Raw genomic sequence first — 71,805 nt, 5'->3', positions numbered from 1 at the left:
GCTGCACCTTACTCTGCAAACACAGAGCGACTCTGAAAGGCCTGCGATGCTGGATTTTGCATACAGGGCCCAGAGCACCGTGGGGGTACAGAGTGTTCTAAAACTGAAACGGTTGCTGACACGAGGTGTCAAGGAGAACGGTAAAACCTCTTCCCCGTCAACTGACAGAGAACAGCAATTTAGGGCTCACGGAGCTGTTGCACTCTTTCACTTAGGCAAGGCAAGTCAAGCTCTTCCTTCGAGGCTAGTGCTCACATTGAGCTTCACATTTGCTATAGAGCAGAGCAGGATGAGCTTGCAACTAGGAAGTGCAAGCACAATGCTTCTTTCCACAAAACTAACTCATGGTCTACGCTGAGTCATGCTGGCATATACTGAAAGAGCTGCACTTACAATGCTTTTCAGGTAGCTTTCACGCCTTATGAACGGAGATTTCAAAATTGGTAAAAAAGCCTTTGGGATCACACTCCCGTTTCGCTGTTGACTTCCAGCCTTAGTACAGGCTGAGTCTAGCAAGTCCAAAGAGACACAATTAACCCACTGGGCCCTTCGCTGATTCACGTTTTTCTATACCCGCTATTCTGGGTATAGCGAACTGCCTAAAGGAAGGACGCTGGAGGATGTCCAAGAGGCCTATGCATCTTCCGTACGCCTGTCGTTTTACACCTCGCACTGTGCTTCTGTCGCATTTGGAACGCACGCTGATAATCTCCTAGGGGAATTTCTTACCTCACATAAGAGGTGTTGGAAGGAAATAGAAACAGAGTGCTTTGTTCTGTTGAGCTTACCTAGGGCAAGGGCGACCACGTCCTTGGCGAGTTAGGGATTCTTGAACTGTGTTCCCGAAGCTTTTTAGAGGTCGGAAAATCAAACCGTCCCAAGGAAAAGTGCCGTGTGCTGCACCTTTCTCTGCAAACACAGAGCGACTCTGAAAGGCCTGCGATGCTGGATTTTGCATACAGGGCCCAGAGCACCGTGGGGGTACAGAGTGTTCTGAAACCGAAACGGTTGCTGACACGAGCTGGCAAGCAGAACGGTAAAGCCTCTTCCCCGTCAACTGACACAGAACAGCAATTTAGGGCTCACGGAGCTGTTGCACGCTTTCACTTAGGCAAGGCTAGTCAAGCTCTTCCTTCGAGGTTAGTGCTCACATTGAGCTTCACATTTGCTATAGAGCAGAGCAGGATGAGCTTGCAACTAGGAAGTGCAAGCACAATGCTTCTTTCCACAAAACTAACTCATGGTCTACGCTGAGTCATGCTGGCATATACTGAAAGAGCTGCCCTTACAATGCTTTTCAGGTTGCTTTCACGCCTTATGAACGGAGCTTTCAAAATTGGCAAAAAAGCCTTTTGGATCACACTCCCGTTTCGCTGTTGACTTCCAGCCTTAGTACAGGCTGAGTCTAGCAAGTCCAAAGAGACACAATTAACCAACTGGGCCCTTCGCTGATTCACGTTTTTCTATACCCGCTATTCTGGGTAAAGCGAACTGCCTAAAGGAAGGACGCTGGAGGATGTCCAAGAGGCCTCTGCATCTTCCGTACGCCTGTCGTTTTACACCTCGCACTGTGCTTCTGTCGCATTTGGAACGCACGCTGATAATCTCCTAGGGGAATTTCTTACCTCACATAAGAGGTGTTGGAAGGAAATAGAAACAGAGTGCTTTGTTCTGTTGAGCTTACCTAGGGCAAGGGCGACCACGTCCTTGGAGAGTTAGGGATTCTTGAGCTGTTTTCCCGAAGCTGTTTAGAGGTCGGAAAATCAAATCGTCCCAAGGAAAAGTGCCGTGTGCTGCACCTTTCTCTGCAAACACAGAGCGACTCTGAAAGGCCTGCGATGCTGGATTTTGCATACAGGGCCCAGAGCACCGTGGGGGTACAGTGTGTTCTGAAACCGAAACGGTTGCTGACACGAGCTGGCAAGCAGAACGGTAAAGCCTCTTCCCCGTCAACTGACACAGAACAGCAATTTAGGGCTCACGGAGCTGTTGCACTCTTTCACTTAGGCAAGGCAAGTCAAGCTCTTCCTTCGAGGTTAGTGCTCACATTGAGCTTCACATTTGCTATAGAGCAGAGCAGGATGAGCTTGCAACTAGGAAGTGCAAGCATAATGCTTCTTTCCACAAAACTAACTCATGGTCTACGCTGAGTCATGCTGGCATATACTGAAAGAGCTGCCCTTACAATGCTTTTCAGGTTGCTTTCACGCCTTATGAACGGAGCTTTCAAAATTGGCAAAAAAGCCTTTTGGATCACACTCCCGTTTCGCTGTTGACTTCCAGCCTTAGTACAGGCTGAGTCTAGCAAGTCCAAAGAGACACAATTAACCCACTGGGCCCTTCGCTGATTCACGTTTTTCTATACCCGCGATTCTGGGTAAAGCGAACTGCCTAAAGGAAGGACGCTGGAGGATGTCCAAGAGGACTCTGCATCTTCCGTACACCTGTCGTTTTACACCTCGCACTGTGCTTCTTTCGAATTTGGAACGCACGCTGATACACTCCTAGGGGAATTTCTTACCTCACATAAGAGGTGTTGGAAGGAAATAGAAACAGAGTGCTTTGTTCTGTTGAGCTTACCTAGGGCAAGGGCGACCACGTCCTTGGCGAGTTAGGGATTCTTGAACTGTGTTCCCGAAGCTCTTTAGAGGTCGGAACAACAAACCGCCCCAAGGAAAAGTGCCGTGGGCTGCACCTTTCTCTGCAAACACAGAGCGACTCTGAAAGGCCTGCGATGCTGGATTTTGCATACAGGGCCCAGAGCTCCGTGGGGGTACAGAGTGTTCTGAAACCGAAACGGTTGCTGACACGCGGTGTCAAGGAGAACGGTAAAGCCTCTTCCCCGTCAACTGACACAGAACAGCAATTTAGGGCTCACGGAGCTGTTGCACTCTTTCACTAAGGCAAGGCAAGTCAAGCTCTTCCTTCGAGGCTAGTGCTCACATTGAGCTTCACATTTGCTATAGAGCAGAGCAGGATGAGCTTGCAACTAGGAAGTGCAAGCACAATGCTTCTTTCCACAAAACTAACTCATGGTCTACGCTGAGTCATGCTGGCATATACTGAAAGACCTGCCCTTACAATGCTTTTCAGGTTGCTTTCACGCCTTTTGAACGAAGCTTTCGAAATTGGCAAAAAAGCCTTTGGGATCACACTCCTGTTTCGCTGTTGACTTCGAGCCTTAGTACAGGCTGAGTCTAGCAAGTCCAAAGAGACACAATTAACCCACTGGGCCCTTCGCTGATTCACGTTTTTCTATACCCGCTATTCTGGGTATAGCGTACTGCCTAAAGGAAGGACGCTGGAGGATGTACAAGAGGCCTCTGCATCTTCCGTACGCCTGTCGTTTTACACCATAAACTGTGCTTCTGTGGAATTTGAAACGCACGCTGATAATCTACTAGGGGAATTTCTTACCTCACATAAGAGGTGTTGGAAGGAAATAGAAACAGAGTGCTTTGTTCTGTTGAGCTTACCTAGGGCAAGGGCGACCACGTCCTTGGCGAGTTAGGGATTCTTGAACTGTGTTCCCGAAGCTGTTTAGAGGTCGGAAAATCAAACCGTCCCAAGGAAAAGTGCCCTGTGCTGCACCATTCTCTGCAAACAAAGAGCGACTCTGAAAAGCCTGCGATGCTGCATTTTGCATACAGAGCCCAGAGCTCCGTGGGGGTACAGAGTGTTCTGAAACCGAAACGGTTGCTGACACGCGGTGTCAAGGAGAACGGTAAAGCCTCTTCCCCGTCAACTGACACAGAACAGCAATTTAGGGCTCACGGAGCTGTTGCACTCTTTCACTAAGGCAAGGCAAGTCAAGCTCTTCCTTCGAGGCTAGTGCTCACATTGAGCTTCACATTTGCTATAGAGCAGAGCAGGATGAGCTTGCAACTAGGAAGTGCAAGCACAATGCTTCTTTCCACAAAACTAACTCATGGTCTACGCTGAGTCATGCTGGCATATACTGAAAGACCTGCCCTTACAATGCTTTTCAGGTTGCTTTCACGCCTTTTGAACGAAGCTTTCGAAATTGGCAAAAAAGCCTTTGGGATCACACTCCTGTTTCGCTGTTGACTTCGAGCCTTAGTACAGGCTGAGTCTAGCAAGTCCAAAGAGACACAATTAACCCACTGGGCCCTTCGCTGATTCACGTTTTTCTATACCCGCTATTCTGGGTATAGCGTACTGCCTAAAGGAAGGACGCTGGAGGATGTACAAGAGGCCTCTGCATCTTCCGTACGCCTGTCGTTTTACACCATAAACTGTGCTTCTGTGGAATTTGAAACGCACGCTGATAATCTACTAGGGGAATTTCTTACCTCACATAAGAGGTGTTGGAAGGAAATAGAAACAGAGTGCTTTGTTCTGTTGAGCTTACCTAGGGCAAGGGCGACCACGTCCTTGGCGAGTTAGGGATTCTTGAACTGTGTTCCCGAAGCTGTTTAGAGGTCGGAAAATCAAACCGTCCCAAGGAAAAGTGCCCTGTGCTGCACCATTCTCTGCAAACAAAGAGCGACTCTGAAAAGCCTGCGATGCTGCATTTTGCATACAGAGCCCAGAGCACCGTGGGGGTACAGAGTGTTCTGAAACCGAAACGGTTGCTGACACGAGGTGGCAAGCAGAACGGTAAAGCCTCTTCCCCGTCAACTGACACAGAACAGCAATTTTGGGCTCACGAAGCTGTTGCACTCTTTCACTAAGGCAAGGCAAGTCAAGCTCTTCCTTCGAGGCTAGTGCTCACATTGAGCTTCACATTTGCTATAGAGCAGAGCAGGATGAGCTTGCAACTAGGAAGTGCAAGCACAATGCTTCTTTCCACAAAACTAACTCATGGTCTACGCTGAGTCATGCTGGCATATACTGAAATAGCTGCCCTTACAATGCTTTTCAGGTAGCTTTCACGCCTTATGAACGGAGATTTCAAAATTGGTAAAAAAGCCTTTGGGATCACACTCCCGTTTCGCTGTTGACTTCCAGCCTTAGTACAGGCTGAGTCTAGCAAGTCCAAAGAGACACAATTAACCCACTGGGCCCTTCGCTGATTCACGTTTTTCTATACCCGCTATTCTGGGTATAGCGAACTGCCTAAAGGAAGGACGCTGGAGGATGTCCAAGAGGCCTCTGCATCTTCCGTACGCCTGTCGTTTTACACCATAAACTGTGCTTCTGTGGAATTTGGAACGCACGTTAATACTCTCCTAGGGGAATTTCTTACTTCACATAAGAGGTGTTGGAAGGAAATAGAAACAGAGTGCTTTGTTCTGTTGAGCTTACCTAGGGCAAGGGCGACCACGTCCTTGGCGAGTTAGGGATTCTTGAACTGTGTTCCCGAAGCTGTTTAGAGTTCGGAAAATCAAACCGTCCCAAGGAAAAATGCCGTGTGCTGCACCTTTCTCTGCAAACACAGAGCGACTCTGAAAGGCCTGCGATGCTGGATTTTGCTTACAGGGCCCAGAGCACCGTGGGGGTACAGAGTGTTCTGAAACCGAAACGGTTGCTGACACGAGGCCGCAAGGAGAACGGTAAAGCCTCTTCCCCGTCAACTGACACAGAACAGCAATTTAGGGCTCACGGAGCTGTTGCACTCTTTCACTTAGGCAAGGCAAGTCAAGCTCTTCCTTCGAGGCTAGTGCTCACATTGAGCTTCACATTTGCTATAGAGCAGAGCAGGATGAGCTTGCAACTAGGAAGTGCAAGCACAATGCTTCTTTCCACAAAACTAACTCACAGTCTACGCTGAGTCATGCTGGCATATACTGAAAGAGCTGCCCTTACAATTCTTTTCAGGTTGCTTTCACGCCTTATGAACGGAGCTTTCAAAATTGGCAAAAAAGCCTTTGGGATCACACTCCCGTTTCCCGGTTGACTTCCAGCCTTAGTACAGGCTGAGTCTAGCATGTCAAAACAGACACAATTAACCCACTGGGCCCTTCGATGATTCACGTTTTTCTATTCCCCGCTATTCTGGGTATAGCGAACTGCCTAAAGGAAGGACGCTTGAGGATGTCCAAGAGGCCTCTGCATCTTCCGTACGCCTGTCGTTTTACACCACGAACTGTGTTTCTGTGGAATTTGGAATGCACGCTGATACTCTCCTAGGGGAATTTCTTACCTCACACAAGAGGTGTTGGAAGGAAATAGAAACAGAGTGCTTTGTTCTGTTGAGCTTACCTAGGGCAAGGGCGACCACGTCCTTGGCGAGTTAGGGATTCTTGAACTGTGTTCCCGAAGCTGTTTAGAGGTCGGAAAATCAAACCGTCCCAAGAAAAAGTGCCGTGTGCTGCACCTTTCTCTGCAAACACAGAGCGACTCTGAAAGGGCTGCGATGCTCGATTTTGCATACAGGGCCCAGAGCACCGTGGGGGTACAGAGTGTTCTGAAACCGAAGCGGTTGCTGACACGAGGTGGCAAGCAGAACGGTAAAGCCTCTTCCCCGTCAACTGACACAGAACAGCAACTTAGGGCTCACGGAGCTGTTGCACTCTTTCACTTAGGCAAGGCAAGTCAAGCTCTTCCTTCGACGCTAGTGCTCACATTGAGCTTCACATTTGCTATAGAGCAGAGCAGGATGAGCTTGCAACTAGGAAGTGCAAGCACAATGCTTCTTTCCACAAAACTAACTCATGGTCTACGCTGAGTCATGCTGGAATATACTGAAAGAGCTGCCCTTACAATGCTTTTCAGGTTGCTTTCATGCCTTATGAACGGAGTTTTCAAAATTGGCAAAAAAGCCTTTGGGATCACACTCCCGTTTCGCTGTTGACTTCCAGCCTTAGTACAGGCTGAGTCTAGCAAGTCCAAAGAGACACAATTAACCCACTGGGCCCTTCGCTGATTCACGTTTTTCTATACCCGCTATTCTGGGTATAGCGAACTGCCTAAAGGAAGGACGCTGGAGGATGTCCAAGAGGCCTCTGCATCTTCCGTACGCCTGTCGTTTTACACCTCGCACTGTGCTTCTGTCGCATTTGGAACGCACGCTGATAATCTCCTAGGGGAATTTCTTACCTCACATAAGAGGTGTTGGAAGGAAATAGAAACAGAGTGCTTTGTTCTGTGGAGCTTAACTAGGGCAAGGGCGACCACGTCCTTGGCGAGTTAGGGATTCTTGAACTGTGTTCCCGAAGCTGTTTAGAGGTCGGAAAATCAAACCGTCCCAAGGAAAAGTGCCGTGTGCTGCACCTTTCTCTGCAAACACAGAGCGACTCTGAAAGGCCTGCGATGCTGGATTTTGCATACAGGGCCCAGAGCACCGTGGGGGTACAGAGTGTTCTGAAACCGAAACGGTTGCTGACAAGATGTGGCAAGCAGAACGGTAAAGCCTCTTCCCCGTCAACTGACACAGAACAGCAATTTAGGGCTCACGGAGCTGTTGCACTCTTTCACTTAGGCAAGGCAAGTCAAGATCTTCCTTCGAGGTTAGTGCTCACATTGAGCTTCACATTTGCTACAGAGCAGAGCAGGATGAGCTTGCAACTAGGAAGTGCAAGCACAATGCTTCTTTCCACAAAACTAACTCATGGTCTACGCTGAGTCATGCTGGCATATACTGAAAGAGCTGCCCTTACAATGCTTTTCAGGTTGCTTTCACGCCTTATGAACGGAGCTTTCAAAATTGGCAAAAAAGCCTTTTGGATCACACTCCCGTTTCGCTGTTGACTTCCAGCCTTAGTACAGGCTGAGTCTAGCAAGTCCAAAGAGACACAATTAACCCACTGGGCCCTTCGCTGATTCACGTTTTTCTATACCCGCTATTCTGGGTAAAGCGAACTGCCTAAAGGAAGGACGCTGGAGGATGTCCAAGAGGCCTCTGCATCTTCCGTACGCCTGTCGTTTTACACCTCGCACTGTGCTTCTGTCGCATTTGGAACGCACGCTGATAATCTCCTAGGGGAATTTCTTACCTCACATAAGAGGTGTTGGAAGGAAATAGAAACAGAGTGCTTTGTTCTGTTGAGCTTACCTAGGGCAAGGGCCACCACGTCCTTGGCGAGTTAGGGATTCTTGAACTGTGTTCCCGAAGCTGTTTAGAGGTCGGAAAATCAAACCGTCGCAAGGAAAAGTGCCGTGTGCTGCACCTTATTCTGCAAACACAGAGCGACTCTGAAAGGCCTGCGATGCTGGATTTTGCATACAGGGCCCAGAGCACCGTGGGGGTACAGAGTGTTCTGAAACCGAAACGGTTGCTGACACGAGGCCGCAAGGAGAACGGTAAAGCCTCTTCCCCGTCAACTGACACAGAACAGCAATTTAGGGCTCACGGAGCTGTTGCACTCTTTCACTTAGGCAAGGCTAGTCAAGCTCTTCCTTCGAGGCTAGTGCTCACATTGAGCTTCACATTTGCTATAGAGCAGAGCAGGATGAGCTTGCAACTAGGAAGTGCAAGCACAATGCTTCTTTCCACAAAACTAACTCATGGTCTACGCTGAGTCATGCTGGCATATACTGAAAGAGCTGCCCTTACAATGCTTTTCAGGTAGCTTTCACGCCTTATGAACGGAGATTTCAAAATTGGTAAAAAAGCCTTTGGGATCACACTCCCGTTTCGCTGTTGACTTCCAGCCTTAGTACAGGCTGAGTCTAGCAAGTCCAAAGAGACACAATTAACCCACTGGGCCTTTCGCTGATTCACGTTTTTCTATACCCGCTATTCTGGGTATAGCGAACTGCCTAAAGGAAGGACGCTGGAGGATGTCCAAGAGGCCTCTGCATCTTCCGTACGCCTGTCGTTTTACACCTCGCACTGTGCTTCTGTCGCATTTGGAACGCACGCGGATAATCTCCTAGGGGAATTTCTTACCTCACATAAAAGGTGTTGGAAGGAAATAGAAACAGATTGCTTTGTTCTGTTGAGCTTACCTAGGGCAAGGGCGACCACGTCCTTGGCGAGTTAGGGATTCTTGAACTGTGTTCCCGAAGCTGTTTAGAGGTCGGAAAATCAAACCGTCCCAAGGAAAAGTGCCGTGTGCTGCACCTTAATCTACAAACACAGAGCGACTCTGAAAGGCCTGCGATGCTGGATTTTGCATACAGGGCCCAGAGCACCGTGGGGGTACAGAGTGTTCTGAAACCGAAACGGTTGCTGACACAAGGTGGCAAGGAGAACGGTAAAACCTCTTCCCCGTCAACTGACACAGAACAGCAATTTAGTGCTCACGGAGCTGTTGCACTCTTTCACTTAGGCAAGGCTAGTCAAGCTCTTCCTTCGAGGCTAGTGCTCACATTGAGCTTCACATTTGCTATAGAGCAGAGCAGGATGAGCTTGCAACTAGGAAGTGCAAGCACAATGCTTCTTTCCACAAAACTAACTCATGGTCTACGCTGAGTCATGCTGGCATATACTGAAAGAGCTGCCCTTACAATGCTTTTCAGGTTGCTTTCACGCCTTATGAACGGAGCTTTCAAAATTGGCAAAAAAGCCTTTTGGATCACACTCCCGTTTCGCTGTTGACTTCCAGCCTTAGTACAGGCTGAGTCTAGCAAGTCCAAAGAGACACAATTAACCCACTGGGCCCTTCGCTGATTCACGTTTTTCTATACCCGCTATTCTGGGTAAAGCGAACTGCCTAAAGGAAGGACGCTGGAGGATGTCCAAGAGGCCTCTGCATCTTCCATACGCCTGTCGTTTTACACCTCGCACTGTGCTTCTGTCTCATTTGGAACGCACGCTGATAATCTCCTAGGGGAATTTCTTACCTCACCTAAGAGGTGTTGGAAGGAAATAGAAACAGAGTGCTTTGTTCTGTTGAGCTTACCTAGGGCAAGGGCGACCACGTCCTTGGCGAGTTAGGGATTCTTGAACTGTGTTCCCGAAGCTCTTTAGAGGTCGGAACAACAAACCGTCCCAAGGAAAAGTGCCGTGTGCTGCACCTTTCTCTGCAAACACAGAGCGACTCTGAAAGGCCTGCGATGCTGGATTTTGCATACAGGGCCCAGAGCTCCGTGGGGGTACAGAGTGTTCGGAAACCGAAACGGTTGCTGACACGCGGTGTCAAGGAGAACGGTAAAGCCTCTTCCCCGTCAACTGACACAGAACAGCAATTTTGGGCTCACGGAGCTGTTGCACTCTTTCACTAAGGCAAGGCAAGTCAACCTCTTCCTTCGAGGCTAGTGCTCACATTGAGCTTCACATTTGCTATAGAGCAGAGCAGGATGAGCTTGCAACCAGGAAGTGCAAGCACAATGCTTCTTTCCACAAAACTAACTCATGTTCTACGCTGAGTCATGCTGGCATATACTGAAAGAGCTGCCCTTACAAGGCTTTTCAGGTAGCTTTCACGCCTTATGAACGGAGATTTCAAAATTGGTAAAAAAGCCTTTGGGATCACACTCCCGTTTCGCTGTTGACTTCCAGCCTTAGTACAGGCTGAGTCTAGCAAGTCCAAAGAGACACAATTAACCCACTGGGCCTTTCGCTGATTCACGTTTTTCTATACCCGCTATTCTGGGTATAGCGAACTGCCTAAAGGAAGGACGCTAGAGGATGCCCAAGAGGCTTCTGCATCTTCCGTACGCCTGTCGTTTTACACCTCGCACTGTGCTTCTGTGGAATTTGGAACGCACGCTGATAATCTCCTAGGGGAATTTCTTACCTCACATAAGAGGTGTTGGAAAGAAATAGAAACAGAGTGCTTTGTTCTGTTGAGCTTACCTAGGGAAAGGGCGACCACGTCCTTGGCGAGTTAGGGATTCTTGAACTGTGTTCCCGAAGTTCTTTAGAGGTCGGAAAATCAAACCGTCCCAAGGAAATCTGCCCTTTGCTGCACCATTCTCTGCAAACACAGAGCGACTCTGAAAAGCCTGCGATGCTGCATTTTGCATACAGAGCCCAGAGCACCGTGGGGGTACAGAGTGTTCTGAAACCGAAACGGTTGCTGACACGAGCTGGCAAGCAGAACGGTAAAGCCTCTTCCCCGTCAACTGACACACAACAGCAATTTAGGGCTCACGGAGCTGTTGCACTCTTTCACTTAGGCAAGGCAAGTCAAGCTCTTCCTTCGAGGTTAGTGCTCACATTGAGCTTCACATTTGCTATAGAGCAGAGCAGGATGAGCTTGCAACTAGGAAGTGCAAGCACAATGCTTCTTTCCACAAAACTAACTCATGGTCTACGCTGAGTCATGCTGGCCTATACTGAAAGAGCTGCCCTTACAATGCTTTTCAGGTTGCTTTCACGCCTTATGAACGGAGATTTCAAAATTGGCAAAAAAGCCTTTGGGATCACATTCCCGTTTCGCTAGTGACTTCCAGCCTTAGTACAGGCTGAGTCTAGAATCCAAAGAGGCACAATTAACCCACTGGGCCCTTCGCTGATTCACGTTTTTCTATACTCGCTATTCTGGGTATAGCGAACTGCCTAAAGGAAGGACGCTGGAGGATGTCCAAGAGGCCTCTGCATCTTCCGTACGCCTGTCGTTTTACACCTCGCACTGTGCTTCTGTGGAATTTGGAACGCACGCTGATAATCTCCTAGGGGAATTTCTTACCTCACATAAGAGGTGTTGGAAGGAAATAGAAACAGAGTGCTTTGTTCTGTTGAGCTTACCTAGGGCAAGGGCGACCACGTCCTTGGCGAGTTAGGGATTCTTGAACTGTGTTCCCGAAGCTGTTTAGAGGTGGGAAAATCAAACCGTCCCAAGGAAAAGTGCCGTGTGCTGCACCTTACTCTGCAAACACAGAGCGACTCTGAAAGGCCTGCGATGCTGGATTTTGCATACAGGGCCCAGAGCACCGTGGGGGTACAGAGTGTTCTAAAACTGAAACGGTTGCTGACACGAGGTGTCAAGGAGAACGGTAAAACCTCTTCCCCGTCAACTGACAGAGAACAGCAATTTAGGGCTCACGGAGCTGTTGCACTCTTTCACTTAGGCAAGGCAAGTCAAGCTCTTCCTTCGAGGCTAGTGCTCACATTGAGCTTCACATTTGCTATAGAGCAGAGCAGGATGAGCTTGCAACTAGGAAGTGCAAGCACAATGCTTCTTTCCACAAAACTAACTCATGGTCTACGCTGAGTCATGCTGGCATATACTGAAAGAGCTGCACTTACAATGCTTTTCAGGTAGCTTTCACGCCTTATGAACGGAGATTTCAAAATTGGTAAAAAAGCCTTTGGGATCACACTCCCGTTTCACTGTTGACTTCCAGCCTTAGTACAGGCTGAGTCTAGCAAGTCCAAAGAGACACAATTAACCCACTGGGCCTTTCGCTGATTCACGTTTTTCTATACCCGCTATTCTGGGTATAGCGAACTGCCTAAAGGAAGGACGCTGGAGGATGTGCAAGAGGCCTCTGCATCTTCCGTACGCCTGTCGTTTTACACCTCGCACTGTGCTTCTGTCGCATTTGGAACGCACGCAGATAATCTCCTAGGGGAATTTCTTACCTCACATAAGAGGTGTTGGAAGGAAATAGAAACAGAGTGCTTTGTTCTGTTGAGCTTACCTAGGGCAAGGGCGACCACGTCCTTGGAGAGTTAGGGATTCTTGAACTGTGTTCCCGAAGCTGTTTAGAGGTCGGAAAATCAAACCCTCCCAAGGAAAAGTGCTGTGTGCTGCACCTTTCTCTGCAAACACAGAGCGACTCTGAAAGGCCTGCGATGCTGGATTTTGCATACAGGGCCCAGAGGACCGTGGGGGTACACAGTGTTCTGAAACCGAAACGGTTGCTGACACGAGGTGCCAAGGAGAACGGTAAAGCCTCTTCCCCGTAAACTGACACAGAACACCATCTTAGGGCTCACGGAGCTGTTGCACTCTTTCACTTAGGCAAGGCAAGTCAAGCTCTTCCTTCGAGGCTAGTGCTCACATTGAGCTTCACATTTGCTATAGAGCAGAGCAGGATGAGCTTGCAACTAGGAAGTGCAAGCACAATGCTTCTTTCCACAAAACTAACTCATGGTCTACGCTGAGTCATGCTGGCTTATACTGAAAGAGCTGCCCTTACAATGCTTTTCAGGTTGCTTTCACGCCTTTTCAACGGAGCTTTCAAAATTGGCAAAAAAGCCTTTGGGAACACACTCCTGTTTCCCGGTTGACTTACAGCCTTAGTACAGGCTGAGTCTACCATGTCAAAAGAGACACAATTAACCCACGGGGCCCTTCGCTGATTCACGTTTTTCTATACCCGCTATTCTGGGTATAGCGAACTGCCTAAAGGAAGGACGCTGGAGGATTTCTAAGAGGCCTCTGCATCTTCCTTAGGCCTGTCGTTTTACACCACAAACTGTGCTTCTGTGGAATTTGGAACGCACGGTGATACACTCCTAGGGGAATTTCTTACCTCACATAAGAGGTGTTGGAAGGAAATAGAAACAGAGTGCTTTGTTCTGTTGAGCTTACCTAGGGCAAGGGCGACCACGTCCTTGGCGAGTTAGGGATTCTTGAACTGTGTTCCCGAAGCTGTTTAGAGGTCGGAAAATCAAACCGTCCCAAGGAAAAGTGCCGTGTGCTGCACCTAACTCTGCAAACAGAGCGACTCTGAAAGGCCTGCGATTCTCGATTTTGCATACAGGGCCCAGAGCACCGTGGGGGTACAGAGTGTTCTGAAACAGAAACAGTTGCTGACACGAGGTGGCAAGGAGAACGGTAAAGCCTCTTCCCCGTAAACTGACACAGAACAGCAATTTAGGGCTCACGGAGCTGTTGCACTCTTTCACTTAGGCAAGGCAAGTCAAGCTCTTCCTTCGAGGCTAGTGCTCACATTGAGCTTCACATTGGCTATAGAGCAGAGCAGGATGAGCTTGCAATTAGGAAGTGCAAGCACAATGCTTCTTTCCACAAAACTAACTCATGGTCTACGCTGAGTCATGCTGGCATATACTGCAAGAGCTGCCCTTACAATGCTTTTCAGGTTGCTTTCACGCCTTATGACCGGAGCGTTCAAAATTGGCAAAAAAGCCTTTGGGATCACACTCCCGTTTCGCTGTTGACTTCCAGCCTTAGTACAGGCTAAGTCTAGCAAGTCCAAAGAGACACAATTAACCCACTGGGCCCTTCGCTGATTCACGTTTTTCTATACCCGCTATTCTGGGTATAGCGAACTGCCTAAAGGAAGGACGCTGGAGTATGTCCCAGAGGCCTCTGCATCTTCCTTACGCCTGTCGTTTTACACCATGAAAGGTGCTTCTGTGGAATTTGGAACGCGCGCTGATAATCTCCTAGGGGAATTTCTGACCTCACATAAGAGGTGTTGGAAGGAAATAGAAAAAGAGTGCTTTGTTCTGTTGAGCTTACCTAGGGCAAGGGCGACCACGTCCTTGGCGAGTTAGGGATTCTTGAACTGTGTTCCCGAAGCTGTTAAGAGGTCGGAAAATCAAACCGTCCCAAGGAAAAGTGCAGTGTGCTGCACCTTACTCTGCAAACACAGAGCGACTCTGAAAGGCCTGCGATGCTGGATTTTGCATACAGGGCCCACAGCACCGTGGGGGTACAGAGTGTTCTGAAACCGAAACGGTTGCTGACACGAGGTGGCAAGGAGAATGGTAAAGCCTCTTCCCCGTAAACTGACACAGAACAGCAAATTAGGGCTCACGGAGCTTTTGCACTCTTTCACTTAGGCAAGGCAAGTCAAGCTCTTCCTTCGAGGCTAGTGCTCACATTGAGCTTCACATTTGCTATAGAGCAGAGCAGGATGAGCTTGCAACTAGGAAGTGCAAGCACAATGCTTCTTTCCACAAAACTAACTCATGGTCTACGCTGAGTCATGCTGGTTTATACTGAAAGAGCTGCCCTTACAATGCTTTTCAGGTTGCTTTCACGCCTTATGAACGGAGCTTTCAAAATTGGCAACAAACCCTTTGGGATCACACTCCCGTTTTGCTGTTGACTTCCAGCCTTAGTACAGGCTGAGTCTAGCAAGTCCAAAGAGACACAATTAACCCACTGGGCCCTTCGCTGATTCACGTTTTTCTATACCCGCTATTCTGGGTATAGCAAACTACCTAAAGGAAGGACGCTGGAGGATGTCCAAGAGGCCTCTGCATCTTCCTTTCGCCTGTCGTTTTACACCATGAACCGTGCTTCTGTGGAATTTGGAACGCGCGCTGATAATCTCCAAGGGGAATTTCTTACCTCACATAAGAGGTGTTGGAAGGAAATAGAAACAGAGTGCTTTGTTCTGTTGAGCTTACCTAGGGCAAGGGCGACCACGTCCTTGGCTTGTTCGGGATTTTTGAACTGTGTTCCCGAAGCTGTTTAGAGGTCGGAAAATCAAACCGTCCCAAGGAAAAGTGCCATGTGCTGCACCTTTCTCTGCAAACACAGAGCGACTCTGAAAGGCCTGCGATGCTGCATTTTGCATACAGGGCCCAGAGCACCGTGGGGGTACAGAGTGTTCTGAAACCGAAACGGTTGCTGACACGAGGTGGAAAGGAGAACGGTAAAGCCTCTTCCCCGTCAACTGACACAGAACAGCAATTTAGGGCTCACGGAGCTGTTGCACTCTTTCACTTAGGCAAGGCAAGTCAAGCTCTTCCTTCGAGGCTAGTGCTCACATTGAGCTTCACATTTGCTATAGAGCAGAGCAGGATGAGCTTGCAACTAGGAAGTGCAAGCACAATGCTTCTTTCCACAAAACTAACTCACGGTCTACGCTGAGTCATGCTGGCATATACTGCAAGAGCTGCCCTTACAATGCTTTTCAGGTTGCTTTCATGCCTTATGAACGGAGCTTTCAAAATTGGCAAAAAAGCCTTTGGGAACACACTCCTGTTTCCCGGTTGACTTCCAGCCTTAGTACAGGCTGAGTCTAGCATGTCAAAAGAGACACAATTAACCCACTGGGCCCTTCGCTGATTCACGTTTTTCTATTCCCCGCTATTCTGGGTATAGCGAACTGCCTAAAGGAAGGACGCTGGAGGATGTCCAAATGGCCTCTGCATCTTCTTTACGCCTGTCGTTTTACACCACGAACTGTGCTTCTGTGGAATTTGGAACGCGCGCTGATAATCTCCTAGGGTAATTTCTTACCTCACATAAGAGGTGTTGGAAGGAAATAGAAACAGAGTGCTTTGTTCTGTTGAGCTTACCTAGGGCAAGGGCGACCGCGTCCTTGCCGAGTTAGGGATTCTTGAACTGTGTTCCCGAACCTGTTTAGCGGTCGGAAAATCAAACCGTCCCAAGGAAAAGTGCCGTGTGCTGCACCTTTCTCTGCAAACACAGAGCGACTCTGAAAGGCCTGCGATGCTCGATTTTGCATACAGGGCCCAGAGCACCGTGGGGGTACAGAGTGTTCTGAAACCGAAACGGTTGCTGACACGAGGTGGCAAGGAGAACGGTAAAGCCTCTTCCCCGTCAACTGACACAGAACAGCAATTTAGGGCTCACGGAGCTGTTGCACTCTTTCACTTAGGCAAGGCAAGTCAAGCTCTTCCTTCGAGGCTAGTGCTCACATTGAGCTTCACATTTGCTATAGAGCAGAGCAGGATGAGCTTGCAACTAGGAAGTGCAAGCACAATGCTTCTTTCCACAAAACTAACTCATGGTCTACGCTGAGTCATGCTGGCATATACTGCAAGACTTGCCCTTACAATGCTTTTCAGGTTGCTTTCACGCCTTTTGAACGGAGCTTTCAAAATTGGCAAAAAAGCCTTTGGGAACACACTCCTGTTTCCCGGGTGACTTCCAGCCTAAGTACAGGCTGAGACAAGCATGTCAAAAGAGACACAACTAACCCACTGGGCCCTTCGCTGATTCACGTTTTTCTATTCCCCGCTATTCTGGGTATAGCGAACTGCCTAAAGGAAGGACGCTGGAGGATGTCCAAGAGGCCTCTGCATCTTCTTTACGCCTGTCGTTTTACACCATGAACTGTGCTTCTGTGGAATTTGGAACGCGCGCTGATAATCTCCTAGGGTAATTTCTTACCTCACATAAGAGGTGTTGGAAGGAAATAGAAACAGAGTGCTTTGTTCTGTTGAGCTTACCTACGGCAAGGGCGACCACGTCCTTGGCGAGTTAGGGATTCTTGAACTGTGTTCCCGAAGCTGTTTAGAGGTCGGAAAATCAAACCGTCCCAAGGAAAAGTGCCGTGTGCTGCACCTTTCTCTGCAAACACAGAGCGACTCTGAAAGGCCTGCGATGATCGATTTTGCATACAGGGCCCAGAGCACCGTGGCAGTACAGAGTGTTCTGAAACCGAAACTGTTGCTGACACGAGGTGGCAAGGAGAACGGTAAAGCCTCTTCCCCGTTAACTGACACAGAACAGCAATTTAGCGCTCACGGAGCTGTTGCACTCTTTCACTTAGGCAAGGCAAGTCAAGCTCTTCCTTCGAGGCTAGTGCTCACATTGAGCTTCACATTTGCTATAGAGCAGAGCAGGATGAGCTTGCAACTAGGAAGTGCAAGCACAATGCTTCTTTCCACAAAACTAACTCATGGTCTACGCTGAGTCATGCTGGCATATACTGAAAGATCTGCCCTTACAATGCTTTTCAGGTTGCTTTCACGCCTTATGAAGGGAGCTTTCAAAATTGGCAAAAAAGCCTTTGGGAACACACTCCTGTTTCCCGGTTGACTTCCAGCCTTAGTACAGGCTGAGACAAGCATGTCAAAAGAGACACAATTAACCCACTGGGCCCTTCGCTGATTCACGTTTTTCTATACCCGCTATTCTGGGTATAGCGAACTGCCTAAAGGAAGGACACTGGAGGATGTCCAAGAGGCCTCTGCATCTTCCTTAGGCCTGCCGTTTTACACCATGAACTGTGCTTCTGTGGAATTTGCAACGCACGCTGATACACGCCTAGGGGAATTTCTTACCTCACATAAGAGGTGTTGGAAGGAAATAGAAACAGAGTGCTTTGTTCTGTTGAGCTTACTTAGGGCAAGGGCGACCACGTCCTTGGCGAGTTAGGGATTCTTGAACTGTGTTCCCGAAGCTGTTTAGAGGTCGGAACATCAAACGGTCCCAAGGAAAAGTGCCGTGTGCTGCACCTTTCTCTGCAAACACAGAGCGACTCTGAAAGGCCTGCGATGCTGGATTTTGCATACAGGGCCCAGAGCTCCGTGGGGGTACAGACTGTTCTGAAACCGAAACGGTTGCTGACACGAGGTGGCAATCAGAACGGTAAAGCCTCTTCCCCGTAAACTGACACAGAACAGCAATTTAGGGCTCACGGAGCTGTTGCAATCTTTCATTTAGGCAAGGCAAGTCAAGCTCTTCCTTCGAGGCTAGTGCTCACATTGAGCTTCACATTTGCTATAGAGCAGAGCAGGATGAGCTTGCAACTAGGAAGTGCAAGCACAATGCTTCTTTCCACAAAACTAACTCATGGTCTACGCTGAGACATGCTGGCATATACTGCAAGAGCTGCCCTTACAATGCTTTTCAGGTTGCTTTCACGCCTTTTGAACGGAGCTTTCAAAATTGGCAAAAAAGCCTTTGGGAACACACTCGTGTTTCCCGGTTGACTTCCAGCCTTAGTACAGGCTGAGTCTAGCATGTCAAAAGAGACACAATTAACCCACTGGGCCCTTCGCTGATTCACGTTTTTCTATTCCCCGCTATTCTGGGTATAGCGAAATGCCTAAAGGAAGGACGCTGGAGGATGTCCAAGAGGCCTCTGCATCTTCCGTACGCCTGTCGTTTTACACCACGAACTGTGCTTCTGTGTAATTTGGAACGCACGCTGATACTCTCCTAGGGGAATTTCTTATCTCACATAAGAGGTGTTGGAATGAAATAGAAACAGAGTACTTTTTTCTGTTGAGCTTACATAGGGTAAGGGCGACCACGTCCTTGGAGAGTTAGGAATTCTTGAACTGTGTTCCCGAAGCTGTTTAGAGGTCGGAAAATCAAACCGTCCCAAGGAAAAGTGCAGTGTGCTGCACCTTACTCTGCAAACACAGAGCGACTCTGAAAGGCCTGCGATGCTCGATTTTGCATACAGGGCCCAGAGCACCGTGGGGGTACAGAGTGTTCTGAAACCGAAACGGTTGCTGACACGAGGTGGCAAGGAGAACGGTAAAGCCTCTTCCCCGTAAACTGACTCTGAACAGCAATTTAGGGCTCACGGAGCTGTTGCACTCTTTCACTTAGGCAAGGCAAGTCGAGTTCTTCCTTCGAGGCTAGTGCTCACATTGAGCTTCACATTTGCTATAGAGCAGAGCAGTATGAGCTTGCAATTAGGAAGTGCAAGCACAATGCTTCTTTCCAGAAAACTAACTCATGGTCTACGCTGAGTCATGCTGGCATATACTGAAAGAGCTGCCCTTACAATGCTTTTCAGGTTGCTTTCATGCCTTATGAACGGAGTTTTCAAAATTGGCAAAAAAACCTTTGGGATCACACTCCCGTTTCGCTGTTGACTTCCAGCCTTAGTACAGGCTGAGTCTAGCAAGTCCAAAGAGGCACAATTAACCACTGGGCCCTTCGCTGATTCACGTTTTTCTATACCCGCTATTCTGGGTATAGCGAACTGCCTAAAGGAAGGACGCTGGAGGATGTCCAAGAGGCCTCTGCATCTTCCGTACGCCTGTCGTTTTACACCACGAACTGTGCTTCTGTGGAATATGGAAGGCGGGCTGATAATCTCCTAGGGGAATTTCTTACCTCACATAAGAGGTGTTGGAAGGAAATAGAAACAGAGTGCTTTGTTCTGTTGAGCTTACCTACGGCAAGGGCGACCACGTCCTTGGCGAGTTAGGGATTCTTGAACTGTGTTCCCGAAGCTGTTTAGAGGTCGGAAAATCAAACCGTCCCAAGGAAAAGTGCCGTGTGCTGCACCTTTCTCTGCAAACACAGAGCGACTCTGAAAGGCCTGCGATGATCGATTTTGCATACAGGGCCTAGAGCACCGTGGCAGTACAGAGTGTTCTGAAACCGAAACTGTTGCTGACACGAGGTGGCAAGGAGAACGGTAAAGCCTCTTCCCCGTTAAATGACACAGAACAGCAATTTAGCGCTCACGGAGCTGTTGCACTCTTTCACTTAGGCAAGGCAAGTCAAGCTCTTCCTTCGAGGCTAGTGCTCACATTGAGCTTCACATTTGCTATAGAGCAGAGCAGGATGAGCTTGCAACTAGGAAGTGCAAGCACAATGCTTCTTTCCACAAAACTAACTCATGGTCTACGCTGAGTCATGCTGGCATATACTGAAAGATGTGCCCTTACAATGCTTTTCAGGTTGCTTTCACGCCTTATGAAGGGAGCTTTCAAAATTGGCAAAAAGCCTTTGGGAACACACTCCTGTTTCCCGGTCGACTTCCAGCCTTAGTACAGGCTGAGACAAGCATGTCAAAAGAGACACAACTAACCCACTGGGCCCTTCGCTGATTCACGTTTTTCTATTCCCCGCTATTCTGGCTATAGCGAACTGCCTAAAGGAAGGACGCTGGAGGATGTCCAAGAGGCCTCTGCATCTTCTTTACGCCTGTCGTTTTACACCACGAACTGTGCTTCTGTGGAATTTGGAAAGCACGCTGATACTCTCCTAGGGGAATTTCTTACCTCACATAAGAGGTGTTGGAAGGAAATAGAAACAGAGTGCTTTGTTCTGTTGAGCTTACTTAGGGCAAGGGCGACCACGTTCTTGGTGAGTTAGGGATTCTTGAACTGTGTTCTCGAAGCTGTTTAGAGGTCGGAACATCAAACCGTCCCAAGGAAAAGTGGAGTGTGCTGCAACTTACTCTGCAAACACAGAGCGACTCTGAAAGGCCTGTGATGCTCGATTTTCCATACACGGCCCAGAGCACCGTGGGGGTACAGAGTGTTCTGAAACCGAAACGGTTGCTGACAGGAGGTGGCAAGGTAAACGGTAAAGCCTCTTCCCCGTAAACTGACACAGAACAGCAATTTAGGGCTCACAAAGCTGTTGCACTCTTTCACTTAGGCAAGGCAAGTCAAGCTCTTCCTTCGAGGCTAGTGCTCACATTGAGTTTTCATATTTGCTATAGAGCAGAGCAGGATGAGCTTGCAACTAGGAAGTGCAAGCACAATGCTTCTTTCCACAAAACTAACTCATGGTCTACGCTGAGTCATGCTGGCATATACTGAAAGAGCTGCCCTTACAATGCTTTTCAGGTTTCTTTCACGCCTTATGAACGGAGCTTTCAAAATTGGCAAAAAAGCCTTTGGGATCACACTCCCGTTTCGCTGTTGACTTCCAGCCTTAGTACAGGCTGAGTCTAGCAAGTCCAAAGAGACACAATTAACCCACTGGGCCCTTCGCTGATTCACGTTTTTCTATACCCGCTATTCTGGGTATAGCGAACTGCCTAAAGGAAGGACACTGGAGGATGTCCAAGAGGCCTCTGCATCTTCCTTAGGCCTGCCGTTTTACACCATGAACTGTGCTTCTGTGGAATTTGCAACGCACGCTGATACTCTCCTAGGGGAATTTCTTACCTCACATAAGAGGTTTTGGAAGGAAATAGAAACAGAGTGCTTTGTTCTGTTGAGCTTACTTAGGGCAAGGGCGACCACGTCCTTGGCGAGTTAGGGATTCCTGAACTGTGTTCCCGAAGCTGTTTAGAGGTCGGAACATCAAACGGCCCCAAGGAAAAGTGCCGTGTGCTGCACCTTTCTCTGCAAACACAGAGCGACTCTGAAAGGCCTGCGATGCTGGATTTTGCATACAGGGCCCAGAGCTCCGTGGGGGTACAGACTGTTCTGAATCCGAAACGGTTGCTGACACGAGGTGGCAAGCAGAACGGTAAAGCCTCTTCCCCGTAAACTGACACAGAACAGCAATTTAGGGCTCACGGAGCTGTTGCAATCTTTCATTTAAGCAAGGCAAGTCAAGCTCTTCCTTCGAGGCTAGTGCTCACATTGAGCTTCACATTTGCTATAGAGCAGAGCAGGATGAGCTTGCAACTAGGAACTGCAAGCACAATGCTTCTTTCCACAAAACTAACTCATGGTCTACGCTGAGACATGCTGGCATATACTGCAAGAGCTGCCCTTACAATGCTTTTCAGGTGGCTTTCACGCCTTTTGAACGGAGCTTTCAAAATTGGCAAAAAAGCCTTTGGGAACACACTCCCGTTTCGCTGTTGACTTCCAGCCTTAGTACAGGCTGAGTCTAGCATGTCAAAAGAGACACAATTAACCCACTGGGCCCTTCGCTGATTCACGTTTTTCTATTCCCCGCTATTCTGGGTATAGCGAAATGCCTAAAGGAAGGATGCTGGAGGATGTCCAAGAGGCCTCTGCATCTTCCGTACGCCTGTCGTTTTACACCACGAACTGTGCTTCTGTGTAATTTGGAACGCACGCTGATACTCTCCTAGGGGAATTTCTTATCTCACATAAGAGGTGTTGGAATGAAATAGAAACAGAGTACTTTTTTCTGTTGAGCTTACATAGGGTAAGGGCGACCACGTCCTTGGCGAGTTAGGGATTCTTAAACTGTGTTCCCAAAGCTGTTTAGAGGTCGGAACATCAAACCGTCCCAAGGAAAAGTGCCGTGTGCTGCACCTTTCTCTGCAAACACAGAGCGACTCTGAAAGGCCTGCGATGCTGGATTTTGCATACAGGGCCCAGAGCACCGTGGGGGTACAGAGTGTTCTGAAACCGAAACGGTTGCTGACACGAGGTGGCAAGGAGAACGGTAAAGCCTCTTCCCCGTAAACTGACACAGAACAGCAATTTAGGGCTCACGGAGCTGTTGCACTCTTTCACTTAGGCAAGGCAAGTCAAGCTCTTCCTTCGAGGCTAGTGCTCACATTGAGCTTCACATTTGCTATAGAGCAGAGCAGGATGAGCTTGCAACTAGGAAGTGCAAGCACAATGATTCTTTCCACAAAACTAACTCATGGTCTACGCTGAGTCATGCTGGCATATACGGAAAGAGCTGCCCTTACAATTCTTTTCAGGATGCTTTCACGCCTTTTGAACGGAGCTTTCAAAATTGGGAAAAAAGCCTTTGGGAACACACTCCTGTTTCCCGGTTGACTTCCAGCCTTAGTACAGGCTGAGTCTAGCATATCAAAAGAGACACAATTAACCCACTGGGCCCTTCGCTTATTCACGTTTTTCTATTCCCCGCTATTCTGGGTATAGCGAACTGCCTAAAGGAAGGACGCTGGAGGATGTCCAAGAGGCCTCTGCATCTTCCGTACGCCTGTCGTTTTACACCACGAACTGTGCTTCTGTGGAATTTGGATCGCACGCTGATACTCTCCTAGGGGAATTTCTGACCTCACATAAGATGTGTTGGAAGGAAATAGAAACAGAGTACTTTTTTCTGTTGAGCTTACCTAGGGCAAGGGCGACCACGTCCTTGGCGAGTTAGGGATTCTTGAACTGTGTTCCCGAAGCTGTTTAGAGGTCGGAATATCAAACCGTCACAAGGAAAAGTGCCGTGTGCTGCACCGTTCTCTGCAAACACAGAGCGACTCTGAAAGGCCTGCGATGCTGGATTTTGCATACAGGGCCCAGAGCACCGTGGGGGTACAGAGTGTTCTGAAACCGAAACGATTGCTGACACCAGGTGGCAAGGAGAACGGTAAAGCCTCTTCCCCGTAAACTGACACAGAACAGCAATTTAGGGCTCACGGAACTGTTGCACTTTTTCACTTAGGCAAGGCAAGGCAAGCTCTTCCTTCGAGGCTAGTGCTCACATTGAGCTTCACATTGGCTATAGAGCAGAGCAGGATGAGCTTGCAACTAGGAAGTGCAAGCACAATGCTTCTTTCCACAAAACTAACTCATGGTCTACACTGAGTCATGCTGGCATATACTGAAAGAGCTGCCCTTACAATGCTTTTCAGGTTGCTTTCACGCCTTATGAACGGAGCTTTCAAAATTGGCAAAAAAGCCTTTGGGATCACACTCCCGTTTCGCTGTTGACTTCCAGCCTTAGTACAGGCTGAGTCTAGCAAGTCCAAAGAGACACAATTAACCCACTGGGCCCTTCGCTGATTCACGTTTTTCTATACCCGCTATTCTGAGTATAGCGAACTGCCTAAAGGAAGGACGCTGGAGGATGTCCAAGAGGCCTCTGCATCTTCATTACGACTGTCGTTTTACACCATGAACTGTGCTTCTGTGGAATTTGGAACGCGCGCTGATAATCTCCTGGGGGAATTTCTTACCTCACATAAGAGGTGTTGGAAGGAAATAGAAACAGAGTGCTTTGTTCTGTTGAGCTTACCTAGGGCAAGGGCGACCACGTCCTTGGCGAGTTAGGGATTCTTGAACTGTGTTCCCGAAGCTGTTTAGAGGTCGGAACATCAAACCGTCCCAAGGAAAAGTGCCGTGTGCTGCACCTTTCTCTGCAAACACAGAACGACTCTGAAAGGCCTGCGATGCTAGATTTTGCATACAGGGCCCAGAGCACCGTGGGGGTACAGAGTGTTCTGAAACCGAAACGGTTGCTGACACGAGGTGGCAAGGAGAACGGTAAAGCCTCTTCCCCGTAAACTGACACAGAACAGCAACTTAGGGCTCACGGAGCTGTTGCACTGTTTCACTTAGGCAAGCAAGTCAAGCTATTCCTTCGAGGCTAGTGCTCACATTGAGCTTCACATTTGCTATAGAGCAGAGCAGGATGAGCTTGCAACGAGGAAGTGCAAGCACAATGCTTCTTTCCACAAAACTAACTCATGGTCTACGCTGAGTCATGCTGGCATATACTGAAAGAGCTGCCCTTACAATGCTTTTCAGGTTGCTTTCACGCCTTATGAACGGAGCTTTCAAAATTGGCAAAAAAGCCTTTGGGATCACACTCCCGTTTCGCTGTTGACTTCCAGCCTTAGTACAGGCTGAGTCTAGCAAGTCCAAAGAGGAACAATTAACCACTGGGCCCTTCGCTGATTCACGTTTTTCTATACCCGCTATTCTGGGTATAGCGAACTGCCTAAAGGAAGGACGCTGGAGGATGTCCAGGAGGCCTCTGCATCTTCCTTACACCTGTCGTTTTACACCATGAACTGTGCTTCTGTGGAATTTGGAACGCGCGCTGATAATCTCCTGGGGGAATTTCTTCCCTCACATAAGAGGTGTTGGAAGGAAATAGAAACAGAGTGCTTTGTTCTGTTGAGCTTACCTAGGGCAAGGGCGACCATGTCCTTGGTGAGTTAGGGATTCTTGAACTGTGCTCCCGAAGCTGTTTAGAGGTCGGAAAATCAAACCGTCCCAAGGAAAAGTGCCGTGTGCTGCACCTTTCTCTGCAAACACAGAGCGACTCTGAAAGGCCTGCGATGCTGGATTTTGCATACAGGGCCCAGAGCACCGTGGGGGTACAGAGTGTTCTGAAACCGAAACGGTTGCTGACACGAGGTGGCAAGGAGAACGGTAAAGACTCTTCCCCGTAAACTGACACAGAACAGCAACTTAGGGCTCACGGAGCTGTTGCACTCTTTCACTTAGGCAAGGCAAGTCAAGCTCTTCCTTCGAGGCTAGTCCTCACATTGAGCTTACATTGGCTATAGAGCAGAGCAGGATGAGCTTGCAACTAGGAAGTGCAAGCACAATGCTTCTTTCCACAAAACTAACTCATGCTCTATGCTGAGTCATGCTGACATATACTGCAAGAGCTGCCCTTACAATGCTTTTCAGGTTGGTTTCACGCCTTATGAACAGAGCTTTCAAAATTGGCAAAAAAGACTTTGGGAACATACTCCCGTTTCGCTGTTGACTTCCAGCCTTAGTACAGGCTGAGTCTAGCAAGTCCAAAGAGGCACAATTAACCCACTGGGCCCTTCGCTGATTCACGTTTTTCTATACCCGCTATTCTGGGTATAGCGAACTGCCTAAAGGAAGGACGCTGGAGGATGTCCAAGAGGCCTCTGCATCTTCCTTATGCCTGTCGTTTTACACCATGAACTGTGCTTCTGTGGAATTTGGAACGCACGCTGATAATCTCCTAGGGGAATTTCTTACCTCACATAAGAGGTGTTGGAAGGAAATAGAAACAGAGTGCTTTGTTCTGTTGAGCATACCTAGGGCAAGGGCGACCACGTCCTTGGTGAGTTAGGGATTCTTGAACTGTGTTCCCGAAGCTGTTTAGAGGTCGGAAAATCAAACAGTCCCAAAGAAAAGTGCCGTGTGCTGCATCTTTCTGTGCAAACACAGAGCGACTCTGAAAGGCCTGCGATGCTGGATTTTGCATACAGGGCCCAGAGCACCATGGGGGTACAGGGTGTTCTGAAACCGAAATTGTTGCTGACACGAGGTGGCAAGGAGAACGGTAAAGCCTCTTCCCCGTCAACTGACACAGAACAGCAATTTAGGGCTCACGGAGCTGTTGCACTCTTTCACTTAGGCAAGGCAAGTCAAGCTCTTCCTTCGAGGCTAGTGCCCACATTGAGCTTCACATTTGCTATAGAGCAGAGCAGGATGAGCTTGCAACTAGGAAGTGCAAGCACAATGCTTCTTTCCACAAAACTAACTCATGGTCTACGCTGAGTCGTGCTGGCATATACTGAAAAAGCTGCCCTTACAATGCGTTTCAGGTTGCTTTCACGCCTTATGAACGGAGCTTTCAAAATTGGCAAAAAAGCCTTTGGGATCACACTCTCGTTTCGCTGTTGACTTCCAGCCTTAGTACAGGCTGAGTCTAGCAAGTCCAAAGAGACACAATTAACCCACTGGGCCCTTCGCTGATTCACGTTTTTCTATACCCGCTATTCTGGGTATAGCGAACTGCCTAAAGGAAGGACGCTGGAGGATGTCCAAGAGGCCTCTGCATCTTCCGTACGCCTGTCGTTTTACACCACGAACTGTGCTTCTGTGGAATTTGGAACGCACGCTGATACTCTCCTAGGGGAATTTCTTACCTCACATAAGAGGTGTTGGAAGGAAATAGAAACAGAGTGCTTTGTTCTGTTGAACTTACCTAGGGCAAGGGCGACCACGTCCTTGGCGAATTAGGGATTCTTGAACTGTGTTCCCGAAGCTGTTTAGAGGTCGGAAAATCAAACCGTCCCAAGGAAAAGTGCAGTGTGCTGATCCTTACTCTGCAAACACAGAGCGACTCTGAAAGGCCTGCGATGCTCGATTTTGCATAAAGGACCCAGAGCACCGTGGGGGTACAGAGTGTTCTGAATCTGAAACGGTTGCTGACACGAGGTGGCAAGGAGAACCGTAAAGCCTCTTCCCCGTCAACCAGCACAGAACAGCAATTTAGGGTTCACGGAGCTGTTGCACTCCTTCACTTAGGCAAGGCCTGTCAAGCTCTTCCTTCGAGGCTAGTGCTCACATTGAGCTTCACAGTTGCTATAGAGCAGAGCAGGATGAGCTTGCAACTAGGAAGTGCAAGCACAATGCTTCTTTCCACAAAACTAACTCATGGTCTACGCTGAGTCGTGCTGGCATATACTGAAAGAGCTGCCCTTACAATCCTTTTCAGGTTGCTTTCACGCCTTTTGAACGGAACTTTCAAAATTGGCAAAAAAACCTTTGGGATCACATTCCTGTTTTCCGGTTGACTGCCAGCCTTAGTACAGGCTGAGTTTAGCATGTCAAAAGACACACAATTAATCCACTTCGCCCTTCGCTGATTGACGTTTTTCTATTCCCCGCTATTCTGGGTATAGCGAACTGCCTAAAGGAAAGACGCTGGAGGATGTCCAAGAGGCCTCTGCATCTTCCTTAGGCCTGTCGATTTACACCATGAACTGTGCTTCTGTGGAATTTGGAACGCACGCTGAAAATCTCCTAGGGGAATTTCTTACCTCACATAAGAGGTGTTGGAAGGAAATAGAAACAGACTGCTTTTTTCTGTTGAGCTTACCTAGGGCAAGGGCGACCACGTCCTTGGCGAGTTAGGGATTCTTGAACTGTGTTCCCGAAGCTGTTTAGAGGTCGGAAAATCAAACTGTCCCAAGGAAAAGAGCCGTGTGCTGCACCTTACTCTGCAAACACAGAGCGATTCTGAAAGCCCTGCGATGCTGGATTTTGCATACAGGATCCAGAGCACCGTGGGGGTACAGAGTGTTCTGAAACCGAAACGGTTGCTGACACGAGGTGGCAAGCAGAACGGTAAAGACTATTCCCCGTCAACTGACACAGAACAGCAATTTAGGGCTCACGGAGCTGTTGCACTCTTTCACTTAGTCAAGGCAAGTCAAGCTCTTCCTTCGAGGCTAGTGCTCACATTGAGCTTCACATTTGCTATAGAGCAGAGCAGGATGAGCTTGCAACTAGGAAGTGCAAGCACAATGCTTCTTTCCACAAAACTAACTCATGGTCTACGCTGAGTCATGCTGGCATATACTGAAAGTGCTGCCCTTACAATGCTTTTCAGGTACCTTTCACGCCTTATGAACGGAGCTTTCAAAATTGGCAAAAAAGCCTTTGGGATCACACTCCCGTTTCGCTGTTGACTTCCACATTAGTACAGGCTGAATCTAGCATGTCAAAAGAGACACAATTAACCCACTGGGCCTTTCGCTGATTCACGTTTTTCTATTCCCCGCTATTCTGGGTATAGCGAACTGCCTAAAGGAAGGACGCTGGAGGATGTCCAAGAGGCCTCTGCATCTTCCGTACGGCTGTCGTTTTACACCACGAACTGTGTTTCTGTGTTATTTGGAACGCGCGCTGATAATTTCCTGGGGGAATTTCTTACCTCACATAAGAGGTGTTGGAAGGAAATAGAAACAGAGTACTTTTTTCTGTTGAGCTTACCTAGGGCAAGGCCGACCACGACCTTGGCAAGTTAGGGATTCTTGAACTGTGTTCCCAAAGCTGTTTAGAGGTCGGAAAATCAACCCGTCCCAAGGAAAAGTGCCGTGTGCTGCACCTTTCTCTGCAAACACAGAGCGACTCTGAAAGGCCTGCGATGCTGGATTTTGCATACAGGGCCCAGAGCACCGTGTGGGTACAGAGTGTTCTGAAACCGAAACGGTTGCTGACACGAGGTGGCAAGCAGAACGGTAAAGCCTCTTCCCCGTCAACTGACACAGAACAGCAATTTAGGGCTCACGGAGCTGTTGCACTCTTTCACTTAGGCAAGGCAAGTCAAGCTCTTCCTTCGAGGCTATTTCTCACATTGAGCTTCACATTTGCTATAGAGCAGAGCAGGATGAGCTTGCAACTAGGAAGTGCAAGCACAATGCTTCTTTCCACAAAACTAACTCATGGTCTACGCTGAGTCATGTTGGCATATACTGAAAGAGCTGCCCTTACAATGCTTTTCAGGTTGCTTTCACGCCTTTTGAACGGAGCTTTCAAATTGGCAAAAAAGCCTTTGGGAACACACTCCTGTTTCCCGGTTGACTTCCAGCCTTAGTACAGGCTGAGTCTAGCATGTCAAAAGAGACACAATTAACCCACTGGGCCCTTCGCTGATTCACGTTTTTCTATTCCCCGCTATTCTGGGTATAGCGAACTGCCTAAAGGAAGGACGCTGGAGGATGTCCAAGAGGCCTCTGCATCTTCCTTAGGCCTGTCGTTTTACACCATGAACTGTGCTTCTGTGGAATTTGGAACGCACGCTGAAAATCTCCTAGGGGAATTTCTTACCTCACATATGAGGTGTTGGTAGGAAATAGAAACAGAGTGCTTTGTTCTGTTGAGCTTACCTAGGGCAAGGGCGACCACGTCCTTGGTGAGTTAGGGATTCTTGAACTGTGTTCCCGAAGCTGTTTAGAGGTCGGAAAATCAAACTGTCCCAAGGAAAAGAGCCGTGTGCTGCACCTTACTCTGCAAACACAGAGCGACTCTGAAAGCCCTGCGATGCTGGATTTTGCATACAGGATCCAGAGCACCGTGGGGGTACAGAGTGTTCTGAAACCGAAACGGTTGCTGACACGAGGTGGCAAGTAGATCGGTAAAGCCTCTTCCCCGTCAACTGACACAGAACAGCAATTTAGGGCTCACGGAGCTGTTGCACTCTTTCATTAAGGAAAGGCAAGTCAAGCTCTTCCTTCGAGGCTAGTGCTCACATTGAGCTTCACATTTGCTATAGAGCAGAGCAGGATGAGCTTGAAACTAGGAAGTGCAAGCACAATGCTTCTTTCCACAAAACTAACTCATGGTCTACGCTGAGTCATGCTGGCATATACTGAAAGAGCTGCCCTTACAATGCTTTTCAGGTAGCTTTCACGCCTTATGAACGGAGCTTTCAAAATTGGCAAAAAAGCCTTTGGGATCACACTCCCATTTCGCTGTTGACTTCCACCTTAGTACAGGCTGAATCTAGCATGTCAAAAGAGACACAATTAACCCAATGGCCCCTTCGCTGATACACGTTTTTCTATTCCCCGCTATTCTGGCTATAGCGAACTGACTAAAGGAAGGACGCTGGAGGATGTCCAAGAGGCCTCTGCATCTTCCGTACGACTGTCGTTTTACACCACGAACTGTGTTTTTGTGGAATTTGGAATGCACGCTGATACTCTCCTAGGGGAATTTCTTACCTCACACAAGAGGTGTCGGAAGGAAATAGAAACAGAGTGCTTTGTTCTGTTGAGCTTACCTAGAGCAAGGGCGACCACGTCCTTGGCGAGTTAGGGATTCTTGAACTGTGTTCCCGAAGCTGTTTAGAGGTCGGAAAATCAAACCGTCCCAAGGAAAAGTGCCGTGTGCTGCACCTTTCTCTGCAAACACAGAGCGACTCTGAAAGGCCTGCGATGCTGGATTTTGCATACAGGGCCCAGAGGACCGTGGGGGTACACAGTGTTCTGAAACCGAAACGGTTGCTGACACGAGGTGGCAAGGAGAACGGTAAAGCCTCTTCCCCGTCAACTGACACAGAACAGCAATTTAGGGCTCACGGAGCTGTTGCACTCTTTCACTTAGGCAAGGCAAGTCAAGCTCTTCCTTCGAGGCTAGTGCTCACATTGAGATTCACATTTGCTATAGAGCAGAGCAGGATGAGCTTGCAACTAGGAAGTGCAAGCACAATGCTTCTTTCCACAAAACTAACTCATGGTCTACGCTGAGTCATGCTGGCATATACTGAAAGTGCTGCCCTTATAATGCTTTTCAGGTTGCTTTCACGCCTTTGGAACGGAGCTTTCAAAATTGGCAAAAAAGCCTTTGGGATCACACTCCCGTTTCGCTGTTGACTTCCACCTTAGTACAGGCTGAATCTAGCATGTCAAAAGAGACACAATTAACCCAATGGCCCCTTCGCTGACTCACGTTTTTCTATTCCCCGCTATTCTGGCTATAGCGAACTGACTAAAGGAAGGACGCTGGAGGATGTCCAAGAGGCCTCTGCATCTTCCGTACGACTGTCGTTTTACACCACGAACTGTGTTTCTGTGGAATTTGGAATGCACGCTGATACTCTCCTAGGGGAATTTCTTACCTCACACAAGAGGTGTCGGAAGGAAATAGAAACAGAGTGCTTTGTTCTGTTGAGCTTACCTAGAGCAAGGGCGACCACGTCCTTGGCGAGTTAGGGATTCTTGAACTGTGTTCCCGAAGCTGTTTAGAGGTCGGAAAATCAAACCGTCCCAAGGAAAAGTGCCGTGTGCTGCACCTTTCTCTGCAAACACAGAGCGACTCTGAAAGGCCTGCGATGCTGGATTTTGCATACAGGGCCCAGAGGACCGTGGGGGTACACAGTGTTCTGAAACCGAAACGGTTGCTGACACGAGGTGGCAAGGAGAACGGTAAAGCCTCTTCCCCGTCAACTGACACAGAACAGCAATTTAGGGCTCACGGAGCTGTTGCACTCTTTCACTTAGGCAAGGCAAGTCAAGCTCTTCCTTCGAGGCTAGTGCTCACATTGAGATTCACATTTGCTATAGAGCAGAGCAGGATGAGCTTGCAACTAGGAAGTGCAAGCACAATGCTTCTTTCCACAAAACTAACTCATGGTCTACGCTGAATCATGCTGGCATATACTGAAAGTGCTGCCCTTATAATGCTTTTCAGGTTGCTTTCACGCCTTTGGAACGGAGCTTTCAAAATTGGCAAAAAAGCCTTTGGGATCACACTCCTGTTTCCCGGTTGACTTACAGCCTTCGTACAGGCTGAGTCTAGCATGTCAAAAGAGACACAATTAACCCACTGGGCCCTTCGCTGATTCACGTTTTTCTATTCCCCGCTATTCTGGGTATAGCGAACTGCCTAATGGAAGGACGCTGGAGGATGTCCAAGAGGCCTCTGCATCTTCCGTACGCCTGTCGTTTTACACCACGATCTGTGCTTCTGTGGAATTTGGAACGCACGCTGATAATCTCCTAGGGGAATTTCTTACCTCACATAAGAGGTGTTCGAAGGAAATAGAAACAGAGTGCTTTGTTCTGTTGAGCTTACCTAGGGCAAGGGCGACCACGTCCTTGGCGAGTTAGGGATTCTTGAACTGTGTTCCCGAAGCTGTTTAGAGGTCGGAAAATCAAACCGTCCCAAGGAAAAGTGCCGTGTGCTGCACCTTACTCTGCAAACACAGAGCGACTCTGAAAGGCCTGCGATGCTCGATTTTGCATACAGGGCCAAGAGCACCGTGGGGGTACAGAGTGTTCTGAAACCGAAACGGTTGCTGACACGAGGTGGCAAGCAGAACGGTAAAGCCTCTTCCCCATCAACTGACACAGAACAGCAATTTAGGGCTCACGGAGCTGTTGCACTCTTTCACTTAGGCAAGGCAAGTCAAGCTCTTCCTTCGAGGCTAGTGCTCACATTGAGCTTCACATTTGCTATAGAGCAGAGCAGGATGAGCTTGCAACTAGGAAGTGCAAGCACAATGCTTCTTTCCACAAAACTAACTCATGGTCTACGCTGAGTCATGCTGGCATATACTGAAAGAGCTGCCCTTACAATGCTTTTCAGGTTGCTTTCACGCCTTATGAACGGAGCTTTCAAAATTGGCAAAAAAGCCTTTGGGATCACACTCCCGTTTCGCTGTTGACTTCCAGCCTTAGTACAGGCTGAGTCTTGCAAGTCCAAAGAGACACAATTAACCCACTGGGTCCTTCGCTGATTCACGTATTTCTATACCCGCTATTCTGGGTATAGCGAACTGCCTAAAGGAAGGACGCTGGAGGATGTCCAAGAGGCCTCTGCATCTTCCGTACGCCTGTCGTTTTACACCTCGCACTGTGCTTTTGTGGAATTTGGAATGCACGCTGATAATCTCCTAGGGGAATTTCTTACCTCACATAAGAGGTCTGGGAAGGAAATAGAAACAGAGTGCTTTGTTCTGTTGAGCTTACCTAGGGCAAGGGCGACCATGTCCTTGGCGAGTTAGGGATTCTTGAACTGTGTTCCCGAAGCTCTTTAGAGGTCGGAACATCAAACCGTCCTAAGGAAAAGTGCCGTGTGCTGCACCTTTCTCTGCAAACACAGAGCGACTCTGAAAGACCTGCGATGCTGGATTTTGCATACAGGGCCCAGAGCTCCGTGGGGGTACAGAGTGTTCTGAAACCGAAACGGTTGCTAACACGAGGTGTCAAGGAGAACGGTAAAGCCTCTTCCCCGTCAACTGACACAGAACAGCAATTTCGGGCTCACGGAGCTGTTGCACTCTTTCACTAAGGCAAGGCAAGTCAAGCTCTTCCTTCGAGGCTAGTGCTCACATTGAGCTTCACATTTGCTATAGAGCAGAGCAGGATGAGCTTGCAACTAGGAAGTGCAAGCACAATGCTTCTTTCCACAAAACTAACTCATGATCTACGCTGAGTCATGCTGGCATATACTGAAAGAGCTGCCCTTACAATGCTTTTCAGGTGGCTTTCACGCCTTATGAACGGAGCTTTCGAAATTGGCAAAAAAGCCTTTGGGATCACAGTCCCGTTTCGCTGTTGACTTCCAGCCTTAGTACAGTCTGAGACTAGCAAGTCCAAAGAGACACAATTAACCCACTGGGCCCTTCGCTGATTCACGTTTTTCTATACCCGCTATTCTGGGTAAAGCGAACTGCCAAAAGGAAGGACGCTGGAGGATGTCCAAGAGGCCTCTGCATCTTCCGTACGCCTGTCGTTTTACACCATAAACTGTGCTTCTGTGGAATTTGGATCGCACGCTGATAATCTCCTAGGGGAATTTCTTACCTCACATAAGAGGTGTTGGAAGGAAATAGAAACAGAGTGCTCTGTTCTGTTGAGCTTACCTAGGGCAAGGGCGACCACGTCCTTGGCGAGTTAGGGATTCTTGAACTGTGTTCCCAAAGCTGTTTAGAGGTCGGAAAATCAAACCGTCCCAAGGAAAAGTGCCGTGTGCTGCACCTTACTCTGCAAACACAGAGCGACTCTGAAAGGCCTGCGATGCTGGATTTTGCATACAGGGCACAGAGCACCGTGGGGGTACAGAGTGTTCTGAAACCGAAACGGTTGCTGACACGAGGTGGCAAGGAGAACGCGAAAGCCTCTTCCCCGTCAACTGACACAGAACAGCAATTTAGGGCTCACGGAGCTGTTGCACTCTTTCACTTAGGCAAGGCAAGTCAAGCTCTTCCTTCGAGGCTAGTGCTCACATTGAGCTTCACATTTGCTATAGAGCAGAGCAGGATGAGCTTGCAACTAGGAAGTGCAAGCACAATGCTTCTTTCCACAAAACTAACTCATGGTCTACGCTGAGTCATGCTGGCATATACTGAAAGAGCTGCCCTTACAATGCTTTTCAGGTTGCTTTCACGCCTTATGAACGGAGCTTTCAAAATTGGCAAAAAAGCCTTTGGGATCACACTCCCGTTTCGCTGTTGACTTCCAGCCTTAGTACAGGCTGAGTCTAGCAAGTCCAAAGAGGCACAATTAACCCACTGGGCCCTTCGCTGATTCACGTTTTTCTATACCCGCTATTCTGGTTATAACGAACTGCCTAAAGGAAAGACGCTGGAGGATGTCCAAGAGGCCTCTGCATCTTCCGTACGCCTGTCGTTTTTCACCATAAACTGTGCTTTTGTCTCATTTGTAACGCACGATGATAATCTCCTAGGGGAATTTCTTACCTCACATAAGAGGTGTTGGAAGGAAATAGAAACAGAGTGCTTTGTTCTGTTGAGCTTACCTAGGGCAAGGGCGACGACGTCCTTGGCGAGTTAGGGATTCTTGAACTGTGTTCCCGAAGCTCTTTAGAGGTCGGAACATCAAACCGTCCCAAGGAAAAGTGCCGTGTGCTGCACCTTTCTCTGCAAACACAGAGCGACTCTGAAAGGCCTGCGATGCTGGATTTTGCATACAGGGCCCAGAGCTCCGTGGGGGTACAGAGTGTTCTGAAACCGAAACGGTTGCTGACACGAGGTGTCAAGGAGAACGGTAAAGCCTCTTCCCCGTCAACTGACACAGAACAGCAATTTAGGGCTCACGGAGCTGTTGCACTCTTTCACTAAGGCAAGGCAAGTCAAGCTCTTCCTTCGAGGCTAGTGCTCACATTGAGCTTCACATTTGCTATAGAGCAGAGCAGGATGAGCTTGCAACTAGGAAGTGCAAGCACAATGCTTCTTTCCACAAAACTAACTCATGGTCTACGCTGAGTCATGCTGGCATATACTGAAAGAGCTGCCCTTACAATGCTTTTCAGGTTGCTTTCACGCCTTATGAACGGAGCTTTCGAAATTGGCAAAAAAGCCTTTGGGATCACACTCCCGTTTCGCTGTTGACTTCCAGCCTTAGTACAGGCTGAGACTAGCAAGTCCAAAGAGACACAATTAACCCACTGGGCCCTTCGCTGATTCACGTTTTTCTATACCCGCTATTCTGGGTAAAGCGAACTGCCTAAAGGAAGGACGCTGGAGGATGTCCAAGAGGCCTCTGCATCTTCCGTACGCCTTTCGTTTTACACCTCGCACTGTGCTTCTGTCGCATTTGGAACGCACGCTGATACTCTCCTAGGGGAATTTCTTACCTCACATAAGAGGTGTTGGAAGGAAATAGAAACAGAGTGCTTTGTTCTGTTGGGCTTACCTAGGGCAACGGCGACCACGTCCTTGGCGAGTTAGGGATTCTTGAACTGTGTTCCCGAAGCTGTTTAGAGGTCGGAAAATCAAACCGTCCCAAGGAAAAGTGCCGTGTGCTGCACCTTACTCTGCAAACACAGAGCGACTCTGAAAGGCCTGCGATGCTCGATTTTGCATACAGGGCCCAGAGCACCGAGGGGGTACAGAGTGTTCTGAAACCGAAACGGTTGCTGACACGAGGTGGCAAGGAGAACGGTAAAACCTCTTCCCCGTAAACTGACACAGAACAGCAATTTAGGGCTCACGGAGCTGTTGCACTCTTTCACTTAGGCAAGGCAAGTCAAGCTCTTCCTTCGAGGCTAGTGCTCACATTGAGCTTCACATTTGCTATAGAGCAGAGCAGGATGAGCTTGCAACTAGGAAGTGCAAGCACAATGCTTCTTTCCACAAAACTAACTCATGGTCTACGCTGAGTCATGCTGGCATATACTGAAAGAGCTGCCCTTACAATCCTTTTCAGGTTGCTTTCACGCCTTATGAACGGAGCTTTCAAAATTGGCAAAAAAGCCTTTGGGATCACACTCCCGTTTCGCTGTTGACTTCCAGCCTTAGTACAGGCTGAGTCTAGCAAGTCCAAAGAGACACAATTAACCCACTGGGCCCTTCACTGATTCACGTTTTTCTATACCCGCTATTCTGGGTATAGCGAACTGCCTAAAGGACGGACGCTGGAGGATGTCCAAGAGGACTCTGCATCTTCCGTACGCCTGTCGTTTTACACCTCGCACTGTGCTTCTTTCGAATTTGGAACGCACGCTGATACTCTCCTAGGGGAATTTCTTACCTCACATAAGAGGTGTTGGAAGGAAAGAGAAACAGAGTGCTTTGTTCTGTTGAGCTTACCTAGGGCAAGGTCGACCACATCCTTGGAGAGTTAGGGATTCTTGGACTGTGTTCCCGAAGCTGTTTAGAGGTCGGAAAATCAAACGGTCCCAAGGAAAAGTGCCGTGTGCTGCACCTTTCTCTGCAAACACAGAGCGACTCTGAAAGGCCTGCGATGCTGGATTTTGCATACAGGGCCCAGAGCTCCGTGGGGGTACAGAGTGTTCTGAAACCGAAACGGTTGCTGACACGAGGTGGCAAGGAGAACGGTAAAGCCTCTTCCCCGTAAACTGACACAGAACAGCAATTTAGGGCTCACGGAGCTGTTGTACTCTTTCACTTAGGCAAGGCAAGTCAAGCTCTTCCTTCGAGGCTAGTGCTCACATTGAGCTTCACATTTGCTATAGAGCAGAGCAGGATGAGCTTGCAACTAGGAAGTGCAAGCACAATGCTTCTTTCCACAAAACTAACTCATGGTCTACGCTGAGTCATGCTGGCATATACTGCAAGAGCTGCCCTTACAATGCTTTTCAGGTTGCTTTCACGCCTTATGAACGGAGCTTTCAAAATTGGCAAAAAAGCCTTTGGGATCACACTCCTGTTTCACTGTTGACTTCCAGCCTTAGTACAGGCCGAGTCTAGCAAGTCCAAAGAGGCACAATTAACCCACTGGGCCCTTAGCTGATTCACGTTTTTCTATACCTGCTATTCTGGGTATAGCGAACTGCCTAAAGGAAGGACACTGGAGGATGTCCAAGAGGCCTCTGCATCTTCCTTAAGCCTGTCGTTTTACACCATGAACTGTGCTTCTGTGGAATTTGCAACACACGCTGATAATCTCCTAGGGGAATTTCTTACCTCACATAAGAGGTGTTGGAAGGAAATAGAAACAGAGTGCTTTGTTCTGTTGAGCTTACCTAGGGCAAGGGCAACCACGTCCTTGGCGAGTTAGGGATTCTTGAACTGTGTTCCCAAAGCTGTATAGAGGTCGGAAAATCAAACCGTCCCAAGGAAAAGTGCCGTGTGCTGCACCTTTCTCTGCAAACACAGAGCGACTCTGAAAGGCCTGCGATGCTGGATTTTGCATACAGGGCCCAGAGCACCGTGGATGTACAGAGTGTTCTGAAACCGAAAAGGTTGCTGACACGAGGTGGCAAGCAGAACGGTAAAGACTCTTCCCCGTCAACTGACACAGAACAGCAATTTAGGGCTCACAGAGCTGTTGCACTCTTTCACTTAGGTAAGGCAACTCAAGCTCTTCCTTCGAGGCTAGTGCTCACATTGAGCTTCACATTTGCTATAGAGCAGAGCAGGATGAGCTTGCAACTAGGAAGTGCAAGCACAATGCTTCTTTCCACAAAACTAACTCATGGTCTACGCGGAGTCATGCTGGCATATACTGAAAGAGCTGCCCTTACAATGCTTTTCAGGTAGCTTTCACGCCTTATGAACGGAGCTTTCAAAATTGGCAAAAAAGCCTTTGGGATCATACACCCGTTTCGCTGTTGTCTTCCAGCCTCAGTACAGGCTGAGTCTAGCAAGTCCAAAGAAGCACAATTAACCCACTCGGCCCTTCGCTGATTCACGTTTTTCTATTCCCCGCTATTCTGGGTATAGCGAACTGCCTAAAGGAAGGACGCTGGAGGATGTCCAAGAGGACTCTGCATCTTCCGTACGCCTGTCGTTTTACACCATAAATTGTGCTTCTGTGGAATTTGGAACGCACGCTGATATTCTCCTAGGGGAATTTCTTACCTCACATAAGAGGTGTTGGAAGGAAATAGAAACAGAGTGCTTTGTTCTGTTGAGCTTACCTAGGGCAAGGGCGACCACGTCCTTGGCGAGTTAGGGATTCTTGAACTGTGTTCTCGAAGCTGTTTAGAGGTCGGAAAATCAAACCGTCCCAAGGAAAAGTGCCGTGTGCTGCACCTTTCTCTGCAAACACAGAGCGACTCTGAAAGGCCTGCGATGCTGGATTTTGCATACAGGGCCCAGAGCACCGTGGGGGTACAGAGTGTTCTGAAACCGAAACGGTTGCTGACACGAGGTGGCAAGCAGAACGGTAAAGCCTCTTCCCCGTCAATTGACACAGAACAGCAATTTAGGGCTCACGGAGCTGTTGCACTCTTTCACTTAGGCAAGGCAAGTCAAGCTCTTCCTTCGAGGCTAGTGCTCACATTGAGCTTCACATTGGCTATAGAGCACAGCAGGATGAGCTTGCAACTAGGAAGTGCAAGCACAATGCTTCTTTCCACAAAACTAACTCATGGTCTACGCGGAGTCATGCTGGCATATACTGAAAGAGCTGCCCTTACAATGCTTTTCAGGTAGGTTCACGCCTTATGAACGGAGCTTTCAAAATTGGCAAAAAAGCCTTTGTGATCACACACCCGTTTCGCTGTTGACTTCCAGCCTTAGTACAGGCTGAGTCTAGCAAGTCCAAAGAGATACAATTAACCCACTGGGCCCTTCGCGGATTCACGTTTTTCTATACCAGCTATTCTGGGTATAGCGAACTGCCTAAAGGAAGGACGCTGGAGGATGTACAAGAGGCCTCTGCATCTTCCGTACGCCTGTCGTTTTACACCTCGCACTGTGCTTCTGTGGAATTTGGAACGCACGCTGATACTCTCCTAGGGGAATTTCTTACCTCACATAAGAGGTGTTGGAAGGAAATAGAAACAGAGTGCTTTGTTCTGTTGAGCTTACCTAGGGCAAGGGCGACCACGTCCTTGGCGAGTTAGGGATTCTTGAACTGTGTTCCCGAAGCTGTTTAGAGGTCGGAACATCAATCCGTCCCAAGGAAAAGTGCCGTGTGCTGCACCTTTCTCTGCAAACACAGAGCGACTCTGAAAGGCCTGCGATGCTGGATTTTGCATACAGGGCCCAGAGCACCGTGGGGGTAGAGAGTGTTCTGAAACCGAAACGGTTGCTGACACGAGGCCGCAAGGAGAACGGTAAAGCCTCTTCCCCGTCAACTGACACAGAACAGCAATTTAGGGCTCACGGAGCTGTTGCACTCTTTCACTTAGGCAAGGCAAGTCAAGCTCTTCCTTCGAGGCTAGTGCTCACATTGAGCTTCACATTTGCTATAGAGCAGAGCAGGATGAGCTTGCAACTAGGAAGTGCAAGCACAATGCTTCTTTCCACAAAACTAACTCATGGTCTACGCTGAGTCATGCTGGCATATACTGAAAGAGATGCCCTTACAATCCTTTTCAGGTTGCTTTCACTCCTTATGAACGGAGATTTCAAAATTGGCAAAAAAGCCTTTGGGATCACACTCCCGTTTCGCTGTTGACTTCCAGCCTTAGTACAGGCTGAGTCTAGCAAGTCCAAAGAGGCACAATTAACCCACTGGGCCCTTCGCTGATTCACGTTTTTCTATACCCGCTATTCTGGGTATAGCGAACTGCGTAAAGGAAGGACACTGGAGGATGTCCAAGAGGCCTCTGCATCTTCCTTAGGCCTGTCGTTTTACACCATAAACTGTGCTTCTGTGGAATTTGGAACGAACGCTGATAATCTCCTAGGGGAATTTCTTACCTCACATAAGAGGTGTTGGAAGCAAATAGAAACAGAGTGCTTTGTTCTGTTGAGCTTACCTAGGGCAAGGGCGACCACGTCCTTGGCGAGTTAGGGATTCTTGAACTGTGTTCCCGAAGCTGTTTAGAGGTCGGAACATCAATCCGTCCCAAGGAAGAGTGCCGTGTGCTCCACCTTTCTCTGCAAACACAGAGCGACTCTGAAAGGCCTGCGATGCTGGATTTTGCATACAGGGCCCAGAGCACCGTGGGGGTACAGAGTGTTCTGAAACCGAAACGGTTGCTGACACGAGGCCGCAAGGAGAACGGTAAAGCCTCTTCCCCGTCAACTGACACAGAACAGCAATTTAGGGCTCACGGAGCTGTTGCACGCTTTCACTTAGGAAAGGCAAGTCAAGCTCTTCCTTCGAGGCTAGTCCTCACATTGAGCTTCACATTTGCTATAGAGCAGAGCTGGATGAGCTTGCAACTAGGAAGTGCAAGCACAATGCTTCTTTCCACAAAACTAACTCATGGTCTACGCTGAGTCATGCTGGCATATACTGAAAGAGCTGCCCTTACAATCCTTTTCAGGTTGCTTTCACGCCTTATGAACGGAGCTTTCAAAATTGGCAAAAAAGCCTTTGGGATCACACTCCCGTTTCGCTGTTGACTTCCAGCCTTAGTACAGGCTGAGTCTAGCAAGTCCAAAGAGGCACAATTAACCCACTGGGCCCTTCTCTGATTCACGTTTTTCTATACCCGCTATTCTAGGTATAACGAACTGCCTAAAGGAAGGACACTGGAGGATGTCCAAGAGGCCTCTGCATCTTCGGTACGCCTGTCGTTTTTCACCATAAACTGTGCTTCTGTGGAATTTGGAACGCACGCTGATAATCTCCTAGGGGAATTTATTACCTCACATAAGAGGTGTTGGAAGGAAATAGAAACAGAGTGCTTTGTTCTGTTGAGCTTACCTAGGGCAAAGGCGACCACGTCCTTGGCGAGTTAGGGATTCTTGAAATGTGTTCCCGAAGCTGTTTAGAGGTCGGAACATCAAACCGTCCCAAGGAAAAGTGCCGTGTGCTGCACCTTTCTCTGCAAACACAGAGCGACTCTGAAAGGCCTGCGATGCTGGATTTTGCATACAGGGCCCAGAGCACCGTGGGGGTACAGAGTGTTCTGAAACTGAAACGGTTCCTGACACGAGGTGGCAAGGAGAACGGTAAAGCCTCTTCCCCGTAAACTGACACAGAACAGCAATTTAGGGCTCACGGAGCTGTTGCACTCTTTCACTTAGGCAAGGCAAGTCAAGCTCTTCCTTCGAGGCTAGTGCTCACATTGAGCTTCACATTTGCTATAGAGCAAAGCAGGATGAGCTTGCAACTAGGAAGTGCAAGCACAATGCTTCTTTCCACAAAACTAACTCATGGTCTACGCTGAGTCATGCTGGCATATACTGAAAGAGGTGCCCTTACAATGCTTTTCAGGTAGCTTTCACGCCTTATGAACGGAGCTTTCAAAATTGGCAAAAAAGCCTTTGGGATCACACTCCCGTTTCGCTGTTGCCTTCCAGCCTTAGTACAGGCTGAGGCTAGCAAGTCCAAAGAGACACAATTAACCCACTGGGCCCTTCGCTGATTCACGTTTTTCTATACCCGCTATTCTGGGTATAGCGAACTGCCTAAAGGAAGGACGCTGGAGGATGTCCAAGAGGCCTCTGCATCTTCCGTACGCCTGTCGTTTTACACCTCGCACTGTGCTTCTGTGGAATTTGGTACGCACGCTGATAATCTCCTAGGGGAATTTCTTACCTCACATAAGAGGTGTTGGAAGGAAATAGAAACAGAGTGCGTTGTTCTGTGGAGCTTACCTAGGGCAAGGGCGACCACGTCCTTGGCGAGTTAGGGATTCTTGAACTGTGTTCCCGAAGCTGTTTAGAGGTCGGAACATCAATCCGTCCCAAGGAAGAGTGCCGTGTGCTCCACCTTTCTCTGCAAACACAGAGCGACTCTGAAAGGCCTGCGATGCTGGATTTTGCATACAGGGCCCAGAGCACCGTGGGGGTACAGAGTGTTCTGAAACCGAAACGGTTGCTGACACGAGGTGGCAAGGAGAACGGTAAAGCCTCTTCCCCGTCAACTGACACAGAACAGCAATTTAGGGCTCACGGACCTGTTGCACGCTTTCACTAAGGCAAGGCAAGTCAAGCTCTTCCATCGAGGCTAGTGCTCAGATTGAGCTTCACATTTGCTATAGAGCAGAGCAGGATGAGCTTGCAACTAGGAAGTGCAAGCAAAATGCTTCTTTCCACAAAACTAACTCATGGTCTATGCTGAGTCATGCTGGCATATACTGAAAGAGCTGCCCTTACAATGCTTTTCAGGTTGCTTTCACGCGTTTTGAACGGAGCTTTCGAAATTGGAAAAAAAGCCTTTGGGATCACACTCCCGTTTCGCTGTTGACTTCCAGCCTTAGTACAGGCTGAGGCTAGCAAGTCCAAAGAGACACAATTAACCCACTGGGCCCTTCGCTGATTCACGTTTTCCTATACCCGCTATTCTGGGTATAGCGAACTGCCTAAAGGAAGGACGCTGGAGGATGCCCAAGAGGCCTCTGCATCTTCCGTACGCCTGTCGTTTTACACCTCGCACTGTGCTTCTGTGGAATTTGGAACGCACGCTGATAATCTCCTAGGGGAATTTCTTACCTCACATAAGAGGTGTTGGAAGGAAATAGAAACAGAGTGCTTTGTTCTGTTGAGCTTACCTAGGGCAAGGGCAACCACGTCCTTGGCGAGTTAGGGATTCTTGAACTGTGTTCCCAAAGCTGTTTAGACGTCGGAAAATCAAACCGTCCCAAGGAAAAGTGCCGTGTGCTGCACCTTTCTCTGCAAACACAGAGCGACTTTGAAAGGCCTGCGATGCTGGATATTGCATAGAGGGCCCCGAGCTCCGGGGGTTACAGAGTGTTCTGAAAACGAAACGGTTGCTGACTCGCGGTGGTAAGGAGAACGGTAAAGCCTCTTCCCCTTCCACTGACACAGAACAGCAATTTAGGGCTCACGGAGCTGTTGCACTCTTTCACTTAGGCAAGGCAAGTCAAGCTCTTCCTTCGACGCTAGTGCTCACATTGAGCTTCACATTTGCTATAGAGCAGAGCAGGATGAGCTTGCAACTAGGAAGTGCAAGCACAATGCTTCTTTCCACAAAACTAACTCATGGTCTACGCTGAGTCATGCTGGCATATACTGAAGGACCTGCCTTTACAATGCTTTTCAGGTTGCTTTCACGCCTTATGAACGGAGCTTTCAAAATTGGCAAAAAAGCCTTTGGGATCACACTCCCGTTTCGCTGTTGACTTCGAGCCTTAGTACAGGCTGAGTCCAGCAAGTCCAAAGAGACACAATTAACCCACTGGGCCCTTCGCTGATTCACGTTTTTCTATACCCGCTATTCTGGGTATAGCGAACTGCCTAAAGGATGGACGCTGGAGGATGTCCAAGAGGCCTCTGAATCTTCCGTATGCCTGTCGTTTTACACCATGAACTGTGCTTCTGTGGAATTTGGAACGAACGCTGATAATCTCCTAGGGGAATTTCTTACCTCACATAAGAGGTGTTGGAAGCAAATAGAAACAGAGTGCTTTGTTCTGTTGAGCTTACCTAGGGCAAGGGCGATCACGTCCTTGGCGAGTTAGGGATTCTTGAACTGTGTTCCCGAAGCTGTTTAGAGGTCGGAACATCAAACCGTCCCAAGGAAAAGAGCCGTGTGCTGCACCTTTCTCTGCAAACACAGAGCGACTCTGAAAGGCCTGCGATGCTGGATTTTGCATACAGGGCCCAGAGCACCGTGGGGGTACAGAGTGTTCTGAAACCGAAACGGTTGCTGACACGAGGCCGCAAGGAGAACGGTAAAGCCTCTTCCCCGTCAACTGACACAGAACAGCAATTTAGGGCTCACGGAGCTGTTGCACTCTTTCACTAAGGCAAGGCAAGTCAAGCTCTTCCTTCGAGTCTAGTGCTCACATTGAGCTTCACATTTGCTATAGAGCAGAGCAGGATGAGCTTGCAACTAGGAAGTGCAAGCACAATGCTTCTTTCCACAAAACTAACTCATGGTCTACGCTGAGTCATGCTGGCATATACTGAAAGAGCTGCCCTTACAATCCTTTTCAGGTTGCTTTCACGCCTTATGAACGGAGCTTTCGAAATTGGCAAAAAAGCCTTTGGGATCACACTCCCGTTTCGCTGTTGACTTCCAGCCTTAGTACAGGCTGAGTCTAGCAAGTCCTAAGAGACACAATTAACCCACTGGGCCCTTCGCTGATTCACGTTTTTCTATACCCGCTATTCTGGGTATAGCGAACTGCCTAAAGGAAGGACGCTGGAGTATGTCCAAGAGGCCTCTGAATCTTCCGTACGCCTGTCGTTTTACACCATAAACTGTGCTTCTGTGGAATTTGGAACGCACGCTGATAATCTCCTAGGGGAATTTCTTACCTCACATAAGAGGTGTTGGAAGGAAATAGAAACAGAGTGCTTTGTTCTGTTGAGCTTACATAGGGCAAGGGCGACCACGTCCTTGGCGAGTTAGGGATTCTTGAACTGTGTTCCCGAAGCTGTTTAGAGGTCGGAAAATCAAACCGTCCCAAGGAAAAGTGCCGTGTGCTGCACCTTTCTCTGCAAACACATAGAGACTCTGAAAGGCCTGCGATGCTGGATTTTGCATACAGGGCCCAGAGCTCCGTGGGGTTACAGAGTTTTCTGAAACCGAAACGGTTGCTGACACAAGGTGGCAAGGAGAACGGTAAAGCCTCTTCCCCGTCAACTGACACAGAACAGCAATTTAGGGCTCACGGAGCTGTTGCACTCTTTCACTAAGGCAAGGCAAGTCAAGCTCTTCCTTCGAGGCTAGTGCTCACATTGAGCTTCACATTTGCTATAGAGCAGAGCAGGATGAGCTTGCAACTAGGAAGTGCAAGCACAATGCTTCTTTCCACAAAACTAACTCATGGTCTACGCTGAGTCATGCTGGCATATACTGAAAGAGCTGCCCTTACAATGCTTTTCAGGTTGCTTTCACGCCTTTTGAACGGAGCTTTCGAAATTGTCAAAAAAACCTTTGGGATCACACTCCCGTTTCGCTGTTGACTTCCCGCCTTAGTACAGGCTGAGTCTAGCAAGTCCAAAGAGACACAATTAACCCACTGGGCCCTTCGCTGATTCACGTTTTTCTATACCCGCTATTCTGGGTATAGCGAACTGCCTAAAGGAAGGACGCTGGAGGATGTCCAAGAGGCCTCTGCATCTTCCGAACGCCTGTCGTTTTACACCTTGCACTGTGCTTCTGTGGAATTTGGAACGCACGCTGATAATCTCCTAGGGGAATTTCTTACCTCACATAAGAGGTGTTGGAAGCAAATAGAAACAGAGTGCTTTGTTCTGTTGAGCTTACCTAGGGCAAGGGCGACCACGTCCTTGGCGAGTTAGGGATTCTTGAACTGTGTTCCCGAAGCTGTTTAGAGGTCGGAAAATCAAACCGTCCCAAGGAAAAGTGCCGTGTGCTGCACCTTTCTCTGCAAACACAGAGCGACTCTGAAAGGCCTGCGATACTGGATTTTGCATACAGGGCCCAGAGCTCCGAGGGGGTACAGAGTGTTCTGAAACCGAAACGGTTGCTGACACGAGGTGGCAAGGAGAACGGTAAAGCCTCTTCCCCGTCAACTGACACAGAACAGCAATTTAGGGCTCACGGAGCTGTTGCACTCTTTCACTTAGGCAAGGCAAGTCAAGCTCTTCCTTCGAGGCTAGTGCTCACATTGAGCTTCACATTTGCTATAGAGCAGAGCAGGATGAGCTTGCAACTAGGAAGTGCAAGCACAATGCTTCTTTCCACAAAACTAACTCATGGTCTACGCTGAGTCATGCTGGCATATACTGAAAGAGCTGCCCTTACAATGCTTTTCAGATTGCTTTCACGCCTTATGAACGGAGCTTTCAAAATTGGCAAAAAAGCCTTTGGGATCACACTCCCGTTTCGCTGTTGACTTCCAGCCTTAGTACAGGCTGAGTCTAGCAAGTCCAAAGAGGCACAATTAACCCACTGGGCCCTTCGCTGATTCACGTTTTTCTATACCCGCTATTCTGGGTATAGCGAACTGCCTAAAGGAAGGACGCTGGAGGATGTGCAAGAGGCCTCTGCATCTTCCTTAGGCCTGTCGTTTTACACCATGAACTGTGCTTCTGTGGAATTTGGAACGCACGCTGATAATCTCCTAGGGGAATTTCTTACCTCACATAAGAGGTGTTGGAAGCAAATAGAAACAGAGGGCTTTATTCTGTTGAGCATACCTAGGGCAAGGGCGACCACGTCCTTGGCGAGTTAGGGATTCTTGAACTGTGTTCCTGAAGCTGTTTAGAGGTCAGAAAATCAAACCGTCCAAAGGAAAAGTGCCTTGTGCTGCACCTTTCTCTGCAAACACAGAGCGACTCTGAAAGGCCTGCGATGCTGGATTTTGCATACAGGGCCCAGAGTACCGTGGGGGTAGAGAGTGTTCTGAAACCGAAACGGTTGCTGACACGAGGCCGCAAGGAGAACGGTAAAGCCTCTTCCCCGTCAACTGACACAGAACCGCAATTTAGGGCTCACGGAGCTGTTGCACTCTTTCACTTAGGCAAGGCAAGTCAAGCTCTTCCTTCGAGGCTTGTGCTCACATTGAGCTTCACATTTGCTATAGAGCAGAGCAGGATGAGCTTGCAACGAGGAAGTGCAAGCACAATGCTTCTTTCCACAAAACTAACTCATGGTCTACGCTGAGTCATGCTGGCATATACTGAAAGAGCTGCCCTTACAATGCTTTTCAGGTTGCTTTCACGCCTTTTGAACGGAGCTTTCAAAATTGGCAAAAAATCCTTTGGGATCATACTCCCGTTTCGCTGTTGACTTCCAGCCTTAGTACAGGCTCAGTCTAGCAAGTTCAAAGAGGCACAATTAACCACTGGACCCTTCGCTGATTCACGTTTTTCTATACCCGCTATTCTGGGTATAGCGAACTGCCTAAAGGAAGGACGCTGGAGGATGTCCAAGAGGCCTCTGCATCTTCCTTACGCCTGTCGTTTTACACCATGAACTGTGCTTCTGTGGAATTTGGAACGCGCGCTGATAATCTCCTAGGGGAATTTCTTACCTCACATAAGAGGTGTTGGACGGAAATAGAAACAGAGTGCTTTGTTCTGTTGAGCTTACCTAGGGCAAGGGCGACCACGTCGTTGGCGAGTTAGGGATTCTTGAACTGTGTTCCCGAAGCTGTTTAGAGGTCGGAAAATCAAACCGTCCCAAGGAAAAGTGCCGTGTGCTGCACCTTTCTCTGCAAACACAGAGCGACTCTGAAAGGCCTGCGATGCTCGATTTTGCATACAGGGCCCAGAGCACCGTGGGGGTACACAGTGTTCTGAAACCGAAACGGTTGCTGACACGAGGTGGCAAGGAGAACGGTAAAGCCTCTTCCCCGTCAACTGACACAGAACAGCAATTTAGGGCTCACGGAGCTGTTGCACTCTTTCACTTAGGCAAGGCAAGTCAAGCTCTTCCTTCGAGGCTAGTGCTCACATTGAGCTTCACATTTGCTATAGAGCAGAGCAGGATGAGCTTGCAACTAGGAAGTGCAAGCACAATGCTTCTTTCCACAAAACTAACTCATGGTCTACGCTGAGTCATGCTGGCATATACTGAAAGAGCTGCCCTTACAATGCTTTTCAGGTTGCTTTCACGCCTTATGAACGGAGCATTCAAAATTGGCAAAAAAGCCTTTCGGATCACACTCCCGTTTCGCTGTTGACTTCCAGCCTTAGTACAGGCTGAGTCTAGCATGTCAAAAGAGACACAATTAACGCACTGGGCCCTTCGCTGATTCACGTTTTTCTAATCCCCGCTATTCTGGGTATAGCGAACTGCCTAAAGGAAGGACGCTGGAGGATGTCCAAGAGGCCTCTGCATCTTCCGTACGCCTGTCGTATTACACCACGAACTGTGTTTCTGTGGAATTTGGAATGCACACTGATACTCTCCTAGGGGAATTTCTTACCTCACACAAGAGGTGTTGGAAGGAAATAGAAACAGCGTGCTTTGTTCTGTTGAGCTTAACTAGGGCAAGGGCGACCACGTCCTTGGCGAGTTAGGGATTCTTGAACTGTGTTCCCGAAGCTGTTTAGAGGTCGGAAAATCAAACCGTCCCAAGGAAAAGTGCCGTGTGCTGCACCTTTCTCTGCAAACACAGAGCGACTCTGAAAGGCCTGCGATGCTGGATTTTGCATACAGGGCCCAGAGCACCGTGGGGGTACAGAGTGTTCTGAAACCGAAACGGTTGCTGACACGAGGTGGCAAGGAGAACGGTAAAGCCTCTTCCCCGTCAACTGACACAGAACAGCAATTTAGGGCTCACGGAGCTGTTGCACTCTTTCACTTAGGCAAGGCAAGTCAAGCTCTTCCTTCGAGGCTAGTGCTCACATTGAGCTTCACATTTGCTATAGAGCAGAGCAGGATGAGCTTGCAACTAGGAAGTGCAAGCACAATGCTTCTTTCCACAAAACTAACTCACGGTCTACGCTGAGTCATGCTGGCATATACTGAAAGAGCTGCCCTTACAATGCCTTTCAGGTTGCTTTAAGGCCTTTGGAACGGAGCTTTCAAAATTGGCAAAAAAGCCTTTGGGATCACACTCCTGTTTCCCGGTTGACTTCCAGCCTTAGTACAAGTTGAGTCTACCTTGTCAAAAGAGACACAATTAACCCACTGGGCCCTTCGCTGATTCACGTTTTTCTATTCCCCGCTATTCTAGGTATAGCGAACTGCCTAAAGGAAGGACGCTGGAGGACGTCCAAGAGGCCTCTGCATCTTCCGTACGCCTGTCGTTTTACACCTGGCACAGTGCTTCTGTCGAATTTGGAACGCACGATGATACTCTCCTAGGGGAATTTCTTACCTCACACAAGAGGTGTTGGAAGGAAATAGAAACAGAGTGCTTTTTTCTGTTGAGCTTACCTAAGGCAAGGGCGACCACGTCCTTGGCGAGTTAGGGATTCTTGAACTGTGTTCCCGAAGCTGTTTAGAGGTCGGAAAATCAAACCGTCCCAAGGAAAAGTGCCGTGTGCTGCACCTTTCTCTGCAAACACAGAGCGACTCTGAAAGGCCTGCGATGCTCGATTTTGCATACAGGGCCCAGAGCACCGTGGGGGTACACAGTGTTCTGAAACCGAAACGGTTGCTGACACGAGGTGGCAAGCAGAACGGTAAAGCCTCTTCCCCGTCAACTGACACAGAACAGCAATTTAGGGCTCACGGAGCTGTTGCACTCTTTCACTTAGGCAAGGCAAGTCAAGCTCTTCCTTCGAGGCTAGTGCTCACATTGAGCTTCACATTTGCTATAGAGCAGAGCAGGATGAGCTTGCAACTAGGAAGTGCAAGCACAATGCTTCTTTCCACAAAACTAACTCACAGTCTACGCTGAGTCATGCTGGCATATACTGAAAGAGCTGCCCTTACAATTCTTTTCAGGTTGCTTTCACGCCTTATGAACGGAGCTTTCAAAATTGGCAAAAAAGCCTTTGGGATCACACTCCTGTTTCCCGGTTGACTTCCAGCCTTAGTACAGGCTGAGTCTAGCATGTCAAAACAGACACAATTAACCCACTGGGCCCTTCGATGATTCACGTTTTTCTATTCCCCGCTATTCTGGGTATAGCGAACTGCCTAAAGGAAGGACGCTTGAGGATGTCCAAGAGGCCTCTGCATCTTCCGTACGCCTGTCGTTTTACACCACGAACTGTGTTTCTGTGGAATTTGGAATGCACGCTGATACTCTCCTAGGGGAATTTCTTACCTCACACAAGAGGTGTTGGAAGGAAATAGAAACAGAGTGCTTTGTTCTGTTGAGCTTACCTAGGGCAAGGGCGACCACGTCCTTGGCGAGTTAGGGATTCTTGAACTGTGTTCCCGAAGCTGTTTAGAGGTCGGAAAATCAAACCGTCCCAAGAAAAAGTGCCGTGTGCTGCACCTTTCTCTGCAAACACAGAGCGACTCTGAAAGGGCTGCGATGCTCGATTTTGCATACAGGGCCCAGAGCACCGTGGGGGTACAGAGTGTTCTGAAACTGAAGCGGTTGCTGACACGAGGTGGCAAGCAGAACGGTAAAGCCTCTTCCCCGTCAACTGACACAGAACAGCAACTTAGGGCTCACGGAGCTGTTGCACTCTTTCACTTAGGCAAGGCAAGTCAAGCTCTTCCTTCGACGCTAGTGCTCACATTGAGCTTCACATTTGCTATAGAGCAGAGCAGGATGAGCTTGCAACTAGGAAGTGCAAGCACAATGCTTCTTTCCACAAAACTAACTCATGGTCTACGCTGAGTCATGCTGGAATATACTGAAAGAGCTGCCCTTACAATGCTTTTCAGGTTGCTTTCATGCCTTATGAACGGAGTTTTCAAAATTGGCAAAAAAGCCTTTGGGATCACACTCCCGTTTCGCTGTTGACTTCCAGCCTTAGTACAGGCTGAGTCTAGCAAGTCCAAAGAGACACAATTAACCCACTGGGCCCTTCGCTGATTCACGTTTTTCTATACCCGCTATTCTGGGTATAGCGAACTGCCTAAAGGAAGGACGCTGGAGGATGTCCAAGAGGCCTCTGCATCTTCCGTACGCCTGTCGTTTTACACCTCGCACTGTGCTTCTGTCGCATTTGGAACGCACGCTGATAATCTCCTAGGGGAATTTCTTACCTCACATAAGAGGTGTTGGAAGGAAATAGAAACAGAGTGCTTTGTTCTGTGGAGCTTAACTAGGGCAAGGGCGACCACGTCCTTGGCGAGTTAGGGATTCTTGAACTGTGTTCCCGAAGCTGTTTAGAGGTCGGAAAATCAAACCGTCCCAAGGAAAAGTGCCGTGTGCTGCACCTTTCTCTGCAAACACAGAGCGACTCTGAAAGGCCTGCGATGCTGGATTTTGCATACAGGGCCCAGAGTACCGTGGGGGTACAGAGTGTTCTGAAACCGAAACGGTTGCTGACAAGATGTGGCAAGCAGAACGGTAAAGCCTCTTCCCCGTCAACTGACACAGAACAGCAATTTAGGGCTCACGGAGCTGTTGCAGTCTTTCACTTAGGCAAGGCAAGTCAAGATCTTCCTTCGAGGTTAGTGCTCACATTGAGCTTCACATTTGCTACAGAGCAGAGCAGGATGAGCTTGCAACTAGGAAGTGCAAGCACAATGCTTCTTTCCACAAAACTAACTCATGGTCTACGCTGAGTCATGCTGGCATATACTGAAAGAGCTGCCCTTACAATGCTTTTCAGGTTGCTTTCACGCCTTATGAACGGAGCTTTCAAAATTGGCAAAAAAGTCTTTTGGATCACACTCCCGTTTCGCTGTTGACTTCCAGCCTTAGTACAGGCTGAGTCTAGCAAGTCCAAAGAGACACAATTAACCCACTGGGCCCTTCGCTGATTCACGTTTTTCTATACCCGCTATTCTGGTTAAAGCGAACTGCCTAAAGGAAGGACGCTGGAGGATGTCCAAGAGGCCTCTGCATCTTCCGTACGCCTGTCGTTTTACACCTCGCACTGTGCTTCTGTCGCATTTGGAACGCACGCTGATAATCTCCTAGGGGAATTTCTTACCTCACATAAGAGGTGTTGGAAGGAAATAGAAACAGAGTGCTTTGTTCTGTTGAGCTTACCTAGGGCAAGGGCCACCACGTCCTTGGCGAGTTAGGGATTCTTGAACTGTGTTCCCGAAGCTGTTTAGAGGTCGGAAAATCAAACCGTCGCAAGGAAAAGTGCCGTGTGCTGCACCTTATTCTGCAAACACAGAGCGACTCTGAAAGGCCTGCGATGCTGGATTTTGCATACAGGGCCCAGAGCACCGTGGGGGTACAGAGTGTTCTGAAACTGAAACGGTTGCTGACACGAGGTGGCAAGGAGAACGGTAAAACCTCTTCCCCGTCAACTGACACAGAACAGCAATTTAGGGCTCACGGAGCTGTTGCACTCTTTCACTTAGGCAAGGCAAGTCAAGCTCTTCCTTCGAGGCTAGTGCTCACATTGAGCTTCACATTTGCTATAGAGCAGAGCAGGATGAGCTTGCAACTAGGAAGTGCAAGCACAATGCTTCTTTCCACAAAACTAACTCATGGTCTACGCTGAGTCATGCTGGCATATACTGAAAGAGCTGCCCTTACAATGCTTTTCAGGTAGCTTTCACGCCTTATGAACGGAGATTTCAAAATTGGTAAAAAAGCCTTTGGGATCACACTCCCGTTTCGCTGTTGACTTCCAGCCTTAGTACAGGCTGAGTCTAGCAAGTCCAAAGAGACACAATTAACCCACTGGGCCTTTCGCTGATTCACGTTTTTCTATACCCGCTATTCTGGGTATAGCGAACTGCCTAAAGGAAGGACGCTGGAGGATGTCCAAGAGGCCTCTGCATCTTCCGTACGCCTGTCGTTTTACACCTCGCACTGTGCTTCTGTCGCATTTGGAACGCACGCGGATAATCTCCTAGGGGAATTTCTTACCTCACATAAAAGGTGTTGGAAGGAAATAGAAACAGATTGCTTTGTTCTGTTGAGCTTACCTAGGGCAAGGGCGACCACGTCCTTGGCGAGTTAGGGATTCTTGAACTGTGTTCCCGAAGCTGTTTAGAGGTCGGAAAATCAAACCGTCCCAAGGAAAAGTGCCGTGTGCTGCACCTTAATCTACAAACACAGAGCGACTCTGAAAGGCCTGCGATGCTGGATTTTGCATACAGGGCCCAGAGCACCGTGGGGGTACAGAGTGTTCTGAAACCGAAACGGTTGCTGACACAAGGTGGCAAGGAGAACGGTAAAACCTCTTCCCCGTCAACTGACACAGAACAGCAATTTAGTGCTCACGGAGCTGTTGCACTCTTTCACTTAGGCAAGGCTAGTCAAGCTCTTCCTTCGAGGCTAGTGCTCACATTGAGCTTCACATTTGCTATAGAGCAGAGCAGGATGAGCTTGCAACTAGGAAGTGCAAGCACAATGCTTCTTTCCACAAAACTAACTCATGGTCTACGCTGAGTCATGCTGGCATATACTGAAAGAGCTGCCCTTACAATGCTTTTCAGGTTGCTTTCACGCCTTATGAACGGAGCTTTCAAAATTGGCAAAAAAGCCTTTTGGATCACACTCCCGTTTCGCTGTTGACTTCCAGCCTTAGTACAGGCTGAGTCTAGCAAGTCCAAAGAGACACAATTAACCCACTGGGCCCTTCGCTGATTCACGTTTTTCTATACCCGCTATTCTGGGTAAAGCGAACTGCCTAAAGGAAGGACGCTGGAGGATGTCCAAGAGGCCTCTGCATCTTCCATACGCCTGTCGTTTTACACCTCGCACTGTGCTTCTGTCGCATTTGGAACGCACGCTGATAATCTCCTAGGGGAATTTCTTACCTCACCTAAGAGGTGTTGGAAGGAAATAGAAACAGAGTGCTTTGTTCTGTTGAGCTTACCTAGGGCAAGGGCGACCACGTCCTTGGCGAGTTAGGGATTCTTGAACTGTGTTCCCGAAGCTCTTTAGAGGTCGGAACAACAAACCGTCCCAAGGAAAAGTGCCGTGTGCTGCACCTTTCTCTGCAAACACAGAGCGACTCTGAAAGGCCTGCGATGCTGGATTTTGCATACAGGGCCCAGAGCTCCGTGGGGGTACAGAGTGTTCGGAAACCGAAACGGTTGCTGACACGCGGTGTCAAGGAGAACGGTAAAGCCTCTTCCCCGTCAACTGACACAGAACAGCAATTTTGGGCTCACGGAGCTGTTGCACTCTTTCACTAAGGCAAGGCAAGTCAACCTCTTCCTTCGAGGCTAGTGCTCACATTGAGCTTCACATTTGCTATAGAGCAGAGCAGGATGAGCTTGCAACCAGGAAGTGCAAGCACAATGCTTCTTTCCACAAAACTAACTCATGTTCTACGCTGAGTCATGCTGGCATATACTGAAAGAGCTGCCCTTACAATGCTTTTCAGGTAGCTTTCACGCCTTATGAACGGAGATTTCAAAATTGGTAAAAAAGCCTTTGGGATCACACTCCCGTTTCGCTGTTGACTTCCAGCCTTAGTACAGGCTGAGTCTAGCAAGTCCAAAGAGACACAATTAACCCACTGGGCCTTTCGCTGATTCACGTTTTTCTATACCCGCTATTCTGGGTATAGCGAACTGCCTAAAGGAAGGACGCTAGAGGATGCCCAAGAGGCTTCTGCATCTTCCGTACGCCTGTCGTTTTACACCTCGCACTGTGCTTCTGTGGAATTTGGAACGCACGCTGATAATCTCCTAGGGGAATTTCTTACCTCACATAAGAGGTGTTGGAAAGAAATAGAAACAGAGTGCTTTGTTCTGTTGAGCTTACCTAGGGAAAGGGCGACCACGTCCTTGGCGAGTTAGGGATTCTTGAACTGTGTTCCCGAAGTTCTTTAGAGGTCGGAAAATCAAACCGTCCCAAGGAAATCTGCCCTTTGCTGCACCATTCTCTGCAAACACAGAGCGACTCTGAAAAGCCTGCGATGCTGCATTTTGCATACAGAGCCCAGAGCACCGTGGGGGTACAGAGTGTTCTGAAACCGAAACGGTTGCTGACACGAGCTGGCAAGCAGAACGGTAAAGCCTCTTCCCCGTCAACTGACACACAACAGCAATTTAGGGCTCACGGAGCTGTTGCACTCTTTCACTTAGGCAAGGCAAGTCAAGCTCTTCCTTCGAGGTTAGTGCTCACATTGAGCTTCACATTTGCTATAGAGCAGAGCAGGATGAGCTTGCAACTAGGAAGTGCAAGCACAATGCTTCTTTCCACAAAACTAACTCATGGTCTACGCTGAGTCATGCTGGCCTATACTGAAAGAGCTGCCCTTACAATGCTTTTCAGGTTGCTTTCACGCCTTATGAACGGAGATTTCAAAATTGGCAAAAAAGCCTTTGGGATCACATTCCCGTTTCGCTAGTGACTTCCAGCCTTAGTACAGGCTGAGTCTAGAATCCAAAGAGGCACAATTAACCCACTGGGCCCTTCGCTGATTCACGTTTTTCTATACTCGCTATTCTGGGTATAGCGAACTGCCTAAAGGAAGGACGCTGGAGGATGTCCAAGAGGCCTCTGCATCTTCCGTACGCCTGTCGTTTTACACCTCGCACTGTGCTTCTGTGGAATTTGGAACGCACGCTGATAATCTCCTAGGGGAATTTCTTACCTCACATAAGAGGTGTTGGAAGGAAATAGAAACAGAGTGCTTTGTTCTGTTGAGCTTACCTAGGGCAAGGGCGACCCCGTCCTTGGCGAGTTAGGGATTCTTGAACTGTGTTCCCGAAGCTGTTTAGAGGTCGGAAAATCAAACCGTCCCAAGGAAAAGTGCCGTGTGCTGCACCTTACTCTGCAAACACAGAGCGACTCTGAAAGGCCTGCGATGCTGGATTTTGCATACAGGGCCCAGAGCACCGTGGGGGTACAGAGTGTTCTAAAACTGAAACGGTTGCTGACACGAGGTGTCAAGGAGAACGGTAAAACCTCTTCCCCGTCAACTGACAGAGAACAGCAATTTAGGGCTCACGGAGCTGTTGCACTCTTTCACTTAGGCAAGGCAAGTCAAGCTCTTCCTTCGAGGCTAGTGCTCACATTGAGCTTCACATTTGCTATAGAGCAGAGCAGGATGAGCTTGCAACTAGGAAGTGCAAGCACAATGCTTCTTTCCACAAAACTAACTCATGGTCTACGCTGAGTCATGCTGGCATATACTGAAAGAGCTGCACTTACAATGCTTTTCAGGTAGCTTTCACGCCTTATGAACGGAGATTTCAAAATTGGTAAAAAAGCCTTTGGGATCACACTCCCGTTTCGCTGTTGACTTCCAGCCTTAGTACAGGCTGAGTCTAGCAAGTCAAAAGAGACACAATTAACCCACTGGGCCTTTCGCTGATTCACGTTTTTCTATACCCGCTATTCTGGGTATAGCGAACTGCCTAAAGGAAGGACGCTGGAGGATGTGCAAGAGGCCTCTGCATCTTCCGTACGCCTGTCGTTTTACACCTCGCACTGTGCTTCTGTCGCATTTGGAACGCACGCGGATAATCTCCTAGTGGAATTTCTTACCTCACATAAGAGGTGTTGGAAGGAAATAGAAACAGAGTGCTTTGTTCTGTTGAGCTTACCTAGGGCAAGGGCGACCACGTCCTTGGAGAGTTAGGGATTCTTGAACTGTGTTCCCGAAGCTGTTTAGAGGTCGGAAAATCAAACCGTCCCAAGGAAAAGTGCCGTGTGCTGCACCTTACTCTACAAACACAGAGCGACTCTGAAAGTCCTGCGATGCTGGATTTTGCATACAGGGCCCAGAGCACCGTGGGGGTACAGAGTGTTCTGAAACCGAAACGGTTGCTGACACAAGGTGGCAAGGAGAACGGTAAAACCTCTTCCCCGTCAACTGACACAGAACAGCAATTTAGTGCTCACGGAGCTATTGCACTCTTTCACTTAGGCAAGGCTAGTCAAGCTCTTCCTTCGAGGCTAGTGCTCACATTGAGCTTCACATTTGCTATAGAGCAGAGCAGGATGAGCTTGCAACTAGGAAGTGCAAGCACAATGCTTCTTTCCACAAAACTAACTCATGGTCTACGCTGAGTTATGCTGGCATATACGGAAAGAGCTGCCCTTACAATGCTTTTCAGGTTGCTTTCACGCCTTTTGAACGGAGCTTTCAAAATTGGCAAAAAAGCTTTTGGGATCACACTCCCGTTTCGCTGTTGACTTCCAGCCTTAGTACAGGCTGAGTCTAGCAAGTCCAAAGAGACACAATTAACCCACTGGGCCCTTCGCTGATTCACGTTTTTCTATACCCGCTATTCTGGGTATAGCGAACTGCCTAAAGGAAGGACGCTGGAGGATGTCCAAGAGGCCTATGCATCTTCCGTACGCCTGTCGTTTTACACCTCGCACTGTGCTTCTGTCGCATTTGGAACGCACGCTGATAATCTCCTAGGGGAATTTCTTACCTCACATAAGAGGTGTTGGAAGGAAATAGAAACAGAGTGCTTTGTTCTGTTGAGCTTACCTAGGGCAAGGGCGACCACGTCCTTGGCGAGTTAGGGATTCTTGAACTGTGTTCCCGAAGCTTTTTAGAGGTCGGAAAATCAAACCGTCCCAAGGAAAAGTGCCGTGTGCTGCACCTTTCTCTGCAAACACAGAGCGACTCTGAAAGGCCTGCGATGCTGGATTTTGCATACAGGGCCCAGAGCACCGTGGGGGTACAGAGTGTTCTGAAACCGAAACGGTTGCTGACACGAGCTGGCAAGCAGAACGGTAAAGCCTCTTCCCCGTCAACTGACACAGAACAGCAATTTAGGGCTCACGGAGCTGTTGCACGCTTTCACTTAGGCAAGGCAAGTCAAGCTCTTCCTTCGAGGTTAGTGCTCACATTGAGCTTCACATTTGCTATAGAGCAGAGCAGGATGAGCTTGCAACTAGGAAGTGCAAGCACAATGCTTCTTTCCACAAAACTAACTCATGGTCTACGCTGAGTCATGCTGGCATATACTGAAAGAGCTGCCCTTACAATGCTTTTCAGGTTGCTTTCACGCCTTATGAACGGAGCTTTCAAAATTGGCAAAAAAGCCTTTTGGATCACACTCCCGTTTCGCTGTTGACTTCCAGCCTTAGTACAGGCTGAGTCTAGCAAGTCCAAAGAGACACAATTAACCCACTGGGCCCTTCGCTGATTCACGTTTTTCTATACCCGCTATTCTGGGTAAAGCGAACTGCCTAAAGGAAGGACGCTGGAGGATGTCCAAGAGGCCTCTGCATCTTCCGTACGCCTGTCGTTTTACACCTCGCACTGTGCTTCTGTCGCATTTGGAACGCACGCTGATAATCTCCTAGGGGAATTTCTTACCTCACATAAGAGGTGTTGGAAGGAAATAGAAACAGAGTGCTTTGTTCTGTTGAGCTTACCTAGGGCAAGGGCGACCACGTCCTTGGAGAGTTAGGGATTCTTGAGCTGTTTTCCCGAAGCTGTTTAGAGGTCGGAAAATCAAATCGTCCCAAGGAAAAGTGCCGTGTGCTGCACCTTTCTCTGCAAACACAGAGCGACTCTGAAAGGCCTGCGATGCTGGATTTTGCATACAGGGCCCAGAGCACCGTGGGGGTACAGTGTGTTCTGAAACCGAAACGGTTGCTGACACGAGCTGGCAAGCAGAACGGTAAAGCCTCTTCCCCGTCAACTGACACAGAACAGCAATTTAGGGCTCACGGAGCTGTTGCACTCTTTCACTTAGGCAAGGCAAGTCAAGCTCTTCCTTCGAGGTTAGTGCTCACATTGAGCTTCACATTTGCTATAGAGCAGAGCAGGATGAGCTTGCAACTAGGAAGTGCAAGCATAATGCTTCTTTCCACAAAACTAACTCATGGTCTACGCTGAGTCATGCTGGCATATACTGAAAGAGCTGCCCTTACAATGCTTTTCAGGTTGCTTTCACGCCTTATGAACGGAGCTTTCAAAATTGGCAAAAAAGCCTTTTGGATCACACTCCCGTTTCGCTGTTGACTTCCAGCCTTAGTACAGGCTGAGTCTAGCAAGTCCAAAGAGACACAATTAACCCACTGGGCCCTTCGCTGATTCACGTTTTTCTATACCCGCGATTCTGGGTAAAGCGAACTGCCTAAAGGAAGGACGCTGGAGGATGTCCAAGAGGACTCTGCATCTTCCGTACACCTGTCGTTTTACACCTCGCACTGTGCTTCTTTCGAATTTGGAACGCACGCTGATACACTCCTAGGGGAATTTCTTACCTCACATAAGAGGTGTTGGAAGGAAATAGAAACAGAGTGCTTTGTTCTGTTGAGCTTACCTAGGGCAAGGGCGACCACGTCCTTGGCGAGTTAGGGATTCTTGAACTGTGTTCCCGAAGCTCTTTAGAGGTCGGAACAACAAACCGCCCCAAGGAAAAGTGCCGTGGGCTGCACCTTTCTCTGCAAACACAGAGCGACTCTGAAAGGCCTGCGATGCTGGATTTTGCATACAGGGCCCAGAGCTCCGTGGGGGTACAGAGTGTTCTGAAACCGAAACGGTTGCTGACACGCGGTGTCAAGGAGAACGGTAAAGCCTCTTCCCCGTCAACTGACACAGAACAGCAATTTAGGGCTCACGGAGCTGTTGCACTCTTTCACTAAGGCAAGGCAAGTCAAGCTCTTCCTTCGAGGCTAGTGCTCACATTGAGCTTCACATTTGCTATAGAGCAGAGCAGGATGAGCTTGCAACTAGGAAGTGCAAGCACAATGCTTCTTTCCACAAAACTAACTCATGGTCTACGCTGAGTCATGCTGGCATATACTGAAAGACCTGCCCTTACAATGCTTTTCAGGTTGCTTTCACGCCTTTTGAACGAAGCTTTCGAAATTGGCAAAAAAGCCTTTGGGATCACACTCCTGTTTCGCTGTTGACTTCGAGCCTTAGTACAGGCTGAGTCTAGCAAGTCCAAAGAGACACAATTAACCCACTGGGCCCTTCGCTGATTCACGTTTTTCTATACCCGCTATTCTGGGTATAGCGTACTGCCTAAAGGAAGGACGCTGGAGGATGTACAAGAGGCCTCTGCATCTTCCGTACGCCTGTCGTTTTACACCATAAACTGTGCTTCTGTGGAATTTGAAACGCACGCTGATAATCTACTAGGGGAATTTCTTACCTCACATAAGAGGTGTTGGAAGGAAATAGAAACAGAGTGCTTTGTTCTGTTGAGCTTACCTAGGGCAAGGGCGACCACGTCCTTGGCGAGTTAGGGATTCTTGAACTGTGTTCCCGAAGCTGTTTAGAGGTCGGAAAATCAAACCGTCCCAAGGAAAAGTGCCCTGTGCTGCACCATTCTCTGCAAACAAAGAGCGACTCTGAAAAGCCTGCGATGCTGCATTTTGCATACAGAGCCCAGAGCACCGTGGGGGTACAGAGTGTTCTGAAACCGAAACGGTTGCTGACACGAGGTGGCAAGCAGAACGGTAAAGCCTCTTCCCCGTCAACTGACACAGAACAGCAATTTTGGGCTCACGAAGCTGTTGCACTCTTTCACTAAGGCAAGGCAAGTCAAGCTCTTCCTTCGAGGCTAGTGCTCACATTGAGCTTCACATTTGCTATAGAGCAGAGCAGGATGAGCTTGCAACTAGGAAGTGTAAGCACAATGCTTCTTTCCACAAAACTAACTCATGGTCTACGCTGAGTCATGCTGGCATATACTGAAATAGCTGCCCTTACAATGCTTTTCAGGTAGCTTTCACGCCTTATGAACGGAGATTTCAAAATTGGTAAAAAAGCCTTTGGGATCACACTCCCGTTTCGCTGTTGACTTCCAGCCTTAGTACAGGCTGAGTCTAGCAAGTCCAAAGAGACACAATTAACCCACTGGGCCCTTCGCTGATTCACGTTTTTCTATACCCGCTATTCTGGGTATAGCGAACTGCCTAAAGGAAGGACGCTGGAGGATGTCCAAGAGGCCTCTGCATCTTCCGTACGCCTGTCGTTTTACACCATAAACTGTGCTTCTGTGGAATTTGGAACGCACGTTAATACTCTCCTAGGGGAATTTCTTACTTCACATAAGAGGTGTTGGAAGGAAATAGAAACAGAGTGCTTTGTTCTGTTGAGCTTACCTAGGGCAAGGGCGACCACGTCCTTGGCGAGTTAGGGATTCTTGAACTGTGTTCCCGAAGCTGTTTAGAGTTCGGAAAATCAAACCGTCCCAAGGAAAAATGCCGTGTGCTGCACCTTTCTCTGCAAACACAGAGCGACTCTGAAAGGCCTGCGATGCTGGATTTTGCTTACAGGGCCCAGAGCACCGTGGGGGTACAGAGTGTTCTGAAACCGAAACGGTTGCTGACACGAGGCCGCAAGGAGAACGGTAAAGCCTCTTCCCCGTCAACTGACACAGAACAGCAATTTAGGGCTCACGGAGCTGTTGCACTCTTTCACTTAGGCAAGGCAAGTCAAGCTCTTCCTTCGAGGCTAGTGCTCACATTGAGCTTCACATTTGCTATAGAGCAGAGCAGGATGAGCTTGCAACTAGGAAGTGCAAGCACAATGCTTCTTTCCACAAAACTAACTCACAGTCTACGCTGAGTCATGCTGGCATATACTGAAAGAGCTGCCCTTACAATTCTTTTCAGGTTGCTTTCACGCCTTATGAACGGAGCTTTCAAAATTGGCAAAAAAGCCTTTGGGATCACACTCCCGTTTCCCGGTTGACTTCCAGCCTTAGTACAGGCTGAGTCTAGCATGTCAAAACAGACACAATTAACCCACTGGGCCCTTCGATGATTCACGTTTTTCTATTCCCCGCTATTCTGGGTATAGCGAACTGCCTAAAGGAAGGACGCTTGAGGATGTCCAAGAGGCCTCTGCATCTTCCGTACGCCTGTCGTTTTACACCACGAACTGTGTTTCTGTGGAATTTGGAATGCACGCTGATACTCTCCTAGGGGAATTTCTTACCTCACACAAGAGGTGTTGGAAGGAAATAGAAACAGAGTGCTTTGTTCTGTTGAGCTTACCTAGGGCAAGGGCGACCACGTCCTTGGCGAGTTAGGGATTCTTGAACTGTGTTCCCGAAGCTGTTTAGAGGTCGGAAAATCAAACCGTCCCAAGAAAAAGTGCCGTGTGCTGCACCTTTCTCTGCAAACACAGAGCGACTCTGAAAGGGCTGCGATGCTCGATTTTGCATACAGGGCCCAGAGCACCGTGGGGGTACAGAGTGTTCTGAAACCGAAGCGGTTGCTGACACGAGGTGGCAAGCAGAACGGTAAAGCCTCTTCCCCGTCAACTGACACAGAACAGCAACTTAGGGCTCACGGAGCTGTTGCACTCTTTCACTTAGGCAAGGCAAGTCAAGCTCTTCCTTCGACGCTAGTGCTCACATTGAGCTTCACATTTGCTATAGAGCAGAGCAGGATGAGCTTGCAACTAGGAAGTGCAAGCACAATGCTTCTTTCCACAAAACTAACTCATGGTCTACGCTGAGTCATGCTGGAATATACTGAAAGAGCTGCCCTTACAATGCTTTTCAGGTTGCTTTCATGCCTTATGAACGGAGTTTTCAAAATTGGCAAAAAAGCCTTTGGGATCACACTCCCGTTTCGCTGTTGACTTCCAGCCTTAGTACAGGCTGAGTCTAGCAAGTCCAAAGAGACACAATTAACCCACTGGGCCCTTCGCTGATTCACGTTTTTCTATACCCGCTATTCTGGGTATAGCGAACTGCCTAAAGGAAGGACGCTGGAGGATGTCCAAGAGGCCTCTGCATCTTCCGTACGCCTGTCGTTTTACACCTCGCACTGTGCTTCTGTCGCATTTGGAACGCACGCTGATAATCTCCTAGGGGAATTTCTTACCTCACATAAGAGGTGTTGGAAGGAAATAGAAACAGAGTGCTTTGTTCTGTGGAGCTTAACTAGGGCAAGGGCGACCACGTCCTTGGCGAGTTAGGGATTCTTGAACTGTGTTCCCGAAGCTGTTTAGAGGTCGGAAAATCAAACCGTCCCAAGGAAAAGTGCCGTGTGCTGCACCTTTCTCTGCAAACACAGAGCGACTCTGAAAGGCCTGCGATGCTGGATTTTGCATACAGGGCCCAGAGCACCGTGGGGGTACAGAGTGTTCTGAAACCGAAACGGTTGCTGACAAGATGTGGCAAGCAGAACGGTAAAGCCTCTTCCCCGTCAACTGACACAGAACAGCAATTTAGGGCTCACGGAGCTGTTGCACTCTTTCACTTAGGCAAGGCAAGTCAAGATCTTCCTTCGAGGTTAGTGCTCACATTGAGCTTCACATTTGCTACAGAGCAGAGCAGGATGAGCTTGCAACTAGGAAGTGCAAGCACAATGCTTCTTTCCACAAAACTAACTCATGGTCTACGCTGAGTCATGCTGGCATATACTGAAAGAGCTGCCCTTACAATGCTTTTCAGGTTGCTTTCACGCCTTATGAACGGAGCTTTCAAAATTGGCAAAAAAGCCTTTTGGATCACACTCCCGTTTCGCTGTTGACTTCCAGCCTTAGTACAGGCTGAGTCTAGCAAGTCCAAAGAGACACAATTAACCCACTGGGCCCTTCGCTGATTCACGTTTTTCTATACCCGCTATTCTGGGTAAAGCGAACTGCCTAAAGGAAGGACGCTGGAGGATGTCCAAGAGGCCTCTGCATCTTCCGTACGCCTGTCGTTTTACACCTCGCACTGTGCTTCTGTCGCATTTGGAACGCACGCTGATAATCTCCTAGGGGAATTTCTTACCTCACATAAGAGGTGTTGGAAGGAAATAGAAACAGAGTGCTTTGTTCTGTTGAGCTTACCTAGGGCAAGGGCCACCACGTCCTTGGCGAGTTAGGGATTCTTGAACTGTGTTCCCGAAGCTGTTTAGAGGTCGGAAAATCAAACCGTCGCAAGGAAAAGTGCCGTGTGCTGCACCTTATTCTGCAAACACAGAGCGACTCTGAAAGGCCTGCGATGCTGGATTTTGCATACAGGGCCCAGAGCACCGTGGGGGTACAGAGTGTTCTGAAACCGAAACGGTTGCTGACACGAGGCCGCAAGGAGAACGGTAAAGCCTCTTCCCCGTCAACTGACACAGAACAGCAATTTAGGGCTCACGGAGCTGTTGCACTCTTTCACTTAGGCAAGGCTAGTCAAGCTCTTCCTTCGAGGCTAGTGCTCACATTGAGCTTCACATTTGCTATAGAGCAGAGCAGGATGAGCTTGCAACTAGGAAGTGCAAGCACAATGCTTCTTTCCACAAAACTAACTCATGGTCTACGCTGAGTCATGCTGGCATATACTGAAAGAGCTGCCCTTACAATGCTTTTCAGGTAGCTTTCACGCCTTATGAACGGAGATTTCAAAATTGGTAAAAAAGCCTTTGGGATCACACTCCCGTTTCGCTGTTGACTTCCAGCCTTAGTACAGGCTGAGTCTAGCAAGTCCAAAGAGACACAATTAACCCACTGGGCCTTTCGCTGATTCACGTTTTTCTATACCCGCTATTCTGGGTATAGCGAACTGCCTAAAGGAAGGACGCTGGAGGATGTCCAAGAGGCCTCTGCATCTTCCGTACGCCTGTCGTTTTACACCTCGCACTGTGCTTCTGTCGCATTTGGAACGCACGCGGATAATCTCCTAGGGGAATTTCTTACCTCACATAAAAGGTGTTGGAAGGAAATAGAAACAGATTGCTTTGTTCTGTTGAGCTTACCTAGGGCAAGGGCGACCACGTCCTTGGCGAGTTAGGGATTCTTGAACTGTGTTCCCGAAGCTGTTTAGAGGTCGGAAAATCAAACCGTCCCAAGGAAAAGTGCCGTGTGCTGCACCTTAATCTACAAACACAGAGCGACTCTGAAAGGCCTGCGATGCTGGATTTTGCATACAGGGCCCAGAGCACCGTGGGGGTACAGAGTGTTCTGAAACCGAAACGGTTGCTGACACAAGGTGGCAAGGAGAACGGTAAAACCTCTTCCCCGTCAACTGACACAGAACAGCAATTTAGTGCTCACGGAGCTGTTGCACTCTTTCACTTAGGCAAGGCTAGTCAAGCTCTTCCTTCGAGGCTAGTGCTCACATTGAGCTTCACATTTGCTATAGAGCAGAGCAGGATGAGCTTGCAACTAGGAAGTGCAAGCACAATGCTTCTTTCCACAAAACTAACTCATGGTCTACGCTGAGTCATGCTGGCATATACTGAAAGAGCTGCCCTTACAATGCTTTTCAGGTTGCTTTCACGCCTTATGAACGGAGCTTTCAAAATTGGCAAAAAAGCCTTTTGGATCACACTCCCGTTTCGCTGTTGACTTCCAGCCTTAGTACAGGCTGAGTCTAGCAAGTCCAAAGAGACACAATTAACCCACTGGGCCCTTCGCTGATTCACGTTTTTCTATACCCGCTATTCTGGGTAAAGCGAACTGCCTAAAGGAAGGACGCTGGAGGATGTCCAAGAGGCCTCTGCATCTTCCATACGCCTGTCGTTTTACACCTCGCACTGTGCTTCTGTCGCATTTGGAACGCACGCTGATAATCTCCTAGGGGAATTTCTTACCTCACCTAAGAGGTGTTGGAAGGAAATAGAAACAGAGTGCTTTGTTCTGTTGAGCTTACCTAGGGCAAGGGCGACCACGTCCTTGGCGAGTTAGGGATTCTTGAACTGTGTTCCCGAAGCTCTTTAGAGGTCGGAACAACAAACCGTCCCAAGGAAAAGTGCCGTGTGCTGCACATTTCTCTGCAAACACAGAGCGACTCTGAAAGGCCTGCGATGCTGGATTTTGCATACAGGGCCCAGAGCTCCGTGGGGGTACAGAGTGTTCGGAAACCGAAACGGTTGCTGACACGCGGTGTCAAGGAGAACGGTAAAGCCTCTTCCCCGTCAACTGACACAGAACAGCAATTTTGGGCTCACGGAGCTGTTGCACTCTTTCACTAAGGCAAGGCAAGTCAACCTCTTCCTTCGAGGCTAGTGCTCACATTGAGCTTCACATTTGCTATAGAGCAGAGCAGGATGAGCTTGCAACCAGGAAGTGCAAGCACAATGCTTCTTTCCACAAAACTAACTCATGTTCTACGCTGAGTCATGCTGGCATATACTGAAAGAGCTGCCCTTACAATGCTTTTCAGGTAGCTTTCACGCCTTATGAACGGAGATTTCAAAATTGGTAAAAAAGCCTTTGGGATCACACTCCCGTTTCGCTGTTGACTTCCAGCCTTAGTACAGGCTGAGTCTAGCAAGTCCAAAGAGACACAATTAACCCACTGGGCCTTTCGCTGATTCACGTTTTTCTATACCCGCTATTCTGGGTATAGCGAACTGCCTAAAGGAAGGACGCTAGAGGATGCCCAAGAGGCTTCTGCATCTTCCGTACGCCTGTCGTTTTACACCTCGCACTGTGCTTCTGTGGAATTTGGAACGCACGCTGATAATCTCCTAGGGGAATTTCTTACCTCACATAAGAGGTGTTGGAAAGAAATAGAAACAGAGTGCTTTGTTCTGTTGAGCTTACCTAGGGAAAGGGCGACCACGTCCTTGGCGAGTTAGGGATTCTTGAACTGTGTTCCCGAAGTTCTTTAGAGGTCGGAAAATCAAACCGTCCCAAGGAAATCTGCCCTTTGCTGCACCATTCTCTGCAAACACAGAGCGACTCTGAAAAGCCTGCGATGCTGCATTTTGCATACAGAGCCCAGAGCACCGTGGGGGTACAGAGTGTTCTGAAACCGAAACGGTTGCTGACACGAGCTGGCAAGCAGAACGGTAAAGCCTCTTCCCCGTCAACTGACACACAACAGCAATTTAGGGCTCACGGAGCTGTTGCACTCTTTCACTTAGGCAAGGCAAGTCAAGCTCTTCCTTCGAGGTTAGTGCTCACATTGAGCTTCACATTTGCTATAGAGCAGAGCAGGATGAGCTTGCAACTAGGAAGTGCAAGCACAATGCTTCTTTCCACAAAACTAACTCATGGTCTACGCTGAGTCATGCTGGCCTATACTGAAAGAGCTGCCCTTACAATGCTTTTCAGGTTGCTTTCACGCCTTATGAACGGAGATTTCAAAATTGGCAAAAAAGCCTTTGGGATCACATTCCCGTTTCGCTAGTGACTTCCAGCCTTAGTACAGGCTGAGTCTAGAATCCAAAGAGGCACAATTAACCCACTGGGCCCTTCGCTGATTCACGTTTTTCTATACTCGCTATTCTGGGTATAGCGAACTGCCTAAAGGAAGGACGCTGGAGGATGTCCAAGAGGCCTCTGCATCTTCCGTACGCCTGTCGTTTTACACCTCGCACTGTGCTTCTGTGGAATTTGGAACGCACGCTGATAATCTCCTAGGGGAATTTCTTACCTCACATAAGAGGTGTTGGAAGGAAATAGAAACAGAGTGCTTTGTTCTGTTGAGCTTACCTAGGGCAAGGGCGACCACGTCCTTGGCGAGTTAGGGATTCTTGAACTGTGTTCCCGAAGCTGTTTAGAGGTCGGAAAATCAAACCGTCCCAAGGAAAAGTGCCGTGTGCTGCACCTTACTCTGCAAACACAGAGCGACTCTGAAAGGCCTGCGATGCTGGATTTTGCATACAGGGCCCAGAGCACCGTGGGGGTACAGAGTGTTCTAAAACTGAAACGGTTGCTGACACGAGGTGTCAAGGAGAACGGTAAAACCTCTTCCCCGTCAACTGACAGAGAACAGCAATTTAGGGCTCACGGAGCTGTTGCACTCTTTCACTTAGGCAAGGCAAGTCAAGCTCTTCCTTCGAGGCTAGTGCTCACATTGAGCTTCACATTTGCTATAGAGCAGAGCAGGATGAGCTTGCAACTAGGAAGTGCAAGCACAATGCTTCTTTCCACAAAACTAACTCATGGTCTACGCTGAGTCATGCTGGCATATACTGAAAGAGCTGCACTTACAATGCTTTTCAGGTAGCTTTCACGCCTTATGAACGGAGCTTTCAAAATTGGCAAAAAAGCCTTTTGGATCACACTCCCGTTTCGCTGTTGACTTCCAGCCTTAGTACAGGCTGAGTCTAGCAAGTCCAAAGAGACACAATTAACCCACTGGGCCCTTCGCTGATTCACGTTTTTCTATACCCGCTATTCTGGGTAAAGCGAACTGCCTAAAGGAAGGACGCTGGAGGATGTCCAAGAGGCCTCTGCATCTTCCGTACGCCTGTCGTTTTACACCTCGCACTGTGCTTCTGTCGCATTTGGAACGCACGCTGATAATCTCCTAGGGGAATTTCTTACCTCACATAAGAGGTGTTGGAAGGAAATAGAAACAGAGTGCTTTGTTCTGTTGAGCTTACCTAGGGCAAGGGCCACCACGTCCTTGGCGAGTTAGGGATTCTTGAACTGTGTTCCCGAAGCTGTTTAGAGGTCGGAAAATCAAACCGTCGCAAGGAAAAGTGCCGTGTGCTGCACCTTATTCTGCAAACACAGAGCGACTCTGAAAGGCCTGCGATGCTGGATTTTGCATACAGGGCCCAGAGCACCGTGGGGGTACAGAGTGTTCTGAAACCGAAACGGTTGCTGACACGAGGCCGCAAGGAGAACGGTAAAGCCTCTTCCCCGTCAACTGACACAGAACAGCAATTTAGGGCTCACGGAGCTGTTGCACTCTTTCACTTAGGCAAGGCTAGTCAAGCTCTTCCTTCGAGGCTAGTGCTCACATTGAGCTTCACATTTGCTATAGAGCAGAGCAGGATGAGCTTGCAACTAGGAAGTGCAAGCACAATGCTTCTTTCCACAAAACTAACTCATGGTCTACGCTGAGTCATGCTGGCATATACTGAAAGAGCTGCCCTTACAATGCTTTTCAGGTAGCTTTCACGCCTTATGAACGGAGATTTCAAAATTGGTAAAAAAGCCTTTGGGATCACACTCCCGTTTCGCTGTTGACTTCCAGCCTTAGTACAGGCTGAGTCTAGCAAGTCCAAAGAGACACAATTAACCCACTGGGCCTTTCGCTGATTCACGTTTTTCTATACCCGCTATTCTGGGTATAGCGAACTGCCTAAAGGAAGGACGCTGGAGGATGTCCAAGAGGCCTCTGCATCTTCCGTACGCCTGTCGTTTTACACCTCGCACTGTGCTTCTGTCGCATTTGGAACGCACGCGGATAATCTCCTAGGGGAATTTCTTACCTCACATAAAAGGTGTTGGAAGGAAATAGAAACAGATTGCTTTGTTCTGTTGAGCTTACCTAGGGCAAGGGCGACCACGTCCTTGGCGAGTTAGGGATTCTTGAACTGTGTTCCCGAAGCTGTTTAGAGGTCGGAAAATCAAACCGTCCCAAGGAAAAGTGCCGTGTGCTGCACCTCAATCTACAAACACAGAGCGACTCTGAAAGGCCTGCGATGCTGGATTTTGCATACAGGGCCCAGAGCACCGTGGGGGTACAGAGTGTTCTGAAACCGAAACGGTTGCTGACACAAGGTGGCAAGGAGAACGGTAAAACCTCTTCCCCGTCAACTGACACAGAACAGCAATTTAGTGCTCACGGAGCTGTTGCACTCTTTCACTTAGGCAAGGCTAGTCAAGCTCTTCCTTCGAGGCTAGTGCTCACATTGAGCTTCACATTTGCTATAGAGCAGAGCAGGATGAGCTTGCAACTAGGAAGTGCAAGCACAATGCTTCTTTCCACAAAACTAACTCATGGTCTACGCTGAGTCATGCTGGCATATACTGAAAGAGCTGCCCTTACAATGCTTTTCAGGTTGCTTTCACGCCTTATGAACGGAGCTTTCAAAATTGGCAAAAAAGCCTTTTGGATCACACTCCCGTTTCGCTGTTGACTTCCAGCCTTAGTACAGGCTGAGTCTAGCAAGTCCAAAGAGACACAATTAACCCACTGGGCCCTTCGCTGATTCACGTTTTTCTATACCCGCTATTCTGGGTAAAGCGAACTGCCTAAAGGAAGGACGCTGGAGGATGTCCAAGAGGCCTCTGCATCTTCCGTACGCCTGTCGTTTTACACCTCGCACTGTGCTTCTGTGGAATTTGGAACGCACGCTGATAATCTCCTAGGGGAATTTCTTACCTCACATAAGAGGTGTTGGAAGGAAATAGAAACAGAGTGCTTTGTTCTGTTGAGCTTACCTAGGGCAAGGGCGACCACGTCCTTGGCGAGTTAGGGATTCTTGAACTGTGTTCCCGAAGCTGTTTAGAGGTCGGAAAATCAAACCGTCCCAAGGAAAAGTGCCGTGTGCTGCACCTTACTCTGCAAACACAGAGCGACTCTGAAAGGCCTGCGATGCTGGATTTTGCATACAGGGCCCAGAGCACCGTGGGGGTACAGAGTGTTCTAAAACTGAAACGGTTGCTGACACGAGGTGTCAAGGAGAACGGTAAAACCTCTTCCCCGTCAACTGACAGAGAACAGCAATTTAGGGCTCACGGAGCTGTTGCACTCTTTCACTTAGGCAAGGCAAGTCAAGCTCTTCCTTCGAGGCTAGTGCTCACATTGAGCTTCACATTTGCTATAGAGCAGAGCAGGATGAGCTTGCAACTAGGAAGTGCAAGCACAATGCTTCTTTCCACAAAACTAACTCATGGTCTACGCTGAGTCATGCTGGCATATACTGAAAGAGCTGCACTTACAATGCTTTTCAGGTAGCTTTCACGCCTTATGAACGGAGATTTCAAAATTGGTAAAAAAGCCTTTGGGATCACACTCCCGTTTCGCTGTTGACTTCCAGCCTTAGTACAGGCTGAGTCTAGCAAGTCCAAAGAGACACAATTAACCCACTGGGCCTTTCGCTGATTCACGTTTTTCTATACCCGCTATTCTGGGTATAGCGAACTGCCTAAAGGAAGGACGCTGGAGGATGTGCAAGAGGCCTCTGCATCTTCCGTACGCCTGTCGTTTTACACCTCGCACTGTGCTTCTGTCGCATTTGGAACGCACGCGGATAATCTCCTAGGGGAATTTCTTACCTCACATAAGAGGTGTTGGAAGGAAATAGAAACAGAGTGCTTTGTTCTGTTGAGCTTACCTAGGGCAAGGGCGACCACGTCCTTGGAGAGTTAGGGATTCTTGAACTGTGTTCCCGAAGCTGTTTAGAGGTCGGAAAATCAAACCGTCCCAAGGAAAAGTGCCGTGTGCTGCACCTTACTCTACAAACACAGAGCGACTCTGAAAGTCCTGCGATGCTGGATTTTGCATACAGGGCCCAGAGCACCGTGGGGGTACAGAGTGTTCTGAAACCGAAACGGTTGCTGACACAAGGTGGCAAGGAGAACGGTAAAACCTCTTCCCCGTCAACTGACACAGAACAGCAATTTAGTGCTCACGGAGCTATTGCACTCTTTCACTTAGGCAAGGCTAGTCAAGCTCTTCCTTCGAGGCTAGTGCTCACATTGAGCTTCACATTTGCTATAGAGCAGAGCAGGATGAGCTTGCAACTAGGAAGTGCAAGCACAATGCTTCTTTCCACAAAACTAACTCATGGTCTACGCTGAGTTATGCTGGCATATACGGAAAGAGCTGCCCTTACAATGCTTTTCAGGTTGCTTTCACGCCTTTTGAACGGAGCTTTCAAAATTGGCAAAAAAGCTTTTGGGATCACACTCCCGTTTCGCTGTTGACTTCCAGCCTTAGTACAGGCTGAGTCTAGCAAGTCCAAAGAGACACAATTAACCCACTGGGCCCTTCGCTGATTCACGTTTTTCTATACCCGCTATTCTGGGTATAGCGAACTGCCTAAAGGAAGGACGCTGGAGGATGTCCAAGAGGCCTATGCATCTTCCGTACGCCTGTCGTTTTACACCTCGCACTGTGCTTCTGTCGCATTTGGAACGCACGCTGATAATCTCCTAGGGGAATTTCTTACCTCACATAAGAGGTGTTGGAAGGAAATAGAAACAGAGTGCTTTGTTCTGTTGAGCTTACCTAGGGCAAGGGCGACCACGTCCTTGGCGAGTTAGGGATTCTTGAACTGTGTTCCCGAAGCTTTTTAGAGGTCGGAAAATCAAACCGTCCCAAGGAAAAGTGCCGTGTGCTGCACCTTTCTCTGCAAACACAGAGCGACTCTGAAAGGCCTGCGATGCTGGATTTTGCATACAGGGCCCAGAGCACCGTGGGGGTACAGAGTGTTCTGAAACCGAAACGGTTGCTGACACGAGC

This window comes from Kogia breviceps, chromosome 17 (assembly GCF_026419965.1).
Source record: "Kogia breviceps isolate mKogBre1 chromosome 17, mKogBre1 haplotype 1, whole genome shotgun sequence".
NCBI classification, from domain to species: Eukaryota; Metazoa; Chordata; class Mammalia; order Artiodactyla; family Physeteridae; genus Kogia; species Kogia breviceps.
The sequence above is the reverse complement of the archived record's forward strand: the minus strand, read 5'-3'. Positions refer to the sequence as shown.